Genomic DNA, 72,089 nt, shown 5'->3' on the forward strand with positions numbered 1-72,089 from the left:
AGATTAGGGGAAATGATTCTTCCCCACTATCTGGCACTGGTAAGGCCACATCTGGAGTACTGTGTCCAGTTTTGCACCTCCTGCCCCCCACTACAGAAAGGAAGTGAACAAATTGGAGAGAGTCCAGTGGCTGGCAACAAGAATGGTTCAGGGGCTGGGGCACATGACTTATGAGGGGAGACTGAGGGAACTGGGCTTATTTAGTCTAGAGAACAGAAAATTGAGAGGGGATTTAATAGCAGCTTAAACTACCTGAAAGGGGGGGAGGGGTTCAAAACAGGATGGAGCCGGACTGCTCTCAGTGGTGGCGGATGACAGAACAAGGAGCAGCGGTCTCAAGTTGCAGCAAGGGAAGTTTAGGTTAGATATTAGGAAAAACTTTCTCACAAGAAGGGTAGTGAAGCACTGGAACAGGTTACCCAGAGAAGTTGTGGAACCTCCATGCTTGGAGTTTTTTAAGACCTGGTTACATAAACCCTTGGCTGAGATGATTTAGTTGGGGATGGTCCTGCTTTGAGCAGGGGGTTGGATTAGATGACCGCCTAAGGTCCCTTCCAACTCTAATTTTCTGTGCTTCTATCCTCCTGTCATTTTGACATGAAATCAAGATGTCCCCATTTCCAGCTGCTGTGGAGCAGTGATACCCTGTTTAATTTCCTTTGTCAGCAATATCGGAATAATTCAGTTTCCATAAAAATATTGAGCTATAAGTTTTAATGTAGGCCATTGTCAAGTATGTATGCTGGGCTGGAAAGATGTGGCAAGCAGGTATTCTTTTTTTCCAGGCCCTGAAACAAAAATGATTCATGACTAAATACAACAGTGAGCTTCCTTCTCTTCAGGAATCCAGTCTTTGCCTTCCCTGAAAAGGGCATGATGGATAGTGTCTCAGTAACAGTGACTCTTGGGCACTAACTCCAGGGACAGTTACAGCTTTTAGTGTTATAGTTTCCTGATGAGTCATAGAGGTCATGAGGCCATATGCTGAGTGGTATTTCCTGTGAATTCCCAGAAAACCATAGTTTCCCATTCCCCTATCTGTCCCATAGTTTCTGCCTCTCTTCTTGGCTTTAACTCATATCCCTCTCATCCTCAAAGCAACCACCATGCTTCCAACTGACAAAGACTAAACAGAATTCCCTTCCAGACTATTTCTTGGTCAACTGGAGGTATCACCACAGAGTGACATGAATTGTTCCTTTCTTGTAGCACTTCTGAAGTCTGTAGGCCTGGACAGTGAGACCGAAAGGTAAATCTCAAGCACAGAAGTACAGAACCATCCTTGATCTCTCTCACAACTCACAGCTTTGCAAACACCATGCGGTGGATTATGTTGTCTTCCTTGTTCTTTAGTAGTATTAAAAAGGGCAAAGCTTAGAGCTAGAGATGCAGCCCTTTGTACACTTGAATTGTTTTCCCTGCTTTTCCATTCTTTGTTGGTTTCTTTCTTGTTTCTACGCTGTTTATATGCTTCTTTTTCACTGCCACACCCTTCACTTTTTGATTCAGTTCATGAGCAACAAAGTGAAATGTACCGTGTGCAATTGCTGATCCCTGATCTTGTGAGTTTTGCTTTGATGTTGCTATACAGACAAGCACAGAGTAGGAGGAGAGCAAATCCAAGCAAAAGAAAAATACTTCTTGTGGTGCTCTGTATGATTATACAGTACTTCTAATAGTTTCATGGATTACAGCTCAGTGTTGTGAGCCTTTTATGCTCATGTCAAATTCCCTTGTGCCTGTTCAGTGTGTGACTGTATGATGCTAGGATATATATTTCTTAAATGATGGTTATTGTCAGCAATTCAGGCCAAATTGTGTTGTGAGTTACTCCAGTTTGTAAATCCAGAGTAATTCCACTGGCTTTACCAGGTTGTTGTAAGCGAGAGTAGAACTGCTCAGTAAGGAGGCTACCTGGCAATAGTGTACTTTTTTCACGGTTGAGCATGTACATTTTGGTAGGTGTCTGAAAGAGGGGACACTGAGTATGTCTTAGAGCAGTGGTCTCCAAAGTGGGGTGTATGCACCCCAGGGGGTGCGCAAGACGATCCATTGGGGTGCAGGAAGAAAATATTAGAACTCACATACATATATTGGGGGTGCATGCTCAAAAATTTTTTACTGATAGGGGTGTGCAATCAAAAAAGTTTGGAGAACACTGCGTTAGAGCAGCGGTTTTCAACTTGTTGTCTGCAGACCCCTGCACACTATGTCTAAGGGGTCTGTGAAAAATCACTATGATCAATCAAAAGTATGAGAATACACCTACAGTTCAAAAGAGTCTGTATCTCTGCTTGAAATTTCCAAAGGGGTCTGCACCTCCATTCAAATTTTTTTAGGGTACCACAAATGAAAAAAGGTTGAAAACCACCACCTTAAAATAAATCCACATTCTGCAATATCAACAGATCATTTTCATTTTCTAATCCCCTTGTGTCTCGTATTGCTCTCAGTCATTTTGCTGTAGTATTTCTCTAGGCTTTTATTGCGGCTCAGATCCTTTATGTTTGCTCCTGCTTCATCCAACATTAGCTATCACTAGCCATCCAGACCACTCCTCACCCCATATACTTTTTTTTTATAATGAAGGAATGATTCTTTGTCTGAAGCCTTTATAAGCTCTTGATGATTTAATCCCTTTTCTTTTTCTTTGAAATCTCATTGAAATCTAACATTTCCCTAGCTGCCTCTTTAAAGTCTAAAGGTGTCTAAATTTGGATAATCTTGGGTCTGTCAGGGACATAAAACTTTCTATACCAAGCCAATGATCCCTGCACACCAACATCCCTGCTCAGAAAATGGCCAGTATGAGAATCCCCATAATAGGCAATTATGCAAAAACATGCCTCTCAAGCCCAGGTGGTCAGTGGATTATGTACCAAACTAGGAGAGATGATTTCTCTTACAAAGTTTTATGTAATCACGGGCAATATTCTTACCATTCTTTTAAATGGTAAATCTTTATTTGAACTCTATTAAGGTCTTGGCCTCAATAGTATCTTGTGGTGATGAGCTCCACAAGTTAATCATTTACTGTATCAAGCAGATTTAAGGATATGGCCTTTCCAGTTGCTCAGGGTGTCTCCATGTTATCTTCTAACACTGAATAAACATAAGCAGGAACACCCAATTGATTTTTCTCTCTTCCCTTCATTATCTTGTTTACCCCTCTCATAACCCTTATGAAACTAAACAGTCCTAACCTTATAAGCATCACAGGATGTTCAGCTGTCTGGACTATTTACATGTCTGCAGGCTTTTATTAATTTATGACAATGCAAATAGTTTTAGCCTATTTCCCTTCCAGCTCCTCAAGGCTTTTTAATATCCTCTATCCCCAGAGCTTTTTCCATGCAAGGACATTCCTGTAATCAACAGCTTACCCTGATTTCTCAGGTGTGCCGTGTCTGTCTCGGTGCTTATTTTGAGTTCTCTGCTGTCAACCAGAATTGCCTGATGGGCTGCTCCAGATCATCTCACCTTACTGTTCCCCTACCATTTCTCTCTTAAATTCCATATATGTTGTGCCCTTCCTCACCACCTCTGGCAATAGCTCTTTTCTCTTCCTTTTTCCTGACAGTTGCTTTTCTGGCAACTATTCATCTTTCAGGACTCTGTGCTCTAATAATACCTTGGTTGCTTTCATAACCTGCCTCACCTTCTGCCTCTTACCTGTTATAAAGATGGAGCAATAACATCATCTCTATTTTCCTTCCAGTTTCAGACTAAATTAGATCTTCTTGCATCGTGTTATAAATAAACTGGGCTCTTGGTGTGGGGTTTTTTTGTATTGGGATTTGAGAGGCAGTTTTGTGTGCTAGCCATGGTGCTGCAGGCTTCTAAAATATAAATATTGAGCATGTGTAGTGTTTTACCATCATTAGTTTTAAAGCATTTGTTGGCTGTGATTTTCAGTGTAGTGTAAGGGAGCAAAACTCGTACCTGTTACAAGAGTTAAGCTTCCTCCTACGTTCTGGCAGAGGGTTAGAGGAGTGTACGTCATAAAGATACTGTCTGTTGGTCTACTCAGTGTTATATTCTTTGCCAGCCATTGTGGTAACTGGGTACCTTCCAGCTTAGTTAGATAACCATAGTAGAGTCTCAGATAGTTGTTCATTTTTGGGGACAAGACTTCCTAGAAAAGAATTTGGTATTGTTTCAGGTTTTTTTATTAAAAGAGCTTTAAGGGGAAAAGATAGCTTCATGCTGCTGTTACTGATCTAGACATCAAGGAAATGTAAAAAGCTGAGAGGTTGATGAATAATATTTTAAAATCACTTCTTTGCCCACCCATTCCCCTGGATGCTTTCCAATGTACCTTTGAGAAGCCAGATGGCAAATAATATAGAGGTGTGGGGCTCTAAAGCATGAACTGACTACTGTTGCCCTGAGATGTTGCCCTACAAATGACATCCTTGCCGCCATGGCAGGAGGTCTGTTTCTCTGAGATGCTACTTGTGATCTCCATCCAAACTATGCTTCTGCCTCCCTATTGTCTCACCATCACACACAGTCTGAGTCTGCTCAGTGACAGCTGCACCAACATACTCTTATGAAAGACCTTTTAAACAAACATGGAACCGGGCCTTTTGACATCTTGCACCCCCTCTAGTTTCACAGATTTCGATGGGCAAGTGCTTTGGATATGTTAATGCAGAGTCTAGCTCTTATTTAATGCTCAGTTACAACCATACTACCCTCAACACAAGCTGTATCAGGGCTGCCCCTGTAAATATTTCCCATCCTATTTGATTGGAGCCTGCACACTTAGCCATATGGAATCATTTGTGTTGCATAATAGTTTCTGTGCAAATATACAGCAGAGGACATGACAGAAATAGCAAGGGAAAGGTGATTTTATATCAGGACTGACTGCAGCACAGAGGAAAGCAAGATGATAGAAGAGGAGGAAGCAAAGTATGTAGAGCAGTACCTATGTGTGCACATTGGAAGGAGGTATAGGCAGCATGCTCTAGAGAACTCAACACTGGGTTGAGGATTAGGAAGACCTGGCTTTGCCAATGACTTGCTATAAGGCATTTGGGCAAATAATTGCATCTCTCTGCCATATTCCTTATGGAAATAATAACTAGACCTGGTCAGATCATTTTTTTGGAAACAACTTGTAGTTGGAAAAATGCCATTCTGACAAAACTGCAAATGTTTGTGGAACTGTTGCTTTTCATTGAAATTTCTGAGGAAAAATAATTTTGCACTAAAATGGGGTTAGGTTTTTGGTCTTAGGAAATTATTTCAAAATAAAATGTTAATTGACCAGTGTATCTTTTTAAATTTTTCCTACTGCTTTTATTATTCCTAGGGATAGCTTGAAAACATTTATTTTCATTCTGATTTGGAATAAAAACACATTTTGAAATGTTAAAATTTCCTGCAGAAATAGAAATGTTGACCTTTAACCAGTTCTTATAAGATTTTCTTTCTTTTCTTTTATTCCTCTTCTATTTTTTTTCTGCAGGGCTCTTTTGAAGGTTGGTTAGTTTTTGTATAGAGCCGTGAGTTTAAATTATCACAATTATGTAAATAAGTAGCATGTCTAGGAGGTTCCTTAGGGCATTATTATTATCTGAATGGATCCCTACTATTTTTTAATTATATTTATAAGTCAGTTGGTGTTTATCCAAGCAGCAGAAGAGGTATCTTAAACATTTGTCTCACCCATTAAAATAGTTTGAAATGACTGTCAATTAATATCAATATGAGGAAAAGTTACAAGTGAAAGTGGACACTAGGGCACCAGCTCTCCTGATAATGTTATTGGGTTTGTTATTATCAAGCTAAGAAAGTGACCTCAGCAGGTCAGAATAGGATAAAATGCAATAGTATGTGGTCTCCAAACATTTGGGGTATAATCTCACCACAGTGAAGTCCAGTGACAACTTTGCCATTGATTTCAGTGTCATCAAGCTCTCACCCCAGTTTCTACTGGCCACTAACATAAAAAGTTGTGGCTCATCTGTTAATAAGGATGCCAACTCTCTTATTCTTATGCCTCATTTATCTTGTCTGCCCCATTAGTTGCAAGCCTGTAAGCAGTTCCCGCTATTCCCAATAGAAAAATGAGATGTGAAGGGTAAAACTCAGTCACATACTTAACTTGCAGTTCATTTTAAAAGTTGTAAGCTCTACCCCCCATTCATGTCAATTTGCCCCAGGAAAGATCAACATTTCACAATATATATTTTCTAATATATATCATTAGTACAGTACATTCACCCCACAATATGTTTACACAGAAATGGTATATTATGCAATCACCATGAAGAACCGATGAGAAGCAATTAGACCTTCTCCAACAGCTCTCCTTATGTCTGATGAGTTAGGCTACCGTTTTGACAGATATTCTTACCATAATTCAGTCCAATGCTTACTCAAATAATTCACTGAGCAGCGATAGCTACTGAACTTCAGCTGCAAAGTCCAGATAGTTGTATCCCTAGGTACAGACCAGATGGATGCCTACATAATAGCAGATATTTTTAAAAATGTGGCCAGAATGTGGGGCCGCTGTTTTTTAGCACAGGATATCCTTTGGAGGGCATAGTGATGGGAGTAGTAAAGTGCAGGGATGAGAAAAGTCATTAAACGGTTGTCTCATCTTTTCATACTGATTAGGGACATGACTGGGTGCAAAGTAGAGGAAGGATGTCTTGTCATCAAAACCCTGGAGATCTCAGTCCAGGTCTTGGCTGTGTGGTCTTAAGGCAAGTCACTTAATCCTGTTCTTCCCCTATCTCCAACCTATGGGAGTAATAATACTACCTTTTTGCTATCTTTAATCTATTTTGTCATCTTCGAATGCACCTTCTCCAGGGCAGAGACCGTCTCTCTTACTACGTATTTGTACAGCACCTGGCAGAAGAGAGTTCTGATCTCATCTGCTGCCTGAGCGCTGACTTCACTTTCTGCATGTTCTTTCACAGCATCTGATGAAGTGAACTTGCATGTACAAAAGCTTGTGCCCTCTCTCTATAAGTTTGTCTATAAAGGTGCATAGCCACCCTGCCTTCATCAGTCATCAGACAACTTGACTTTCATTCTGTTCTGTTTTGGAGGAAAGACAACATTTTATCTGCTTCATACTCGATGCCACACTTACCAATAGTGACAGCACTGTGGTGTGTGAGTCATTCACTTTGCTCTTCCTTTCTGAGAATTCTTGCCAACACAATGTTTCTCCATATTAATGTGCATGAAAAGCAAATAAGAAGTAACTTAGATCCCATTAAATGAGTGTTTGATAATATGTCTTTCAGTATTTGCCCAGATCTAAGCAGGAGGTAGTGGTATCTCATGCAGAATGATTGCAGGTGAAGATGTACTCGATGGGTAGATTTTATTTTATCTTGTTTTTTGTACATTTCAAATATTTTTGATATGCCTAGAGGCATTGAGAGGAAGAGATATCTTAAGCAAATCTAAATAAATTCATTGCATTATAGCTTTTGTTGGTCACTGTTGTATGTTGCATATTTTATGGTCATCTCCAGGGTGAGTGACTCTAAGACCTATTTTTCTTGGATTGTAGCAAAGGTAAGCAGTAAATGAGGGCCAACACCCAGCAGAGAGCAAGATGAATGCAATGTGAGAGAGACAGATGGTTTTTACTCCCATTTGATGCAAATAATGGCTTTTTGGTAATTTGGAAGCTGCATGTGGTAGCCTTATGAAATGCACAGGGAAGTCTTGTCTCTGCTATATTGAGCACAAGGAAATTTGGCAGTCTGTAGGCATGGGGCTGGTTATATTTGTTGCTGGTGTTATGGGGTTTTTTTTTAATGAACTTGTCTCTACCTAGCTAGTGTGGAGTGGGGAAACATGTTTAGTCTCAGCTCAGGAAATTAAGAAGTTTAATTCTTCTTTAATGAGAGGAATCTTTGAGAGACTGGCTTTTTTAACATGCCTCAGAAATCTGCAATAGCAAGAAGCACTAGCTGCAGGAAACTGGAGGAAGTAGAGCTGACACGAACCCAGGGAAAAGGGTTAGGATCAGCTCTGCTTTAACAGATGAGGACTCATTCCTAAATGGCATTTCTGTGGAAGACACCTATATGGATGGGGCAACTGAGACTGAACAGGCATGCAGAGGCACAGACCACTGCTGCAGCAGATTGAAATGTTGTGTTCTGTATAAGGCAAGAGATGCCACATTCACTGTTGGGATGAAGGCTCCTTTGCAGGCTGAGGGCAGTATAGTTTGCAATGAAATGTTGCTGGTGTTTTATATTGTTGTTGTCAAAGGTTGCAGTTGGTTAGTGCTCTCAATTTTTTGCTTTATTAATATTAATGACACTTAGCTTCTATCAGCAGATCTCAGAGGGCTTTTCAGAGGTGGGTCAAAATTGTCATCTTACCTTTACTGATGTGGAAAGAAAGGCTAAGAGCCAGAGCTATGAATAGAAACCAGGTCGGCTGATTCTGATCCTGTGCTGCATTCTCTAGGCCACACAGATTGGAGAAGGGACCATCAACCAAACATGTATCAGATTTGGTGAGGGGAGGAGGGGAAATGGAGGGCTCAGAGTCAGACCCAGATACAAAAGCAGAACTCAGGTCTATGCCTAAAATTTATTTTGGTCTCCTCCTTGGAGGGGAGCTGGTGATGTGTGTGAAATAAATACTGGCCACAGAGTGATAGGGTAGTCATCCTCAGCACTGCTCAGCCAGCAGCATGTAAACAGCTGGGCTAAGCTCAGGTCAAGTTCACATAAAGGCCAATGCAACACGAACCCAAATGCTTGCATCGTGTGCTAGAGATGAATTACTTGGGAGGAGACATGTAATCTTATTCCTCGCTTTTCACTTAAATCTCCAGGACTGGGTAGCTGAGGAAGGAGTTGAGGCAGCATGATGGATATACAAAAGCAGCAGATTTCTGAACGTGCTCTTTCTCCCAAATGGAAAGTCAGATTGCTGCAGGGATGCAGCTGTGTCTTTTGAGGAAGCTAGAATAGCGTGGCTGCTTAGAGAGTGAGAGCTAAAGGGAGATTAAATGATTCAATGTTTTGAGGCTGCAGACTGTAATTTAAAGAACCAGGCACCATTAATGTTTTTAACCACAAAAACTACTTTACAAAATGCAGCAGCATATTTGTTGCATTTCAGTTTTCTTCAGAAAATGGTTAAATGTTAATTTATTGGTCCATGGTGGCAGAAAAGGATGACCTGTCAATGCAACCATATGCATGGGATGGCCTCATGTTCACTTTTTAATCATGTGAAATTGTCAGCAAATTGCGGTGGACTAAATACTGGGTGGGTATGTAGCTTCAGCTCCTATTGATTTCAGGTAGAGTGGCAAATCTGTATTTGAGGGTTGAATTTGGCCTAATGTTATTTATTTGTTTTGAGAATTAACCAGGTAGGTATCTTAGTCCAGGAAGGATTTCTCTAAATGTCACAACTTTTGCACCTTGTAGGACCTCTCCAGCTTTAATCTAATTATATAGCTAGGCATAATGCTTTTAGAAGAATTACTGCGGCAAGTCTTCCCTAAACGATTGTGCTACAATCTGCTTCAGGTTTCATTGACTACACAATCTGGTTAACAAGACAATCATATTAAAAAGACAAAACATACAAATACATTTTGTTGCCAATAACACTTCAAATAAATAAATAAAGTAAAATAGAATTTAGCAGATTTATTTTTACTAGTTGAGAACTTCATTTAGAGAAAGCAGTCAAAAGAGACTAGTCATTTCCTCTGTTTTTCTTGCAGTACACAATTTGTGGTATTGGTTTACATACAGTGCAGTGGGGGATTGCTTGTACATAATGAGCCGTGTTGGTGCCTTGCCACCACGCATGCTCCGCTTGCTCCAGCTGTTGCTCTTAAAGCAGCAGCAGCCAGAGACTGTTTCAGAGTCCTTGGCACAGGAATGCTGCTGGGGTGTGGACTCTATGGAAGCGGGGAGCAATTTTGGCACCTGGGGAAAGTGCCCTTCTCACCCACCTACAGCCATGCTACTGTTTGTATAGCACCTTGCACAGTGAGCTCCTGGTTCATGACTCATGACCGGTGCTTCTAGGAGCTACCATGATACAGATGGGTGATGTTGATGATGTAAAATTATAATAGACTAAAAACATAACTTAAAGGAATTTATATCTGTTTGGGATTTTGTTTGTGTACAGCAATTGGATGTGCATAGTTGCATTTCAATGTCTTTGCTCTTATTTGTCAGGAGAAAAGTCACCCAGTTTTCAGGATTTGTTTGGTAAATGACACATGGGGTTATGTTTTTGGTTCTAAATTTTTCCTAAGCCATATTGTTTTCCTGGGAGTCATAGAAACAATGAATTTGACCCCCGGGGAAGCAAGAAGATCAGATTCTTAGCTTATTCAAAGAAGCTGAGGCTCATATCATATTTGTACTCATGTAAAACATATTCTGAAGTTGTTTAATGGCAGTACCGTATTCTGGTGACTTTATGTTTTGCTTGATCTAATGATGACGTGTTCATCTGCTGTTGCTTACGTATACTGGAGCTTTGATGATTTTCTCTTCAAAGAGGATTGCTTTGGGTATCTCTTTAGTATTATCTGTTTAGTTAGGAAAGGTGGGGGAGCATTAAGCTTCAAAATACACAGAGTACTGCATAATGTGCAATGGAAATTAGTCTCTCTCTTTTTTGTATTTGCTAGAATCCATATGATGTGAAAACCATTTGAGGGCTCTTCTGCAGTTAGTAGTTGTTTTATGTCTATTCTTCAGAGAGTCATGTTAGTTGATGTTTAAGCAGAAGCTTGTCAGATGCCAGGGATGACTTGAAAGAGAATCTTTTTGTCCCTTAGTATTAGTGCAGATGCTGTGTATTGCTTAGTTTAAAAATGTGCTAATGCTTTAGGGCTGTTTTGGACAAGGACACATCCCACAGTAAGTAACAACTCCAAGCTGTTGCAATTCGGGAGCATCCAGAGAAATTGTGGTGCAGTGAGTTACATTTTCCCTCCCAGCCTCTCCCTTGCTTCTCGTGGTAGCAGCATACAGCCTTTTACCACCTGCATTTCAATACTCCACTCCACACTGGCTCATCTGCACAGGTCAATGCGCCTTTGTAGGTGGAGCCAAGATTGTTCTCCTTACTGTGCTCACCCTACCTCATTGATCTGATGCCAGCATAAGTAGTCACATCACATGGCTAGACCTAAATTCAAGCTAAGAAGGGTGGGTCTACACATGCATTTGACCCAAGACCCATTTACTTGTGAGTAAACAACTCACAAGTAAATGCTCCTGGGCAAGCATCTACACATGCAGGGACTTGGGAGAGATTTGCTGCTCCTAGCAGCAAACTGCTTCCACTTCCTTTGGCCCTGCAATGGGCCCCTGCTGCCACCAGGGGGAGTGCAAGTGTCTGGCCACACCTTCCAGCCGCTGTCAGCAATCTTTAAAAGGCAGCCCTTCTCCCTGGCCCACCATTTTTATGGCCAGGAGCAGCATGTAGAGGCCAGGGCCAGCATGTGGCGGCTCTCTTGCTGCCACCTCTGCCTCCCTGCACCATGGCTGCTCCAGCCCCTGCTTCTGGCAGCAATGCCTAGTGCCCTGAGCTCCTGCTGGCCATGGTGCTAGCCCTGCTGGCCCTGTGGGCCTCTGCTGCTGTGGCTCTGGGCAAGCTGCACACCCAGTGGGAGGAAGGGGAGGAGTCAGGACACCAAGTGTGAGAGGAGCTAGCTGGCCACCTCTTCCTGCACTCCCTACTGTAGACTACCTGGACAGCCACACATGGACCCTGCATCCTACCACCCACCCCCAGCACCACGCACACTGCAAACAGTTCTCAGGAAATCAATCGAATTCACCATATGGCACAAGGTGGGTAGGATAACTAGTAGGTGGAAGTGCTTGACTTTAGGAAGGCTAACTTCAGTGAGCTCAGGAGTTTAGTCAAGGTGCACTACAGGATAGGAGTATTGGTGAGATGGGAGTCCAGGAAGGGTGGTCATTCCTAAAGGAAATGATCCTTCAGGCACAGAGGGAGACAATCCCAGTGCAAGGGAAGTGGGGAAAGGGGCCAAAAAACTTCCTTGGCTAAACAGAGAAACCCAGGGGAGCCTAAGGGCAAAAAAGGAGGCATATAGGAGGTGGAAACAGGGGGAGGCTATAAAGGAGGAATATACCTACTTGGCCCACACTTGCAGGGAGGCAGTTAAGAAAGGCCAAAACAACTACAGAGCTGAGGCTGACAACACAAATTAAAGACAACAAAAAGTCTTTTTTAGGTATGTAGGGAGTAAAAGGAAGATGCAGGGTGGCATAGGACCCCTACTGAACAAGCAGGAACAATTAGTGACAGACAGTGGGGACAAGGCTGAGTTCTTCAATGAGTTTTTTGCCTCAGTGTTCTTGAACAATGGTCAAGATAAATCTCCTAATGGGTTCTTAGATGGGCATCAGAGGGACACCAGCCCACCAACTGTTGAAGCTGACTTGGTGCAGCGTCACTTGGAAGGACTGGATGTGTTTAAATTGGCCGGTGTCATAGCAGAACCACTGGCATGGCTGTCTGAGCACTTATGGCATTCATGCCAGGTCCCAGAGGACTGGAAAAGGGCCAATATGGTCCCTAATTTCAAGAAGGGGTGGAAGAAGGATCCATGTAATTATAGGCCAGTCAGTCTCTCCTCCATCCTTGGAAAAGTCTTTGAAAGGATTATTAAGGATAGTATTTCTGGGAGTCCAGCGGGAAAAATAATGCAACAGGGCAACCAGCATGGATTCGTAGCAGGTAGATCATGTCTGACTAATCTGGTTATGTTTATAACCAAGTCACAAAATGCTTAGACACAGGAGTAGAGGTGGATGTCATTTTCCTTGATTTTAGGAAGGCCTTTGATATGGTATCTCATCCCATTCTCATAAATAAATTAAGAGGTTGTGACTTAGATGTTTACATGGCCCAGTGGGTGGCAAATTGGCTTGGGGGTTGCACCCAGAGAGTGGTAGTAGACAGGTCGGTATTGACCTGGAAGGAGGTGGGTAGTGGGGTCCCGCAGGATTCTGTCCTTGGACCCGTACCCTTCAATATTTTCATCAGCGACTTGGCTGTGGGTGTGAAGTGTACTCTGTCCAAGTTTGCAAATGATACTAAATTGTGTGGTGAAGTGAAGACTCTGGAGGGTAGGGAGCGATTGCAGGCAGACCTGAACAGGTTGTAATAGTGGGCAGAATGCAATAGGATGCAGTACAACAAGGACAAATGCAGAGTGCTGCACGTAGTGTGTAAAAATATCCAGCACACCCACTGGCCTGAAAATGACCCTCTCAGTAGCACAGAAGGGGAAAGGGATCTCAGAGTCATCGTGGACTCCAAAGTGAACATGAGTCATCAGTGTGACGAAATCATCAGCAAAGCTAACTGTACTTTATCATGTATCAGCAGATGTATGATGAACAGATCCACAGAGGTGATACTTCCCCTCTATATGGCATTGGCAGACTGCAGTTGGAGTAATGTGTCCTGTTTTGGGTGCCGTATTTTAAGAAGGATGTGGATAACCTCAAGAGGGCCCAGAGGAGGGCCACTTGTATGGTTAAAGGTTTACAGGCCAGGCCCTATGAGGAGAGACTAAGGGACCTGGATCTCTTCAGCCTCTGCAAGAGAAGGCTGAGAGGGGAGCTTGTGACCTCCTACAAGTTCATTAGGGGGATGCAACAAGGTATCAGAGATGCTCTGTTCACCAGGGCATCTCTTGGGGTAACAAGAAACAATGGTCACAAACTGACAGAGAACAGATTTAGGCTAGATATCAAGAAAAACTTCTTCATGGTGAGGGTGGCCAAAATTTGGAATAGGCTTCCAAGGGAGGTGGTGCTCTCCCCTACCTTGGGGGTCCTCAAGAGAAGGCTGGTTAGACACCTGGCTGGGGTCATCTGACCTCAGCACTCTTTCCTGCCCAGGCAGGTGGTTGGACTCGATGATCTGTTGAGGTCCCTTCCAATTCAAGCATCTATGCCTCCATATTCTTGAGCACGGACTGGGGCATCTCCCACACTTCATTGCAGATGGATCCAGGGGAGGCACCACCATGCTTAGGATCAGGGACAGCGTAATTAGGGAACTTTTGGAGGGGCTGGACATGTTTAAATCAGTGGGTCCAGATGCTCTTCACCCAAGGGTGTTGAGGGAATTGGTAGGGGTCATAGTGGGGCCCCTGGCACAGCTCTATGAGTGCTCGTGGGGCACTGGCCAGGTACCAGAGGATTGGGAAAAGGCCAATGTGGTCCCCATTTACAAGAAGGGGAGAAAAGAGGATCCCGGCAATTATAGGCCAGTCAGTCTTACCTCAGTCCTTGGGAAGACCTTTGAGAAAATTATCAAGGAGCACATCTGCAAAGGCACAGCAGGGGAGGTAATGCTCAGGTTTCCCACCACATTCTCTTAAATAAAACTTGGTGACTGAGGCATTGATGCCTACACAGTCAGATGGGTGGCAGATTGGCTAGATGGTCATAGCCAGAGAGTGGTGGTGGACAGGTCATTTTTGACCTGGAGGGATGTGGGCAGTGGAGTCCCCCAGGGCTTGGTCCTGGGGCCTGTACTGTTCAACATCTTTATCAGTGATCTGGATGTGGGTGTAGAAAGCACACTGTCCAAATTCTCTGATGACACCAAGTTGTGGGACGAGGTGGGCATGCTGGAGGGGAGGGACAGAATCCAGCTAGATCTAGACAAATTACAGAGGTGGGAAGATGAGAATAGGATGGAATTCAACTGAGACAAGTGCAAGGTGCTGCATCTAGGGAGAAGGAACCAGCAACACACCTGTAGGCTGGGGAACACCCTTCTTGTCAACATGGTGGCAGAAAGGGAATCTGGAGTCATTGTTGACTGCAGGATAAACATGAGCTGCCAATGCGAGGAAACAGTCAGTAAGGCTAACCCCACCTTGTTGTACTTCTACAGACGCATTACAAGCAGGTCCAGGGACGTGATCCTTCCTCTCTATGCAGCATTGGTCAGGCTACAGTTGGAGTACTGCATCCAGTTCTGGGCACTGCACTTCAAAAGGGATGCGGCTGGCATTGAGAGGGTCCAGAGGAGGGCCACTCGCATGGTCAAGGGGCAGTGGGGCAGGCCCTATGAAGAGAAGCTAAAGGGCCTGAACCTATTCAGCCTCCACAAGAAAAGGCTGAGAGGGGATCTGGTGGCCATTTACAAACTCACCAGGGGGGATCAGCGAGAACTGGGGGAGGCTCTGTTCCCCCAGGCACCACCCAGGGTTACTAGGAATAACGACCACAAATTGTTAGAGAGAAGGTTCAGGATGGACATCAGGAGACGTTACTTTAGTTAAGGCTGCCAGGCTCTGGCTCTGGAATGGGCTCCCAAGTGAGGTGGTGCTCTCTCCTACCTTGGGGGTCTTCAAGAGGAGGCTGGACACATATTTGGCTGGGGTAACATGACCCCAGCACCTGTTCCTGCCCAGGGCAGGGGGTTGGACCTAATGATCTGTTTAGGTCCCTTCCGACCCTAAGCACTATGATACTATGGTGAAAATACTTTATTGCCCTCAGAGCAAATAGACCGCCCTTCCTCCCTCTCTCCCCAACACCAGAGCCTCTCCACCACACACCCCACCCACAAACAATAAAACACCCTCTTCCTTGTGAACTATATATAAAGTGGCCTGTGTGTGTGCCCTTCTGGGGTGGGCAGCTATAAGGTAGGGGTGCCTAAGGGGTGGAGCCTGGGGATAGGTGGCCAGCACCGCAGCCTCTGGTTGTTCCCCTGTGAGTGCACATGCCATGGCAAGCCTGGCAGGTGGGGAGCTTGCCCAGGGATGATGGCAGCTCCTGGTCTGCCGACACAGGCAGCTTCCCCTCTGGAAGCTAGTGGCCAGGGCCAGCAAGGCTGGTGCATGGTTCTGGCCCTGCTGCAGGCAGCTCCAGATCTGCACCTGCATGGAGCTGGGGCAAGTGGAGGGCCTGGTTCCAGGCAGGGGGACTGGGTGGCAGGAGACCTGGGGTGAGAACTGGGGTGGGGGCTCCTGGCTGGTGGAGGCTATGCTGGACATCCATGCATCCTTGCAGGTGATGTTCTCTGCACACCACCTGTCCTGGCAGGTGATTTTCTCCACCTGCCACATCCCTGTGTCTCCAAGCTGGTCCTCTGTAGCTGTCACCAGCTGATCCAGGAGGAGGGTCCAGTCCGAGGTCCTCCTCCTACAAAGCTGGTGCACCCACAGAGCCCTGGCCATGTGTGGTGGTGACCCTGAGGTTGCATTCTGGCTGCCAGCTGTGGCCTCTCCCTCATGTGCAGCTGCAGGACCTGCAGAGCCATGAGAAAGAAGCTGTTTGTGAGAACTTGCAACCTTTCCAAGATAAGATGCTCTGTACCAGGGGCCTGTATGCTGCCTGGCCTCAGATCAGGAGTCATGCATACATGGTAAGTCGGCTGGGCTGGCCTGGTCCCCCATCTCTGCTCATTCTCCAGGGGCTGACAGGTTGCTGAGTGTTGGCCACAGGCAGCCTGCCTCCCTTATTCTCTTCCCAGGCTTGGCCAGACCGGGCCGGGCCAGGCTTCTGGCAGCACCTGCTGCCCCAGCTCCAGACACCGCTTCCCCTCTTCTTATCCTGCAGGCCATCCTGTCTCCTGTGCTGCTGCCAAGCCCATGGTGCCCAGGCTCAGCAGGTGCAGGGCTCATGGATGTATGGGATATAGAGCTGCCTGCACCCCCACCCTCCTCACAGGGAGCCTTCCTGGGGAGGCACCCCTGGTCTTGGGCACAGCACAAGGAGCTATTTGTGTGAACTGAGGGGTGCCTGACCTACTGCCCTACTGCTGCTGATGGCCATGGTATCCTGGGTGTACTTGCATACCTGGCACAGGACCCTGAGCTTTGAGGTTTGGCAGGAAAGCCCATGACGCCCTGAAACCTCCACCACTGCCTGGAGGGCTACATGTGACTATACCACACATCCCTGCTCCCAACAGCTGAGGAGAACATTGCTGCCAGCATCGATGCATTCCTTGGTGTGTGAGAGGCTCATGCCCACTTAGCTGCGGGGTCATGGGCTGCTCAAAAATGTTTTGCACTGCCTCCTTCCTCCCTGCATGTTGTTGTGCAGGGGAACCCAGGGGCCAGGGGAGCATGGCCAGGCCAAGCAGGGAAGTGGAGCTGGGGCTGGGGCCAGGGCCAGCGGCCAGGGTAGGGAAGGTCCTCCCCAGAGTATGGAGCTTACCACATGGGTGAGGCTGGCATGCGCAGCAGCTCCAGTTGGTCTCAGCTGGCAGTGGAGTGCAGCATGTGTTCCCAGGCAGGGCCCCCCCAGGGAGAAGCTGGTGCAGCCGGCAGCCAGCAGTGACGTGGCTGGGGCTGAAGTCATGCAGCTGTCAGGGCAGGCACTGGCCTAGGTTCCACAAGCTGCTGGTGGAGGCTGGGAGTGGGAGCTCAGTGGAATGGGCTGCTGTCAGTCCAAGGGGCCCTCCCCCAGTGACACTTCACCATGGGTGCCAGGCTGGAGTAGGGGCTCAGCTGCAGTACACAGCATGGCTACAGCCTGGGTCCCGGGGCACAAGGATGTCAGTCAGCTGCCACATAAAGGGCATAGGTTTGTGGGCACTCCCCGACTGACCCACTGTACCTGCGAGGCCTTGACCTTTATATGGCACTGCCATGCTGACTGGTCATGCCCACACTCTCGCCAGCCTGACAGCCCCTTGTACATGTACAAGGTACAGACAGGCTGCCACAGGTAGCCTGTGCAGGGGGAGCAGAGCCCAACAGTTGCTCCAGGCTCCCTGCTCTTGTGCCCCGGGACTGTAAATGCCTTCAGGCTTTTAAGGGCCTGAGGCTGGGGCTGGCATAGACCTGGCCCAGACCTGGGGCAAGAAAGGCTTCCAGCCCAGAGGCCCTGGGGCTGTAGTGATGCTGGCCTTTTAGTGGCAGGACTGATCGGGACCAAATTTGCTTCCGATTAGCATCTACACACATGTTACTGAGCAGTAACTACTTGTGCAGGTAGTAAATTTACTCGTGAGTAGGGAAGTTTACAACACAGTAAGTGTGTGCATGTGTAGACACACTGCATACTATACAATGCTACTGTGTGTTTTGTATGGATGTGGCCAGAGAAAAGGTGAATTCTCACTAGCCTATGGGGCTCTGTCATCCAACTCACAATCTAACTTTTGGGCTAATGATTTTTTCATGAGTATGTTTACTAATAATATAAACTTATGATTTATTGGTCACCTCTTAGCGAAAGGTTGAGGTCTCAGGGTACTTCTCATATGGGCTAAATCTGATTGCAATCTGCACAAAATATGTTTTTGAACATTCCTCTGAATGTTTTATGGCTATTTAGTTCACCCCTATTTATGTTTGCTAGCATCTTCATATACTGGGATTTTGTTGACATTTACATATGGGCAGCGACTTTTGAGTGAATAAATGCTTGACTTTGCTTGCAAAAAAGATAATTAACTGTTTGCAATTTCCTGTTCCCTGTTTTTCTATTGTAAAATGTTTTAGTTAACAAGTCACAGCACAGAAGTACTAGCACATGACTGCAGTGGCCAAAGACCCAAGTAAATGGTTTGTGAATATGCAGGAGGCTGAAATAAATTTATGTACATTCTTTGGCAAATACATGAGAATTTCAGATCCCTTCTCAGAAATTAACATCAGACTGAACAGAGGGAGAATGAAATTTCATTAGCAATGACTATTTTTTCCCAGCTCTAGTACAGTGTTTAAGCTACAGTTGGGGTAATTGTTGCCTGCTTTGTGAGGAGAAGCAATGCAAAATGCCAGCTTGAAGCTGGAAATTAAAATACTTTATCCAGATGACACTCTAGTGACGTTTTAGTTAGTCTGAAAGTAACTTTCCAGGTGAAATTGGCCAAAACACTCTGAGCAGGGCTCTCCAGTATTACTCTGGCAAAAAAGTGCCAAGGAATCTTTAACAACAATTAATGAAATCCTTGGGCTACTATCTCATCAGAAAGACAGTGGGCTACTTTACACACTACACTACTTACGTCATCCCAGATTTAATGTCATAAGAGGGCAGTGACTCAGCAGGGAAGAACTGTACCTATTGAATTACCCACAGCACATTGGTTGGTGAGGTCTCTTACCTGAGAAATGGCTGGGCCTGCTGCTGCCTAGTTTGAGAATGCCGTATAAGATGAAAGCCTGTGGATGTAGCTTTACATTTAATTTATTATTCATCATATCATAATCTGAGATGAGGGGACTGGATTATTTATGTGGCTGCTAATGGGATATGGAGCACTTGACTATATGACTGCCAGTTCAGCAGTATCCCCGCCAGGTTAGTAGTGATTGAAAGCTACCGTCCACTGGGCATTCAGTGCTGTACGTGAAATGGATTGCTTTACTGTTGAGTTGGATAGATTTTCACATCACACAACAACACTCACAGTTTTTGCTAATCGACACTCTGGTTTTTAGGTGCCAGGGCAGAGGAGCTAGGAAAAATGGGTTACCTTGTTATCATAGGAGCTGATTCTTCCAAAAAGGGGCTGTGGCACATTTGTGTAACAGTAGGGGAAGCTTACACTGCAGCTGTTCTGGGGCTACACAGAAAATAAGTCTTCAGTTTTTTCCAGTCCTGTGTCTGGCAGGAGCTCTGAAGCAGACAGGAGATAAAGCCAGAGCCTGGGTAAGGAGAGTGCTTCTGGTTCTTCAGCTCTGGAAGTCTCCTCCCCTTTAATCATCCAGCAGCCAGATCTATTAATTTTCCAGACAAGCTCTAAATTATAGTGCTGTAAGATGTGCACAGAGCACTCCTGTACACACCCACAAGTCCTTTATTGGATTTAGGTGTAGGTGATTTGTTCAAGGTTACTCAAGAATGCTGTGGCAGAGCATGTCTGATGAGAGAGAGTTTGGGGCATTAGCGCTAGGTCCTTCTTTCTCTCCTGTATATCTCAACCAACGTATTTTGAGGGAGAGGGCTGATTAAGGGCTATTGGGCTGCGTGGGCACTTTAAGAGCATTGTGGAAAAAGATTGGGTGAAATTAGGCAAACTATTCTATTGCATTATTAACAATGTCTGTTTTTAATAAGAATGAAAATACAGTAACTAAAAGAGTAAAGGGTCTTTACAATAATTCAGAAAAAGAAATATGAAGATACAACAGTACTTTATGTTATTTTGTAACTTTGTAATAAAGAAACACTCATTCATAATACTTGTTTTCTTTGTATACATCAAGGCAGATATGGCAAAATATTAACATGCTAAAACATAAAGGTACACTGTAGCTGTAAAAACAGATTTCAGGTAAGCTTCTGCATCTTTGGAGGGTTTACATTGGAAAGTCTTATCACAGTACATTTTTGCATTACTAATATGTTGTCTGATATTCTTCAGCAAGATGTTAAGAATTAACCAAGTGAAAAAATGAGGGACTGTTTATGACATGCGGGAATTCTTTTCCCATGATGTGTGGTTAGAAGTGAGAAATAAACCAGAATATAAATTAAGTTATTACTGATGCTCAATTCAAGGTGGTATTGAAAAAGCAGAATACGCTACATGGTTCATGAGATGGGTCAGCTTAAGCCCTGGTGTAACTAGTGAGATCACTGGAATTGCACCTATGGCTGAATTTGATTTGAACAGCATGTTCTCATCCTTACTTAGCCCCTCTCCCAGACTACCTCTTAAAATCACATTGCATGAGAAATCAACTGGGAGACTTTCAACAGATGAGTTAGTGTCTGTTTTGAAAAGCTAATCTTTATATCATATGATGTTTTCGGTCTTATAATACTAGTAAGATGGACTGAACTGGAAACAATGGTTAAGGAAGCAGCCGGTGCAATTTTCTCTAAAAGAACATGTAGAGCAGGGAGAGACTTTTTTTTGGTACAGTGAAAATGGGATTCAGTTAAAAACCATGAGGAATGAGTGAGTAATTTCTTAATGTATTCAGTCTGTAAATGAGAAATGAAAACATCAATTAGACAAGCCAGATTAATCCTTGGTGCATTCTCGCTGTCCATGGAAAACATACACAGCGGCTGCCTCTATTTTAAAAACACAAACAAAAACATAACCAGCAGCTCATCTGTAGTTACCTCTTTGACTTAACAGATGGGAGACCAGCTGACACACTGAAGCGTTGCATTCAATTACCTTTATCCTACCCTGCAGAATAATTTGCTATAAAATAATGACTCTTCCACCTCGGAGGTGGATGCAACTCATTTCCATCCCACTTTCTGCCTTCTCCAAGAGTTACCACTGCCCGGGCTCAACAGCACACCTGGCAGGTGCGGGAAGAAAAGAAAGATGAGTGTGATGTTTATTTATCCATTTCTGCCACCAAGTTTCTCCATGGCTGATGTCCCAGTAGTGAGCAGATCCTTTTTCGCTAGCAAGGCCGACTGTCTTCAGAACTGGACACCAAAGGCCTCTTTGTGCATCTTGTAATGGGCCCAAGATCTGGCCCATAGAAAATATGACACTTCATAAAGCAAACAGACAGCAAAGCAGAGTATCTTGGCTACACATAATGCTGCTGTGGAAAATGGAAAACACTAGTGTCTGTAGCCAGCAATTCTGTACTGTACTAAGGCCCTTCCTGCTCATCCATCTGATCATCTGCTCCTGTGAGATTGTTCCCATAAGGCTGCAAAATAAGGTGACGTATCTTGGAATTCCTATCATGTCTTGGAGAACTACAGCAGGGATTCTTAAAAAGCAGGAGTGCTTGAGAAAAAACAAATCAGTTTAATCAGTTGAGGAGCTGCATACTGTACCACAAAGTGGTGGAAAAAGAAATCTCTCTCTCTTTTTTGCTAGTGTTCTTCATTATTTCTTGAACGCATATTATCATAAGCAATTAACATATGCTAATACTTCATTATTTCCACTAGACTTTAAAAATATTCATATTTTTAATTTGATTGCTCCCATCTTCTTTGTGCTAGCTGAAAACTAGATGTTCAGTCAGCTTGTATAGTGTTAGCCTTTATTTGTATCTCTGGTAATCAGAGGTGTTTTACTGCAATGCGCAATAAAAGTTTAATACAGCATGTGCAGTCACTGGAGATTACAGCAAATAAGTCTGCAGTCAGTGTGGTTATACTGTGCTAGTTGACAGCACTCTAGCTAATATTGGAAAGAGTGGTGTGCAGCAGACTGACTGAAAATGCACTTTGTATGTTAAGCTGGGAGGGGAAAAAGTTGCATTTTACTAAAAGGAAATAGCTCTAAGTAAGTGCCAAAGAATAAAAATGGGATCACTGCTGGCCTTTTTATACAGGTGTGACTTCTTTTGTGAGCCACCATTCAAAGGCCTCTGCCTTTTCTTGACCTCTTTACATGTTCTAAAGCAACATGCCCAGGTATTTGACAATTCTGTTACACCACAGTTATGGTCACACTTTCAAATATTGGAGCTTAAACTACAAGGTCAGAATACGTGCCTTTACTTCTATAAATGAACAGTTGTGTAGAGGAACGAGAAACTCAGTGCCTCAGCTGGCTCATCTGTAAAATGGGGCTCATAATATATCAAATTCTGGGGTCTTTTGTGAGGTTTCATTCATTTTTGTAGCACATTTTGAGATCCTCAGGTGTAGCATTCTATATTAATGCAAAATATTGTTTTAAGTTAATGACTACCCTTTAAAGTGTGGATTCTCTTCTGAAATATGACTGTCAAAATAGTACCTTCTTTTATACAGAAGGAAAATATTTGTGGAACATTCAGAAACTTTTTACTTTTACTAATCCCATCAAGCTAGCATGACTATGGTAGTATGATCTAGATTTTATTTCTATGTGTAGATCAGTAATAGAATTGTTCATAACATTTAAGTTGGTTATGCAGCTGACAGTGAGGGCATAATTTGCCCTAGACTACTTTTCTTGCAAATGGTGGTGAATGGAAAAGAAAGAATCTAGCTTGTTTCCGAGACCATAGGTTGAGACTGTAGAGCTGGTAGTTTAAAAAGAAACAAAATAAATATTTTTTAAGTGGTAAAGTTACTAATATGCTCTGGAACCATCTCTGGGACAATAAACATAGAACTCAAAGTTGGTTTTCCAAAGCAGTGTTTCATAGTAGAATTATAATTAAGGGACACATTTATTTTATTATCTTATATTGGCACAGTAGAGATCTTATTTAACAAGACGGATACAAATATGTCAGTTTATTTAAGCTTTTTATGTATTACACAGTTTCCTAAAGTGTTTTCATAACACTAGAAGAAGTAACAGAAAGAAAAGCAGGATTTTCTTTTGATATATATATTTATAATGTCATAGCTTACAAAATCACTGTCTATCATAAACAGATGGCATTTATGAAATAAATAGCTAAAAATATAGACACAAATGGACAGATTTGCACCCAACTTGAGTTGTTCCAACTTTCTCTCCCTTGTTTGCCATGAATAGGTGCTGACCAGAACTCTGTTCACCACATCTAGTGACTGAACAGCACACAGAAGATGTCATTACAATATGTACCGCTAAATGGGTTTCATGTACAGGTATTTGAAGACAGAATGTTTTCATTTTGAACATGTATTGAAGCACAGCCCATTTTTGTGAAGCTTTTAGAATCAAACGAAGAGGGGAAGAGGGCAGGGTGGTAAGAAGAATTGCTAGGTAGGTCAGCAGTCAACTTTGTTATCTTTAGCATCGTGCACAGACTTATATATAGCAGAGAGAGCAATTTCTATTTTTTATTTAGGCCTGCCCAACTATCTGTCTAGCAGAGGAAAGGGTACAAATGGGATTTGTTTCATGATATTTCAAATAATTGAAAAAAAAGTCCTTTAGGTCTTTGAAGCAGTGAAATAGAACCTGCATTTTGATGGATGAGTCTTTCCTAGCCCACAGTTGTTGATAGTTGCTGTCTTCACGACTATGTGTGGGTGAATACAATCCTTCCAGCTCCAGGATGATCTCGTTAACAGGCACAGAACTGAGCAAGAACTATTTCCAGTGTTAGCTACAGGTGAACGGTTACCTTCTCTGAACTTATTGAACCCAACAGAAATACTGCATGTCCTTGGCAAAGAAGACCTTAATCCAATGGTTCTTAATCTTTGTAGACCTGAGGCATCCTTTATTTTATCTGAAGCTCCCCTCCATAACTGCTGTGAACTGGGGAGTACCCCATTAAAAAAAAACCCCTAATGTATTTATTACAGTGTTTATCTCCTCGCAGAGGAGCTAGGCATGGAGGATCCTGAGCCTATGCATGTCTTCTCACACCTCACCCTTCAAAAGTTATTACAGCATCCCTGGTATCCTGGTTAAGAATAACTATCCTACTATCTACAAATACTTTGTATTTTTTTTTATTGTTATATTGTATTGTTTACTGTACCAATAAAGCACATTCATTCCTACTTCACCAGCAGTTTCCCATGCTGATATACTTTCATTTTATGGAATATAGTCAGAGTTCAAACTGTACAAGATATCAAAGCATGAACTGGACATAGTAGTGTAGTAGTTGTAGTAGTGCATGAGAAACACCACACTAATAGCCACCCTTCCCAACAGCTCTGGAACAGAGCTCTAGGCTGAGATGGTGTGGAGAAGGGACAGACTTCTCACCTTTGCAGGTGTGTTGGTTGGGCAGTGTATGAAATATGGAATTTTTCTACTCTTCAATGCATGCCGCCTTATCCTCTTTATTTTTACTCCCATTTAAAATTAAAGAAGTTCTGCAGCCTGTTTTGACTTGACTTTGTGAGTCTACCATACTCACAAGAACAAGGGACTACAGAATTAGGCCATAAGACTATAAAAGGATGCCGTTGGCTACTTATCAGGTTTCTGGTACTGTATTTGTAAATTTACTTGGAAAAAGTCTGCCCATTTCAGATGGAAGCATGCTTCTAGCATTTGTAGATGTCAGCCATTGACCTCCAAATGTGTTACAAGAAAAGACAAGTATCGTTGCCCATATTTTATATGTGGGGAAACTGAAAGACAGGGGAGTGAAGTGATTTATCCAAATCATTGGCACAGCTAGGAGTAGAAGTTTGGTGCCTTGTCTCTGAGTCCCCAAGCGTGGAAATAGGGAAGTTTCAGAGCTATTACATTTCAGGCAGTGCTTTATTCATTCATTTATTTATTTGAAGTAACTGATGCAGCGCCCAATTTCAAAGCCATTATTCAGCTGTAGTGTTGGCTTACAAGTGAGTTCTACCTGAGTAAGACCTTTTGGATTTAGCCTTTTATGCCATATTCTTGCCTACCTTACCAAACAGCCTCTTTGCTTTGCCACTATAGGATAGAGCGGCTCCCAAAATAAAGCTAAATTACCATTAAAAAAACGAGTATTAATGTAAGGTATAAACAAACCTGATTTTTCTGTTGGATTGTTAGGCTTGCTTTGAAATGCTGGTGTTTAGCCTAATGGGTTTCTTAATGCACAGACCCTCCTGAATCTCCATTTATACAGTTTAACTAAATCAAGACCCCTTTTTTCATAGAGCCATATGTGTTGATAAATTATTACTTTGTGTCTGTGGTGGAATTGTCCGAGTGTTTGTAAGGGAAGTATTCGGAAGATTAAATGGAGTCTAATGCTGTATTTCAATACTTTAACTGTCTGTAAATAGAACAGTGTATTGCCTGCTGGTCGCCTTGTAGCAGCTTGTGCAAGTATTTATGAAAACAAACAAAGCATTTAGTTAAAGAAGAATTCTACATCTCAGGCTTCAAGGAAATGTTCTCCTTAGGCTAATAAATGGTTTTGAAAACGGGCCACATTAGGTAGATATTGTATGTTAATTATAATTAAGCCTGGTTGAGGGGGAAGCAAAATGAGTCAGTGATGGCCTCTCTGACAGGCTGTGCCTTGGTGGGGATTTCACTGCTGTTGAGAATTGATGCCATTCTGGTTTCTAATCCAAAGGGTAGCAGATGTCTGCAAGGAAGGGGGAGCAACTTTGAGAAACCATAGTGCTAAGAATGGATCAAGATGCTGTTGTTGAATTGAAGCCATGTCCATGCCAGTCCTAATGACATTTATAATTTTATGTTGTATGACAGAAATGCTAACAGGTCATTTGTATCTGTCAGTAAATACAAAGGGGCCAGATTCAGCTGTGGGGTAATAGAACAGCCTCTTCTGAAGACAGGGAACCTGCAAACATTTAAAGCACAGCTTTGGCCTGACTTATTCTGTTTTATTTGTAACCTTTTCTGACATTTTTCCCCAATACATGTTGTAATTTTCTGTCAAAATGTAAATGTAGAAATGTGCATTTTAATCCCTCTGTAATTACAGTCCTCAATAACCTTGTCATCCCATGCACCACATATTTATTTTTCTACATTTATCCCAATGGAAATCTATTAACATTATATTACAACTCAGTTGCAAGGGGTTTCTTGTTTTCAGAGGGTTTTCTTTTTCATTCTACTATTATTTCTGATATGGTGACTCTAGATTTATAACCATTATATTAACTTCTCCCTTTAGCTTTCACTCTGGAGGCAAAGGGATTTTAATATATAAGCCAACCTAATGACTGGGAATTGCCAAGCACCTTGTGACACTGAATGAATGGGGAAACAACACTTTGGATTTCAATGGTGGTTGATTATTCCAAATATCAATGAATCACAGGCAACTTGGAGCCAAAGACTTAGCTGATGTAAATCAGTGCGGCTTCACTGAAGCCTACTAAGCTATTTTGTTTTTCACTGAATGAGGATCTGACCACCAATTGCTACTGCATCTGCACACCAGCACATGGTGTTACACTAGAAGAGCAATATAAACATCACATCCAGCAACTGTGGTAGATACAAAATGCAGCAGAAGTATACTGTGATTTGAAGGTAGAAATAAAAATATATATATATGTCATTAAAATAATTAGGAAAAGAAATGGTTCATGAAAAATTCCATTGTTCAAATTCCATAAAAGCAGTTTTTTCATATCCCCGGTGTCTTCATTGGTGTCCAGTTTGGGTACTGCATCCTACTTTCTTACTACTATTAAATTCCCCCTGCTGTTTCAACCAGGTATGGTATTTTTCATCACCTCCTCTCAAACTATTTTCTAGTGTTTTACAGCTGCTGCATTCTAACTCAGAAATGGCTGCATTTCAGTGATCCCTCTGCCTATAGAGTTTGTAAAGCACATGGGGCTTACAAGTTGAAAGGCACTGAAGTACAAGCAGGAGGGGGCAACAGGGGAGGCCTTCTCATTCTTCCTGAGAAAGTAGGGCAATTGGCTAGTTACCTTAGGGTGGCTTTACACACATGCCCAGAGCCTGGGAAACAAGGAGGAAGAACTGGAAGTGCTCATACAGTCACAGAGCTATGATGTGATTGGAATAACAGAGACTTGGTGGGAGAGCTCGCATGGCTGGAGCACTACCAGGGATGGGTATAAGCTGTTTAGTAAGAATGGGTGTGGGAGAAGAGGAAGAGTTGTGCTTTATATAAAAGAGCTGTCTGCTTGCTTAGAGCTCCAGTATGAAACTGGAGATAGGCCTCTGGAAAGTCTCTGGATTAGAGTCAGAGGAGACAGCAACAAGGGTGATGTTGTGGTGGGTGTCTGCTATAGACCACCAGACCAGGAGGATGAGGTAGATGAGGCTTTCTTCAAACAGCTAGCAGAAGTTTCCAGATCACAGGCTCATGGGAACATCAGTCACCCTGATATCTGCTGGGAGGCCAATATAGTAATGTGCAAGTAATCCAGGAAGTTTTTGGAGAGTGCTGGGGACAACTTTCTAGTGCAAGTGTTGGAGCGGCCAACTAGGGGCAGCATGCTTCTTGACTTGCTGCTCACAAACAGGGAAGAATTGGTGGGGAATGTAGAAGTAGGTGGCGACTTGGGCAGCAGCAACCACAATATGATTCAGAGTAGGATCCTGAGGAAAGGAAGGAAGGAGAGCAGCAGAGAAAGGAACCTGCATTTCAGAAAAACTGACTTCAGCTCTGTCAGGGAACTGATTGGCAGGATCACCGGGGAGGCTAGTCGGGAAAGGAGTTCAGTAGAGCTGGTTGTATTTTAAAGAAACTTTACTCAGGGAACAGGAAGACTAACATGTATGGCTGAAGACCAGCTTGGTTAATCAGGGAATTCTTCAATGAGCTAAACAAACAAAAGGAAGCCTACAAGAAGTGGAAACATGGACAAACAACTAGGGAGAAGTATAAGAGTATTGCTTGGGCATGCAGGGATGAAATCAGGAAGGTCAAAGTGCAATTGAAGTTGCAGCTAGCAAGGAACATAAAGGACAACAAGAAGGGTTTCTACGAGGATGTCAGCAAAAGAGGAAAATCAGGGAAAGTGTGGGTCTCTTACTGAATGGGGGAGGCAACATAGTGAAAGATAATGCAGAGAAGGCTGAAGGACTCAATATCTTTTTTGCCTCAGCCTTCACAGGCAAGGTTGACGCCAAGATCAGGTTGCAAAGAGGATGGTGCTGGACTATTATCAGTGGTGGCAGATGACAGAGCAAGGAGCAAAAGTTTCAAGTTGCAGCAAGCGAAGTTTAGATTAGATAGTAGGAAAATCTTTCTCACTAGGAGGGTAGTAAAGCATTGGAACAGCTTATCCAGAGAGGTTGTGGACTTTCCATCCTTGGAAGTTTTTAAGGCCTAGCTAGACAAAACCCCAGCTGAGATGATATAGTTAGGGAGGGTCCTGCTTCAAGCACGTGTTTGGGGTCCTGATGTCCCTTCTAGCCCTAATTTTCTATGATTCTATGAATGTTACGTCTTGTTTTATTTGGTTGGGCTTGCAGAATCTTTCTGTAAATAACACAGGGCATGACTCATAAAGTGGCTGCCTGATGAGCTTTTCATAACAATTCTCAGAAATGAAAAAGTTCCCATTTTGTAGATTCAAACGTAAGTAGAACGATTTTTGTTCTCGGATTGCACTTGTTAGCAAATAGTAGCTGCTTGGCTGCATGTGTGAAATGAGGGAGTAGTCTTGGTCTTCTTCCCATCTAAACTCACTGAGTTTAGATGGGAAGAATGAGATTTCATAGATTTCATAGACATCAGGGCTGGAAGGGACCTCGGGAGATCATCGAGTCCAGCTGGGGTTATAGGATCCCAGCAACATAAGCATCCAGTTTACTCTTGAAGGTGTTCAATGTAGGTGCTTGAACCACCTCCGCTGGCAGACTGTTCCAGACCTTGGGGGCTCGGACAGTAAAGAAATTCTTCCTTATGTCCAGCCTGAAACAGTCTTGCAGGAGTTTGTGACCGTTCGACCTTGTCATCCCTTGGGGCACTCTGGTGAACAAATGTTCCCCCAGATCCTGGTGGTCACCCCTGATAAACTTATAGGTGGCCATCAGATCACCCCTGAGCCTGCGCTTTTCCAGGCTAAAGAGTCCCATGGCTCTCAGCCTGTCATCGTAAGATCTGTTTTCCTGACCTCTGATCATGCGCGTGGCTCTCCTCTGGACTCCCTCAAGCTTCTCCACATCCTTTTTGAATTGTGGAGCCCAAAACTGGACGCAGTACTCCAGCTGCGGCCTCACCAAGGCCGAGTACAAAGGGAGAATGATGTCCCGGGATTTGCTCGAGAAGCATCTATGGATGCACGCCAGCATTTTGGTCGCTTTACTAGCCGCAGCATCACACTGCAGGCTCATGTTCATCTTCTGGTCAATGATGACCCCCAAGTCTCTTTCTTCTGTAGTGCTATCCAACATAGCACTGCTGAGCCTATAAGGGTGCTGCAGGTTTTTCCTCCCAAGGTGGAGGACCTTGCATTTTTCGGTGTTAAACACCATCAGGTTCTCCTACAATGGATCAGAGGTATGGTGGATCAGAGCAGGGGGCTGGGACCTGCCCCTCCCCTGCAGCTATTTCCAATCAGGTTGCTGGGGCCTGGAGCTCCTTGCTGCGAGGGCAGGGGAACATTGCTCCCATCCAGGCTTCACCACTGGAGACCACCCCAGCAGCAGGCACCTCCCCAGGAGCAGGGAGCAATGTCCCAGCCCTGCCAGGAGACAGCTGCCAACCCCTGGGTTAACATCCAGAGGGAGCCTAGAGCTCCCCTGGCTGCTGCAGGGGCTGGTGCAGAGCTGGAGGGGGTGGGAGCAGGTTGGGAGCTACCTGCTGCTGGGGCAGAGGGACAAGTTAAGAGGCGGTGACTTGGATGATTACACAGTCCGGTGGGTGGCAAATTGGCTAGAGGGCCATACCCAGAGAGTGGTGGTGGACAGGACAGTATCGACCTGGAAGGGAGTGGGTAGTCGGGTCCCGCAGGGCTTGGTCCTTGGACAGATACTCTTCAATGTCTTCATCAGTGACTTGGATGAGGGAGTGAAGTGTACTCTATCCAAATTTGCGGATGATACAAAACTGTGGGGAGAAGTGCACACACCGGAGAGCAGGGAACAACTACAGGCAGACCTGGGCAGGTTGGACAAATGGGCTGAAAACAACAGATTGCGATTTAACAAGGAGAAATGCAAAGTGCTGCACCCAGGGAGGAAAAATGCAACTTTAAATAGGGCTTTTAAATGTGAAAGAGAAACAACGAGATAAACTGTTTGATTAGAAGTGAATTTAGTACCAGTGAAAGAGGCTTGATTTGACAGCTTTGGAAACTGAAGCTTTGGAAGACTTCCATCCCAACTTCAGTGGGAGTTGAGGGAGGCTGGAATTTCAGTGGGTTATTCCGGGACCAAGTCAGGTGATCTATTTCAGGTTATTAGACAAATCATAATCAGGGAATATAATTGTAAATGAAGCAGTGAAAGCCAGAGGAGTTATTCATGGAAAAATGGGTGAAGATGTGGAGTGAGCTTGCAGAAAATGAAGTGATACTCATATTTATATACATACTGGATAATTGTATAGAACTAATAGAAGAAATATTTCTAAAGGACTCAGTATTGGCCAGTTAAATCAATTGGAATGGCATAATTGAGGCTCATGGGAACAGACTTAGACCACCAACCTGAAAGAATAGTAGATAACTTTTTGATTCTGGGGTTAGCTAACAGTACTGGGTGCATTTAGGCAGGGCTTTTTCACTGATCATGCTTTTCTCCCTGCCTTACAGTAGGCATAGGCTCTCTTGTATCACAGTACTTTTTTCCTTTTTCTGGTATAAAGTTTTAAAAAATTAAAAACCAAACCAACACCCCTGACACACACACACACACACACACACACACACACACACGTGTGTGCTGAATGGTGGCAGAGTTCTCATCAAAATGTGGATGGGGCTGTGGTCTGTTTTGGTCTCACAGGATAATATACTATTTCTAATGACTTGCTGGGCACATTTACATGTGCATTAATATGCCCCTCCTAATGCACATTAAATTTTCCAATGTGAAGTACTAAATAAATGCACATTAAGCTGCCCTAATGCGCAGTACTGAAAGCACATGTTTTTAAAGTGATGCTTAATGCACAGCAGCCTATTTTACTGCACATTAACATAATTGGACTTTTTTACATGATGCTTTAATGCACAGTAAAATAGGCTACTGTGTTGTATTAAAGCACACATGTAGATGTGCCTGCTGATAGAGAACTAGAGTTGTTTTCAGATTTGGTTACATGACTCTGATTATGCTGTCAAACACCTGAAGAACTCTCAAGAAACTAAAGCAGGTAAAAAGAACAGAGAATTAACCATTTTGTCAAGTCTTGTAGAATCAGTATGGGGAAAACAGCCCAAATGTAGTGTTCGCAACACAGCCGGCTGTGTCTCACTGGCTGTGTCTGTATGAGATGTTGACTGAACAGTCATTACTGCCGAGTCATTATGTTTATATAAGTACTTAAGGACTGTGCAGTAACCCGGGTTATTGTGTAGTAATGCCAGTGAACACTTTTTTGTGACGCTACTGTGCTGTAGCCTAATATTCAGTAGTGTCATGTCATGGTTTTTGCCACGTGACGCTACTGCGTAGTAGTATTGAGCTACTGCACCGTCAGCATCTCATGTAGACACAGCCACTGTTGAGTTAATTCTTCAGTAGAACTGAATATAATTCTAGTGTTTTTAGGCTTTTCCTAGACCCTCAAGACTAAATATCTGTGGTCACGTCTACATGAGACGCTATGGCGGAGAAGCAACAAGCTACTGCATCATAGCTCATTGCTTGGTGCCGTAGCATCACCAAGCACACACCATGACAGCCATACTTCTGCACAGTAGTAACGAGCTACAGTGTAGTAGTTTGTTGCTACTGAGCAGTAGCGTCTAAAAAAAACCCATGCAGGGACAGTACTGCACAGGAAAGCCAGTTACTGAGTAGTCATTTAGTACTTAGTTAAGCAAGTACTAAATGACTGTGCAGCAACAACTGCCAGTCCACCACTTACGTAGATGCAGCCTGTGTGTATTTATCCTTACAGTACCAGTGAGGGAGTTGAATGGGGTTTTTATCCCCATTTTATAGATATGAAAGTGAGGCACTACAAGGCTGACTGACTTCCCAAGGTTGCAGAGGAAGATGTGGTGGAGCAGGGAATTGAACTGGGCTCCCATGAGTTGTAAGTTGGGACCTACTCACACAGTTAAACCTTTCTTTTGGAACTGAAGATCTGAGCCATACTGCACATTAGTTTAGGATGACATATACGTACATCGCCACAGCACCATTGCTCCCTATTCCCTATTAGTTCATTTAACTTACAACACTCCTCCTTTCCCAAATAGAGAATACACCAGGATAACCTTTTTCTCTTTTCCCTCCTCCCACTCAAATGTAGTAATTTATTAAAAATGAGGAGGTTAAAACGTTATACGTGTAAAAAATAAATCACATTTCTTTTACTGTATTACAAATAATACTTACAACAATTGCAGCAATGGAGTGATTTTGAGTCTTTGGGAGTCAAATAGGGATTAGGGTTTTGCCTAAGCTTTGGAACCCCTTTCCTGTCAGGGTAAGGCACAGTGCAGCTCCTTAGCAAGTTGTTGCACAGAAGGGAGACAACAGCTACTGACAAGCCCAAGAAGAGCCCTGTCATGTGGGCAGCACTTCTCATTTCTTTAGAATTGTTTCTTGCTTTCAGATGGAAATATAAATTTGCACTGCTGTGTCAACAGGCACCAGCAAAGAGATATTAAGGAAACAGAATGCTGGGATTAGTCATCCTTTTATATAACAATCATACCCATGTAAGGAGGACAATAGAACAAAGCAGTGATGCAAAGGCTTGTATACAGCCCATTAGTAGTCAAAGACAGGATCTCCTGACCTGTCAGTCAAACCTGGCTATGCTGTTGTCGCTCAGTGACTTGAAGGCAAAGCCAGGTGTTAGTATGTCTAAATCTGAAAGCAAAGCTGGAAGAGACCGTTGTGATATCTTGCCCCATTCAGTACGAGTGTTGCTGCTTACATGCTCTTGAAGGCTCTTGTATGCTATAGCCATGTCATACACATGCTGTGAGGTGCTCAAGGCAAGGAAGGGATGCTAAAGGGACATCACACAGCAGCTATGGGCAAGGAAAGCAGCGATGTGGTATATCTGAGTGATGCTGCAAAGGCTATTTCATTCAATATGAGCACTTCAGAACTATAATCTGGCCTCATTAATTAGTCCTCTGATGCCCCTTTGATGCCAGTAGTTGGGAGTTGAAGGTGCTTAACACCTTGTAGGATTAGGCTGTAAGCAAACCCAGAATGATCTAGAAGATCTGGGGCCATGTTATCCCCTGACTTGCAATGTTCCCTCTACAACCAACAAGTTATAAACAGGGCAAACTGTGGCCGTTTCTGGTTCTAACACTGATTTACTAGGTAGCATGTATCTGGGTGTGTCTACACGTGCATTAACACACTTTTCCTAATGCACATTAAATTTAGTACCGCCAATGTAAGGCACTAAATAAATGCACATAAGGCTGCCCTAATGCCCAGTAGCAAAAGCGTGTGCTTTCTTAGTGATGCTTAATGTATAATAGCCTATTTTACTGCATATTAGCATATTTACACAATTTTTTTGAAGCAACTCTTGAATAAGCAGTAAAGCATGTGCGTAGATGTGTCCACTGAGACCTTGTTCTGAGTCTGTTTCCATATCTGTGTAAATAGAATATACCAATTACCAGCTTTGAAGGTGCATGTGAGAACTAATTAATCAGGGCTATTTCATAGCTTTGAAGCCAGTACTCATTGAAAGAGACAGTGTAAAGAAAGGCTAGATCAGTGATTTTCAAGCATCATCCTGGGGCACCTTGAGATCTTTTCAAGGGTATCACAGGGTGCCACACAATATTAGCATAGTTAAGTGTGCAAACTTGGTTCACAGGATAAACCCAGAGATTTTAAATAGGAATCCACAGTGTTAAGAACATGTGACCTGTTGCAATCTGAGTTCTTTGTAACAGAAGAATTGCTCTATTATTTTTCTGTAGTCAAAAAACGAGTGAAAACTAAGAGCTGGCATTTTCTGAGGGGGGCCTGGAGGCTAATGAGGAATGCCATGAACCTGAAAAGGTTAAGAACTGCTGGGGGGGGGGGGGGCAGAAGAATTCTGCTGATTCAGCAAACCTCCTTCCAGAATCCCTGGGAGAGTACGTAGGGGAGCAGCAGCCCCATTGCACCTCTCCTAAGCAGTGCCGATGAAGGGCGGAGCTACGCCAGGAGCCCAGGCCTGCAGGTGCTGCTACCCCTGCATAGTACCTACATTTACTTCAGGCTTTGTATTGGGCATCGGTGCAGAATTTCAAGGAGGTGGTAAGACAGCTTGCGTGCTCTTACCTTGCAGACCTTCACTCACCTGCTTCAGTCCACACACAGTCAATCTGGTAAAGGCCTTTGTGGTTTGCAGATGAGAGGTATTAAAGAAAGGCACAACTTTACAATGCCCTGAATTAATAATCACGATCAGGGATTTTTAAAGAATTAGGACTTCATACACCCTGTTCTGTGATTAGATAACTATAGAAGGTCCTTTCGGGGAAAATAACCAAACCTTCAGTTAACATGTAAGGTGCCAGATTATCAGCTCTGAGAAGAAGCAGCAAGTTTTCCCCTTTCCATTCCACTCTGCCAGTAAGTCTCAGTTATGACCTAGAGGAAGGACAGGTTAGGGCAGTTTCCAGTGGAACAAGAGTTGCTTGGTCTCTACCCTGGTCAGCTCTTAGTTTCAATGCTGAGCCTCCAGGAAGGAAGCTAATTAGTTCCAGTTAACACCAGTGATCTTTTGTGTGAGATGTTTCTGCTAAAAACTGAACTGAGACAGTGGCTGAAATCCTGGCTGTCTTGAAGTCAATGACAAAACTTCCATTGGTTCTAATGTTGATTTCACTCGGTGTGACTATTATTTATTATGGGCTTATTTCACACTGAATTTGACTTATGTCTTTTTCTTGGTGCTGGAAGGAACAAGTTAGTGTGTAAATAAGTTTCGTCTCACCTCCTTTTATACCTCTGTCAGTACAAGTCAGGATAATATATATAAATGGAAAGGAATATAACTGTAATAAAAAGCGTTTAATCAAAGAAGTGAAACGAACTAATAGCAAGTTTATCTTCTGTCTGTGAGTCTGTTTGACTGAAGGTCCTCTCTATTAAGCCAGTAAAAATAATCACTTGGATGATTTTAGAACATTACTTAAGAGACCAGCTTTAATATATTCTGCTCTGTTATAATCACTAATACTAGTGTAAAAAAAAAGAAAAATCCTTGTTGTGCTTTTCTCTATGTCTATCCATCTCTCTCTCTCTCTCTCTCTCTCTCTCTCTCTCTCTCTCTTTGTTGTGGATCAGGGGCTAACATGAAGGTGCATGTATATGGTGTTGGGGTATTTTGTCCTGTACATTAGTTGGACATCGTAAGTCTGGAAACTTAGCAAGTTCCAGCGTCCAGAAATTCCCTGAGACTATTCTGCCCGAGGCAGTGGGGCTCTCTTGCATCAAATGGGCAAGCAGTGAGACCTGCTATGAATATTTGTGTATCTGCAGATTCATAGATTCATAGATGCTAGATCATTGAGTCCGACCCCCTGCCCAGGCAGGCGAGAGTGCTGGGGTCAGATGACCCCAGCCAGATGTCCATCCATCCTTCTCTTAAAGACCCCCAAGGTAGGGGAGAGCACCCCCTCCCTTGGAAGCCCATTCCAAATTTTGGCCACTCTTACCCTGAAGAAGTTTTTCCTGATATCTGGTTAATTTTCCTGATATCTAGCCAGATCTGCAAGGAGTAAACGTATGAATCTTATGACAGGTGTAGAAGGCAAATTCACTTGCACCAATGCCTTATACCTTCACAGCTAACCTTCAGGCCCTCAGTATGACTTTTTTCAAAGTCACTCTCCCTTTTGGCTACTCCCTTGAGTAGCAAACAGATGGCTGTTTGGGGACAGTGAAGCTCTGCCTGAGTAAGGAGGTCAGAATTTGTTCCAGAGCAACAGACCTTAGCTGAGTCTAAAGACAAAATAAAGGAGGGCAGAAGGCAAGGAGCTTTGTAGTAGATGGGGGTGGGAAAGGAGTATTTCTGAAAACAGAAAGTTTGTAATTGCTATCAGAGGAACTTCGTTGGCTAATATATGCCATGACAACGGTGGGTTGCACTGGGTTGAACTGCAGAGCAATTTGTACAGTGCTTGAACACGATTATTGTGTGTTGTACAGTTATAATTAATTAAAAATATTCATGTAGGTGAATCAGACAACAGAGTACAAGCCGCCATCCTTTGGAGTGAAATGTGGACTCCTCCACAGTAAATCATAAAATTAGCTATTGTACAACATCCTGCTGACCAGAGAACAGACACCCTTCTCAATTATTATTATTATGTATTTATATTACAGCCCCGTATAGAGACTTTGTTAAGGATCAGGGCCTTGTTGTACTAGATGCCAGACACATTTTTTTTAAAATGGTACTATGAAGAATATGGGGGGATGTTTTTAATTGCGTATATGACCTCAGTTGGTCTCTTTATTATTGCTTGCAGACAGAAGCTGGGTAGCTGAAGTATGCTGGACTCATCTAAGTCTTGAAGAAAATGTCATGCTTTAGGTAAGACAATATGCATAGAGGCCTTATATTGTTTTTAACCATTTCTCTGATAGTGAAATGAATCATACATAATTTTGAAGAAGCTGTCACTTCCATAGAATGATAGAATCATGGAATCAGTGAGTCGGAAGGGACCTAGACAGACCATTGAGTCCAACCCCCTGCCATGGGCAGGAAGGAGCACTGGGGGCGGCAGGGGTCATAAGACCCCAGCCAGGTGCCTATCCAGTCTCCTCTTGAAGCTCTCCAGGGGAAGTGAGAGCACCACCTCTCTGGGGAGCCTATTCCAGGCTCTGGCCACCCTTACCATGAAGTAGTTCTTCCTAATATCTAACCTAAACCTGTCCTCCCTCAGCTTGTGGCCATTGTTCCTGGTGACTCCAAGGGGGGCCCTGGTGAACAGGCTTTCCCTGAGTCCCTGCTGGTGGCCCCTGATAAGGTTGTAGGCAGCCACAAGATCCCCCCTCAGTCTCCTCTTGCGGAGGTCCCTCAGCCTCTCCTCATAGGGCTGGCCACAGAGGCCCCCCCATACGAGTGGCCTCCTCTGGACCCTCTCCAGGTTCTCCACGTCCCTCTTGAAGTGCGGCGCCCAGAACTGGACACAGGACTCCAGCTGCGGCCTGACCAGCGCCGCATAGAGGGGGAGCAAGACCTCTCTGGACCTGTTAGTGATGCCCCTGTTGATGTATGACAGGGTGAGGTTGGCTCTGCCTACTGCTTCGTCGCATTGGCGACTCATATTCATCCTGGCTCATATTCATCCTGACTCCAAGATCCCTCTCTGCCGCTGTGCTGCTGAGAGGGTCAGCCCCTAACCTATAACCATGATGCTGGTTCCCTCTCCCCAGGTGCAGCACCCTGCACTTGTCCTTGTTGAACCGCATCCTGTTCAGATCTGCCCACTTCTCCAACCTATCCAGGTCTGCCTGGATGTGGTCCCTGCCTGCCGGTGTATTCACTTTACCCCACAGCTTGGTGTCATCAGCGCACTTGAATTGGGTGCTCTCCACACCCTCGTCCAGGTCGCTAATGAAGATGTTGAACAGCACCGGCCCAAGGACCGAGCCCTGGGGGACTCTGCTGCCCACACCCTCCCCACCCGTCCACCACCACCCTCTGGGTTCGCCCCTGGAGCCAGTTTGCCACCCATGTGACTGTGCATTCGTCCATGCTGCAGTCCCTCAGCTTGCCCACCAGAATTGGGTGGGACACTGTGTCGAAGGCCTTCTGGAAGTCCAAGAAGATGACATCAGCTTCCTCCATCACATCTAAGCTCTTTGCTACCTGGTCATAGAAAGGGACCAGGTTAGTCAGGCAGGATCAGCCTTGCACGAATCCATGCTGGTTACCTCTCAACATCACTTCCCCTGCAGGGCTCTCACAAATGTGGTCCTTGATAATTTTTTCAAAGACCTTCCCCAGGATAGAAGTGAGGCTTACTGGCCTGTAGTTGCCAGGCTCTTCCTTCCTCCCCTTCTTGAAAATAGGGACCACATTTGCCATTTTCCAGTCCTCAGGGACTTGGCCCGAGCACCAGGACTCCTCGAACAGCCGTGCCAATGGCTCCGCAATGACACCAGCCAATTCCCTCAGCACCCGCAGATGAAGGTCATCCAGGCCCGCTGACTTGGACACATCTAAGCCCTCCAGGTAATCCTTAACCTGTTAGGTCTGAACTAACAGTTGGGGGACTCGAATGCTTCATGGGCCTCTCTACGCTATCACCCAAGAGCACCCCATTGTCAGCGGACAGGAACACGGAGGCAAAGAACTTGTTGAGGAGTTCTGCCTTCTCTCACACGTCCGTCACCAGGTGCCCTGCCCTGCATCGTAGGGGTCCAATGTTACCCCGAGACTTCTTCTTGCTACCTATATACTTGAAGAAGGACTTTTTGTTATCCTTAATCCCAGAAGCTAATCTAAGCTCTAGTGCTGCTTTCGCCTTCCTCACCAAAACCCTATAAGCTCGGGTCAGGGAGGTGTACTCCTCCTTTGTCCCTGCCCCCTGCTTCCACCACCAGTACGCTTTTTTCTTTGCCCTCAGGCCAGCCTGGATATCTGCACTCAGCCATGAAGGTTTCTTGGACCCTTTTCCCGCCTTCCTGCGCAGAGGAATTGCGTCCTGCTGTGCCCCAAGAATAGCCTCCTTGAGGAAGGACCACCTTTCCTGGACCCCCATACTAGCTACCCCCTGGGCTCCGAGTGCCTCCCTGACTACTGCCCTGAGCACATGGAAGCTGGCTTTCCCAAAGTCAAGCATTTGCGCTGTGCTAGTTACCCTCCCCACCTTTCTCTGAATAGCAAACTGGATCATTTCATGATCACTGTCCCCTAGCCTCCTTTGTACTAGCACATCCCCCACCAGGTCGTCCCCAGAGGCTAACACCAGATCCAGTATGGCGTTTCCCCTAGTGGGGACGAGTACCTCCTGCACGAGGGGTAGGTCCTGGACACACGTCAGGAACCTTTGTTAGTGGCTAGACCTGGCCGACTGCTCCTCCCAGTTGATGTCTGGGTAATTCATATCACCCATGACCACAACATCCTTTGCATGCACGGCCTCCCCCAGCTGCCCAGGGAATTCCAGATCCAGCTTCCTCCTGATGTGCTGGCCTGTAGTAAACCCCTACCGCCAGATCCCTCTCCTCCCGTTCTCCTTGGAGCTTGACCCACAGGGTCTCAGTTAAGCCTTCCTCTGGTCCCATTTGGGAGGTAGAACTGGTATACTGTTCCCTAACATAGAGCGCAACCTCCCCCCCACCTTTTTTCCCCTTCCTATCTCTTTTGAACAACCTATAGCCCTCGATGTCTACTGCCCAGTCAAATGTTTCATCCCACCATGTCTCCACTAGACCAACCAGATCAACCTTACTACTTGAAAGCAGGAGAGCCAGCTACTCCTGCTTGTTCCCCATGCTTCTTGCATTAGTGAAGAGACACCTTAATCCCCCCCAAGAGAGCCCTGGGCACCACCCCCTCCCTGAAAGACAACTGTTCCCTTGATATATATCTGAGCTCTTACCTGGGCAGGTCCTACACCTGGTTGAGTTGTCTCTTGCTCCTGTGGATCCCCATCCCCCGACGAACTTAGTTTAAAGCCCACTGGAGGAGGTCAACTAGCCTGTAAGAAAACAAACTCTTAATTTTGGGGGAGAGATGGAGACCATCATGCCCCAGGATGCCCTCTGCTCTGAAGTGTGGGTCGTGGTCCAGGAAACCAAATCTGGCATGACGACACCAACTCCGGAGGTGCCAGTTCCACTGAATTTTTAACTGATTGCAGCTCCCTGCAAGAGAAGTTGCAGGCAGATCTCAAAACTAGCTGGGCCTATTGGTAAACAGGAGTGCTGTAGCTCAGAGAGAAACTAAAAGGGTTATGACTTCTGGAATTTCATTCAACACTGGACTGATCATGTGAGAGGATTCCCAGGGTTTCCAGCCCAGACAGACTGAGAGAGAAGTCAAAGGTAGACCTACACCTGAACAGTGATGGTTCTTGTTGCACAGAACTTGATATCCAAATAAGAAAAGGATGTGTCAGGTGGATGTAGAGTATGGCAAGGAGAGAAGTGGCAAAACCAGAGCGAAGTTGTAGAAACACAAGACAGCATCTATTAGATCCATGTTCAGGTTGGTGGCTTCATGACCCAGAGTTATTAGTGATTTACTATTGGATGACTTACCAGTCCATTGTCATTGTGCAGTTTGCTATGGGACTAAAACAAGGACAGGCTAAAGGATTCAGGAAAGATATCCCATGTATGAGTGACATTGTGGAGGAAGGATCTAGGAGAGAGGTGGAAAGGCAGCTGATAGAAACTGTCACTGTAGCCAGAGACGATGGGACAAGCTACAGGGTGATGAGATAACATGGAGGATATGTAGGGTGAAAATAAATTGTGAAGGTGAGTCCCGATAGTTTCCTTTGAGGGGAAGAGGGGCCGGTCGAATGACTCAAAGAGACTGTGACAGTCATTGCAGTGAGCCATGATGGTAACAACACAAGTATTTGAACAGAACTGAGTGGGATTAGGTGGGTGTCAGGAGAACTAGAGAGGATACTGCAGAAACTTTGAAGGGTTTTTAATTTGTTCAGTACCTTTAGCCTTGTTTATTTAGTTTGTTTTAGTTTAAAGAGACATTTTGGGATATATGCAGCTAATTACTTGTACACAGAATTTGTTTCATGCTAGGCACAATTGTATAGCATGTGTTGGTTAAATATTTAAACTCTAATTAATATTCTTCTCCAACCAATATACCAAATATTGGTCTATTGGCTACGTCTCAAGGAAAATAATCATCATGGTTCCAGTGGCATCATACAAGACCTGAAAGACTCATGGGTGAGAATGTCAGGGGCTTCTGATAATGCAGACAGAAGTTTAAATGTTTAGGAGGACTTGTTGAACTGCCAGGAGAAGATTATATGTAATCATACGTAACCACAATTAAATGACTACTTCTGCATATAATTTAAAGTGGCATTGAGAAATACTAGATTCTTTTTTTTCAGGTAGCATAAATGAATACAGTGCAGCCAGAGCTGAACAGTCTGCAAATACTTCATTTAGAGACATGGCCTTCATCCAAGCACTCAAGGTTATGATATGACATTTACATTGGGCTTCTCTTATTTTAACCTGGGCCAAAGCCCAGTATCTGTATCCCCTCAAATTATGAAGCTTTCAGGTATCCGTAGAGAGCTCCTTGGCAGAACTCTTTGCCTCAGCAACATTGGACACAGCTTTGGGTGGTTCCTTCTATTGTGGTAGCTTCTCAAAGCCCCAATCATGGATCATTATCCCATAATACTCTTCACACAGAACAGAAAGAGACTTGCCCCAAACGGCTCGCCAAAATCACAGGGCACTCAAGAACTGAATTACTAACTTTTGACCTTACTCTGGTCTTCTAAATACTTTAGATACTAAATCCTCTGAAAACTCCTATCACACATTCCAAAATAATTCCATACTCTATTCTATTTATCCATGTATCAGGCTTTTTTAAGTCCACAGTCGCTGGTAATTTAGGGCCTTATACTGCAATGTTTACCCTTATGAGTCTTTGTTTTGCAGTTAGGTCTCTAAAGGCAACAAAAGCAAAGTTGAAACTATGAAATCTGAAGAACTATAACAAGATCATTGATCAATACAAAACACAGCCTTTTTCTTGAGGCTCAGTTAAATAGCATATTGATCTAATTTCAGGTCAGTTAATCATGTGTATCGTGGTAGGGTCACATCACCACTGTGAGCATTCAGGAAATGTAGCAGAATTAAATAAGGAAATAAAAACTAGCCTTTTCAGCTATATCACATTTTCTTAGAAGGATGTGGGGGGGTTGACTGAGGTTCTAACATGGCTTTTACAGGTATCATCTTCTGGGGTGCAGACAGAAGTGCAGCTCCCCACTGTACCTCAGAAGGCTTTGCAGGAAGCTGTCTGAGTTACAGCGACCCCTTGGAACAAACAGAAGTTCACTGTTGATTACAGGGGAGTGGGGAATCCCACTGCTGGTTGCCAGCCTGCAGCCAGTTTCCCCTTGCAAAGGCCCTTCCCTTCTCCCAGCCTGTCTCTGTTTCAGAATGGGCGTGGGGAAAGAGAACAGAGGGAACTCCTTCTAGGGCAGGGGCGGGCAATTATTTGTGGAGGACGGCCACTTGCTGAATTTTGGCAAGCCATCGAGGGCCGCATGACAGGCAGCCAGGGGCAGATATATATTAATTTTCTAAATTTTGAGCTGGATAGAATGGCCTGTGGGCCGCATCCCGCAGGCCACATTTTGCCCACCCCGTTCTAGGGATTCCCCAGCCAGCTCTGGAGGATGGGTGAACTGGAGTCCCCCCACCTCGGTGGGAGTATACTATACCCTCCCATGGCAACTGAAAACCCCCGGACCGAACTCCCTCCACTCCCTTTCCCTCCTCCAACAACAGCTCAAGGCAGCCAGGCAGTGGAGCCACAAGTTACAAGACACTCTTCTGTCTTCATCTGATCCCTCATGCAATGAGGGGTCAGAGTTTCACCCCACCGGCCAATTTTTAAGTTGTCTGCAACCATGCACTTGTGTTTGGTCATGGCTAACTTCTTTCTGTGGCCAGATTGAGTGAAAACTGTCACTTCTTTCTGCGTCCCTGGTTTTGAGGTCTTTTAAAGGATGGATGGAACCTACCAGAAATAGAAGGACATTTAAGCAGCAGTGCTGTTTAATCATGCTGATGTTCATTTACCACTAAAATTCAGTCTGAAAAGAACGAGCTAAAGCAATAAAAAGTACAGTGCAAGAAAACACTGGTGTCACACTGCAAAATAACTTCTATTTACGATGCTATTTACGACGGGTGTACCTGTGACAGTCTTACATTCTCTCTCATCTTGAGCTTCCCAAGGGTTGTTATAAATTCAGCTGTGCTTCATCCTCTGTTGCTCCCTATTATTGCTGTCTTTACTGTGATTCCATGGCTACAGAAGTGGCGAGAAAAATCAGATGCTGGCTGTGGCATTTAGTTCTTCACTGGTATCTGTCTCCAAGAAATGTTTAACAAATAGGCCTGGGGGGAAAATATCACTTGAAATGGGAATCTATTTGCTTCAACTTAAGCTGTGGGAAGAACATGTTAGAATGGTTTTCCTACCTTTGTATTGTTCCTGCTTTGTCCACACATAAGTTAGGATGTAACAGCTGCTGCCCTTCTGAAGCCGCTCCACCCTGCCCTACCTTCTGTCTGACAACTTTACAAAAGCATTTGGCTAACATGTTTAGTCACCATTGTTCTTCCCAGTAGCAGGTATTAGGGCCTGGGAGAGGTTAGTGGGACAGAAGGGTGTTGTCAAGTGTCAGAGGAGCAGAGGGAGCAGAGGGAAAACCTCCCTACAAAGAAAGTCAGCTCAGGAGTGGGAAGGAAAGACGCCAAAAGTATGTCCTCCTACATGGCTGCCATGCGCCAAACCAGATTTTACTTGAGCTGCACTGAGCCTCAGTCACTGCAACCTCCAGCTTTCTCAGTAACGCAGTTATAGGTTTTCAGTACAAAATTCAGAACATCAGTATACTGGGGCTGTTTACCCTAAATCAGAAGATACTCCAAAACTATCTTGAATTTAATATGGGATCAAGGAACTCACAAAGCAAGGTAGTATATGCAATTCATTGTTATATTTAATCCAGTGAAACACCTCTCTTTTTGAATTTACTTGTAACTGTGCAGAAGTTTTTGTGATGCAGAGTTTAGTAAGCTTGTGGAGCAGGATACGGCTTTCTAAACATCCCTGCCCTTGCTACTACCACTACAAAGTGGAAAACATTGTGTAGGAAGGATGGCTTCTTCTGGCCATCTAATCAAAGATCTTTACTCAGACAGATTTCTAGTTGCAATAAACTGGCACAAGGCTAAGTTCAGGCAACCTAGGCACATTCTGCAGGTGGCTCCTCTATCCCATCCTCATACAAAGGCTTCACTCATGCCCTGTCCCTTCTGTCAACAGGTTTTAGGATAAAGATGAATGGGAAGTTCATACTTTGTGAAGTAATTGTTTCAGGCTGCAGAGTCAGAGAAACAAGTGCTGCACTAGAGCCACAAGCTTCACCGCGTCTCATGAGGGATGCCTAGGAACATTTAATGAAGGTGGAAACTCAGGTTTTAGCATGTGACTGAGAGGGGGCTGTAAATATGAGCTGATAGCGCCTGCCGATGCTTTGAGCAGGCATCCTGTGTGCAGAATTTGTGTCTTTTTTTTTCATTCCATTTCACTCATTAAGCACAACAGTTGATCTTGGGAACAGTATTATTTTCTAGTTCTGTTTTTATCTCAGTTGGAGCTTGTTTCTGTTTAGTGCCCCCCTTGTTAGGAGGTGGGAGCTAACAACTGACACTTGGAATTTCAATCAACAAGTCTCCTGTTGCTAAATGAAGCTAAAGGAATGTTACTACAGTTCCCATCTGGGATTCAAAGGACTGTGACTGTATACTAACCACCCTTGAGAATCAGATACACAGGAGAGAAGGGTCAGTCTTTCTTTTGGGGTCCAGCCTAGATACATACCAACCTGAATCTTCAATTGCTGCCAAAGTTATTACCACCATTGTAGATGCTAGTAGCGTGGAATCATAGAAAAGAAAGACTTGAAGATGACTTCAGAAGGTCATCTGGTCCAAGCCCCTGGGTGCTTGTACACGTGATACTCGTCACAATATACATGTGATGAAAATATCATTCGTGTAGCTTAATGGCATCATACATTATACATGTGCCAGTCTGGGGCATTTTAGGTGAGTTTGCATCATTGCAAACTAAGCTACATCTGGATGTTGTTTAGTTTGCAACAATACCAATTGCAATGATGCAGCTGTCAGCTTGCCCCCTGGCGGTGGGAGAGTGGGGCAGGCTCCACCAAAAAAAGGATCAGGCTTCTCGCTGCTTCTGCCTTCAGCAGGTGTCTGCTGAAGGCAGAAGTGGCAAGGAGCCTGATTCTTCTTTTTTGGCAGAGCGTGGCCGCCTCCCCCGCAACCGGAGGGCGAATTGCTAGCGGGTCGAGCAGCCTCTGAGCAGCTGGTGGTGCTCCCCAGGGCTGCTAGCAGGCCAGGTGCTGTCCCAGCTTGGAGGCAGCACCCAGCCAGGCTGCATCCCAGGCAGGCTCAAGGAACAGTTGGATCAGGCCAGGTGCTGCCTCCAAGCTGCCTGCTAGCAGCCTACCCAAGCAACCCCGGGGGGTGCCGCTGCCACAGAGGGATGGACTGGGGTCTCCCACAGCTCAGGAGCCACTCAGACCACAGCCAGCTCACCCCCCAGCCATGGGCAGGCTCTGGCTCCAAAAAACAAAAGGATCAGGCCCCCTGCTGTAACATGACGGAAAAACTGAAATGGTTGGTTTCAGTTAAAAACCCACCATTTCAATTTAGGGGCATAAAATAAAACCTTGAGGCCTACACCCCCAGCACGTGTAGAAGCACCTCCTGTGTCCAGCCCCTGCCCCTGGCAGAAAGTGGCATCAGCAGTTCTTAGAGGTCACCCATGTCACCCGGCACAAGGAAGATTCTTAGCAGCAAAAAATGACATGGCAATGTGTGCGTGTCCCTCTTCCCTGAGCCTCCTTGCAGCAAAGCAACAAGACAGCATAAGCTGGAAGAGAGTAGAAATACGAGAGTGCTCTTGGAAGAGCTAATGTCAAGTCGTAGTTTATCTTCCCTCGGATGTGCTGCCTGAATTGAAGCCTAGGGAAGGAGGCTTGTGAGCAGCTGTGTGCAGGAGCCACATAGCTGGTCAGCCCACCATGGGTCTGCCACGCTGTTGAATAAGCCAGTGAAAAAGGGGTGTGAAAAAGGGGTGTTGAATATTCAGTTGAATAAGCCAGTGGAAAAGGGGTGTGAAATTCCCTCGAGGCAGAATGACAGTAGAAAAAGGGGCAAACTGGCTTTCCTCTGGTGTCCATAGAAAAACACCCTGACCAGCACACAACCAAGAAAGCTGTTTTTACTTGCAAGAGCAGCTCTGAACAATGATCAGAAAAGAAAACCAATCTCTCTGCATGAGGGGAAAAGTTAAATGGGACACTGTCAATTAATTACCTTTTGGGCTTACATTTTCAAAGTAGACATGGCTTTATAAAAACCAAAATGTCAACAAATGTTCCTCCTGTACTATTATGAACTCAAACAAAGTCCAGTATCACGTAAGTGTGGGAAACAAAACAAATACAGGAAGTGAAACTCTAAACCTTGAACTGGATTGGTCTTTTTTCATTGTCTAAAATGAGTGAAATGAGAAGAATTAGGCAATCAGGAATCAGCATAAACAATGAAAAGCACATTCAGGAAAGGATTTTCACACTTGCCAGCTCTGCTTCTGTTGAATTTGAGAGGAAAATTCCACTGAGTCACACGGAAGCAGTGACAATACAGAGTACTTAGAAAACCCCACCCTTCATTTTGAAAATACGCATGTTTTTGATCGTATTTTTACAGCATGCATTTTTACATCACCATGTTCTAATACAGACTCACAATATTCACAATAAAACGTGTGTGATGCCCAGTCGCAGACCTAAACTCACTTCAAATTATGGAAATCGTGGCAACATTGTGCCATTAAATAGGGACAACAATATGCACATGAAAAACTAAAGACTGTAGCTTGACACTTTGCTTGTCTCCACAGGTTAATGAGAAATGTTTCCCTCTAGGGACTGACCTGCACAAAGGTTAGGGGGTCTGTTTCCACTGTCAGCTACAAGTTTTTTCCTGTGGCTACGCTCTGTATTTTCTATTTCCTTCTTCTTGTTTCCTATGGAAACTGTCTCTGTTGCCTGCAGCTCGTGGGTCCCATTGAACCTACAGGATCAGCTCAATGCTTTTAAGTCAGTTAGTTGAACCAGCGCTAGAAACTTCCCAGATGGAAGCCAGTGCTGTGATGCCTGAAGCCCAGCTTTGCAGACACAAGAGGGCATTTGAACGGAGGCTGTTTCTCTTTCAAACCACCTGGAGGATTCTGGGCGGGTGCCCCACTTCTTGAACCTGCAGGACCCCTCTCGCTTTGGTTGTTGGGTCACTCAGCTTTCAAGCTTTTTTAAGTTCTGCCTTCATTCACCCCTCTGGCAGTTTAGGGATGTTCATGGAGCTGTGAGAGCAATACGCATGCCTGAGCAACTAACTGTGCAAAGGTGAGTCCCTCCCAGTGGCAACAATAATTAAGAATGTGCCTAACTTAGAATCCAGGGTTAATCATCCCAGATTTTATCTGTGTAGAGTAGGGTTGAAATCTAAATCCACATCTGAATTTTAAAGCTGGTCCCTAATTTTAAATAGAGGTGCCCAATCTTTCTGGTCCTGTGGGCTGGATAAGTGGTGTGAAGTCGGTCTGTGGGCTTCATCCAGTGTGGGGTTGGCCCATGGACATGATCCAGCATGTGGCCTCAGCCCCACATGCCAGATTGGGCACACAGCCCTGGCCTGGACCAGCTACCCCTCACCTCTGCATGTATCAGATTGGGCCCTGGCCCCGCATGTGCCAGCTCAGGCTCCCCAGTCCTGGTCCCAGCCCTGCAAGCCAGCCTGATCTGACACTGGACAACAAAAGTCATGTAGCCCATGGCCTTGGAAATTCAGCAGTGGGGGAGCAGTAGCGGTAGCAGTGTTAATTGCCACCATTCTGCTGCCACCAAATTTCTAGACATGTGGAGAGCCCTGCAGGCCAGATGACATGGCTGTGCAGGCCAGATCTGACCCATGGGCCATAGGTTCAGCACCACTAAGCTAAAGCAAAATGCATGATGTAGCTGCCTCCAGACTTTGAGGCAAGAAGGAGATTTGCAGTCCAGATCTGTATGTTGTAGCTCAAGGCCATTTCTGGCTGAGTTATTTCATCCAGTGCTGTTATGAAAAGATATCACAACATCAACTGAATTGGAAGCTGCCGTCCTGAATCAGGAACTCTTACACAGCAGTGGCTTTAGGATGAGAAGTGATGAACACTATGTCCAGCTGAAACCGCCTGCACTATCAAGGTAAATCAGATGTGGTTGCCCAAGCTTGGCCAGTGCTAGCACACCAAGGTTAAGACCCTCTAACTCTTGCACAGTTACTTTCTAACCCTGGAAGCTGCTGCCCTAGAAAACACTCCAGTTTATTCTTCCCAAGCCTCTGGCACCATATACAAATGCAAATTTCAGGCTGCTAGATTGCCATTCCCTACGTTGCATGTTTTGAACGGGGTGTCCTTTTGTATCTAGTGCCTTAATGCAGCTGACAAGCTTCTATTTTGTACTGGGCAAACACTGACAGCTTTATGTCTTGTTTGTTTGGTCTCAAAGATCCCAGCCTCCCAGCTTGAAGTGAGTATTGTGGTTGGTGCCTCACTAACAGAAATGTAAATAGCAATGAATTTTCATGGATTTTAATTACCCGAGGCTGCCATTTTTAATCTGGTGAATCCCCTTATGCGATAAAAGGAATGTTACTACGGAAACCATATCCAAGAGAGGAGGAGGTATCACTAGCTTGCACACAAACACATAGGAAGTCAGTGCAGTAAAAAGGCTGTATCAGTTGCTGGGCACAGAATATGGCATTAGAATGAAAGCTTGGTTCTGGTTTTGTTTCAGTTCAAAATGCGGGCTGAGCGTCAGGTTTTTCTGTAACAGGAAAACTTCTGCTTCTTTGTCTTTGATACTTACATGGCTCTAATTACAGCAGGATATGAACACTTCACAGACCTTCCTGTCTTTATCCTTGCTAAATTGTTGTAAGGTAGGGAAATACAGTCTTTCAGATGAGCAGCTGAGGCACAGAGACATTAAATGATTTTGCCAAGGTTACATACACATTTTGTGGCAGAGCAGTGGCATGAACCCAGGTTTCTTGTGTGCCAAGTTAGCATCTCAGCCACTGTTGTTCTGCAGACAGAAGAAAGCAAGAATACCTGTGTCTGGGATGGAGGCTGAAGTTTAAACCTACAGGAACATACAGGGTATACGCATTTTGCTGAAGTACTGGTTTTGAATTAAGCTTCAAACTGAAATATGGAAGCTGTCATTTCCTAGTATTGGTTTAGGAATAGAGGAAATAAAATTGGATGGAAAATGGATCTGAAGGTCTAAATCTAAATAGGGATTTATGAGGAGTTTGTGAGAAAGACCAAGCACTGTATATCAGGTTTTGGGAGAGAGACCTTGATTTATCTTTACGTGTCTTCTTCAGACATGCTTCAAATGGACTTAAAGATATCCTCTAAAATACATTCTGTCACCATCAGTTGTGCTAGTGTTCATGTCTTTCCAATACTTTTATCTGAGATATTTATTGGGGTCATTTTTTGGATTAAGTAAATGTCTGTTCAAGAGTAAGAAATTCTTTGGGACACGATGCTAGCCAGCAGTTTGCGTTGTGTATCCCCATTGAAGACAAAATAGTTGCACGGTGCAACTGAGAACAGAACTGAAGCCATAGTCTTCAAACAGTCCAATTGCACATTAGCTGATATCAGACATATTAAAATATGCGTTTGGCTAGAATGGACCGGTGAGAGGTTTGGTCCTGGTACTGAGAACAGTTAACTCTTTGGTAACCAAGTTGCATTTATCAATCTCTCATCTACCTGGGTTCATGTCTGATCGTCCTCTCTATAGCGTATCTGAGCACCATGGAAAATAACTCACAAAATCTACTGGTATGTATCTGAAATGTATAATTTAATTCAGAATTGAAACCCCTTGGCTATATTTTGTCTGAAACTAAACATAGTGATGCTAAATAATATTAGTGTAAGTAATGCAGTAACACCAAAGGCCAGTTACAATCACTGGAACTTCATACATTTCTTGAGGAACATCTCTGTTATATGTTAATGGTCTCCCATTGCATTAACTCTAAGGCCCAGACTCCTATTCTTACTCACAGTGAGTGGTACCTTACCCCTGAGCCATCCTCTTGGAGTAAATCAGAGTGTGTATGCAATGAAGTGCTACTTGGAATGATCTGGTACTAAATAACACTTGTTCACCCTGGTCCAGATTCTTTCACATTTACTTTTACTTTATAAATTATAATGCTTTACTACTCAGTGTGAGGAGGGTGGCAAAACACAGTCCATAGGAATCTCAGTGTTTTCACAATTGTATACTGAGCAATTTACCTGACTGTACCAGGAAGAAGTTTATTAACTTGCCAAGAGGAAGTCCTGATGTGGGATCTGTAATAATTAGATACAGAGCTTTAGCAAGATCCTGCAAATGAGTAAGAGTCCATGTCACAAATGAAGATTAAAAATTGTTTTTCCATTATATGGTTCTTTTTCTTTTCATATTATGCAGTTTAGAAGTGGTTTTAAGAATATGTTTTAATGTGTTGGACTTTTCTATCCAGTCTGCATGTGTGATTATATCAGATGGATCTGGGTTGTGAATTTTAGATTAGGATAAACTAACATCTATTTGTGGGTACTAAAGGCTTGTGTGCTGGTTTAGCTCACTAATGAGAGAAAGGGACCAATTGCAAAATATGGATCCACTTCTGAATCTCTCCAAAGCTTGGGAATAGATGTGAAAGTCATTGGGGATTTAGTATACTTTTTCAGGTCCCTCTCTAGATGTAATCTTAGTCTTACTCTGGAAATGTTTAATTTTAGAAAACTTCAGTGAAAGAAATTAACATAATTAGCTACTGATTCAAACCTTAGCCTGTTTGAAGTTGTCTTTGCTGATGGAAACAAATTGCTGTTGTCTTGACTTATATAGTGGCCATCATTCTAAAATGGATGTTTGCAACCTACAGGACTCGCATTTAATTCTGTGCTACAGTTCTGAACAGAGAGATTATTGCAAATAATGCGCTAAAGACTATTGCAAATCATGCACTCAGGATATATCACTTTTTGACAAATATCCATATTTTCATGGCGCCCCTTTAAAAAATAAGTAGGTCTTGTTTCATAATTACTCAATTATATACACTATTATTCAGAGTGATGGAAGGATCCTATCTATCTCATAAAACAAATACATAAGGTTGCCAGAGACAATATCTCCATAGCTACAGCATAGTAAATTCCAGCCAACAGTATATTTTTATTTGCAAATCACAAAGCAATGAAGACATAACCATAATAAACAGTCACCACAGAGATAAAAAATTGTTTTCCAAGTGCTTGTTTTAGCCAATCTTTATTTGCTTGTGTATTTTGTAAGCCATAATTTCATTTAATATATGGCACCGTTACAACTGACTCTTGATATGTTTTGTTCTTTTCCTACAAATTCGACAAGCAGAAAGAGGGCATCACAAGTAACACCCTCTAGGTGCATTATTGAGAGAATATGTAGTGCTTGCCAGTGGGATCATGATGTGAATCAGTTTTGTTACTTTGCTTAATGTTTCACTGAGCTCAAGTGGCAAACCAGTAACTCCTGGCAAGGATTAGCCAGGAGAAGGGGGTGAAATTTTGAGACAAATAATTTGTTAGCTGAAAAGTACAGGTCCAGGCTGAGCAGAACTTTGTGAATTCTTGCCCAAATCGGCACATAGTTTTCACTGAAAAAAAATGACCTCTGCTGAAAAAGGTAAAATGTTTAATTTTATACCGCTGTTTTGAGACAAAATTCACTTCATTTTTCTAAATTCAATAAAAATATAAAATATTTGTTATTAAACATTAATTGGCCCAAGGACTGGCACCCAGGTCTCACCCTTAAGGTGAGTACCGTGAGTGCTGTGCTGGAGAGCTGCATTCTCTTGTGCGCTTTGTCCCAATTAATGTTTAATTGTGCTATGCAAAGGCAACAGCTTCAACAGGAATGAACGTGAGAATACTCAATAGCCTGTTGGTTAAGGCATCTCTGGCAGGAGATGTGCATTTTAGTCCCCTCTGAGAGAGGAGGGCCACAACAACGTGGCCAGTCGTCCAGGGCAGCTTCCACACACAAGGGCAGCAGCGACTTCTGGAAGCTGTGTCAGCAGGTTTTTTTGCCACCCCCTCAGCCCTCCGATGGCTGCCCCCTGTCCCCACCCTAGATACACCACCGAGCCTGAATTTCCCCCCCGTCCTGGGTGAGTGCTGTAGCCACTGGGCTCTTGGGCAGCAGTGGAGTTTCTCTTCCACCTCCAGCCGTGATTTGTGAGAAATGGCACTTTAACTTCTGGATAGCCTTCAAGGTTGTGAATCCTAATGGATGTGCTCTTTCCTGAAACCTAAAGTTGGGCACCAACAGTGTCAAGTGCAAGGCTTAGGCTGCTTTGGACCCAGAAGCAGGATGGCCATATTAGACTGATGCAGCAGCAGGCTAATGCAGCTGTCTTCCAGATTCAGAGCTAGTACGTGCAAATCTAGCTCAAGTATTTCTGTATAGCTCTGCCAGCCACTGGGAAGACATCAGCTAATTTGTCTTTGAGGGTGTGGTTTAAGAAACACCTCTCCTCAGCATCTCCATTGACTAAGCCAGGCAGCTCCTTCAATGCAGTGACATTTGGGGTTCCCATTTAGAGGGCTCTAACTCTCCCCATGCAGTGTATAAGGTGCTGAGGTGCTAAACTCAAAGCTATGGGTTTCACTAGGCAGCAAGGTCACCAGGTGCTGTTACGGGTCAAGCACTGAGACCTATTTCTCCACTAGAAGAGAAAGCTGCAGTTTTCCAGTTTTGGTCAAATTGTTTTTAATGTCTGAAGGTGACACCTGATCCTACGAAGTGCTGGTCTCCCTCGGCTTTCATTAACTTAACTGAGAGTTAGGCTGAGAGTAAGGAGGCTTACAGAGAGTGCTCTTCAAGCAGCGTTAAACCCTTCTCTAGTGTTTCTAATAAGAACAGCTGTTAAAATATCCTCCCAGTTTTCAGCCTGCTTGCTGACAACCCTGGGTTTCAGTTCTGGGTTTCCTGCCATAACTGAAATAATGAAGTTACAGATGTTAGAACAGCTTTCATTTTTGCCAGTTTTGAGCATCAGTGTTCACACATTTTTTTAAAAGTGGCTTTTCATTTGCTTATATTTTATTAGACAGAGGAGGGAAGTATGTTTTTTAGAGGTGGCAAAATTGAAGTACAGAGAGAGGAAGTGATTTGCCCAAGGTCACCAGCAGGCCTGTGGCAGAGCTGGCAATAGAGTCGAGATCTCCTGGGCTCCAGTTCCACAACATATCTGCTGGACCACGCTGCCTCTCTGTTTAGATGGGTGGATGTGCAAGTTGAGTTAAAAAGGATTGCAATGAGGTTTGCAGCCAGTCACTCTACTGTTCCAATTATTTCAATTCGAATGGACATCAACACAAACAGCATTATAAAAATTAACCATACTTTGTGTTATTTAGGTAATTTCCAATTGCCTCTATCTGAAGCAATGGTTCTGGAGAAATCAGTGCACTAGGAATAGCTGCTTTGTGGGCATAAAAAATCTTAAGCAGAGCTTCAGTGTTGCAGTGTTAAGTTAAATTAAAATTATGTTTCTGACAGTTACTGTCTGGCTAGAGAGAAATCACTAGTCAAAAGACAATTTCCCAATTATACTTCCATTGTGAGATAATGCAGCAAGTTTTGTAAAGCTATAATTTTATCCTAGTTTATTTCTATGACTCCTCTGGTCTTCTGAGATATGTTCTGTTCGCCTTTGAGGTTGTCCCTAGTGCTATCTTTGGCAGCTGGTAAAGGCTGTGTTTTCTGTGTATGGAATTAATAGGTAGCTAAACCCAAAATGGAGTGTAACTGGGGTATACAAAATATATGGTCATTATTCTGGCACTGTAGTAATCCTTAACCAAACAATTAATATATCTTAACTGTAGCAATTATCATCATTAAAAATAATAATAATAATTTTGAAGCCTACCTCTGTGTCACACTGTGGATGCTGTAGACATTTTATACAAATTGTGCTGCACTAAACAGATCAAAATTAAAGCTCAGATACTTAAGATTGTGCCTGCAAAGTTTGTGTATCCGCATAAATGGACTCCTGTTTGTTCAGGGACCTGTACATTATGGATGCATAAGCTGGTGGCACAGGAAGATTTTGAAAGTGCTGTTTAAGAGGCATCTTGGGAAAAGCTGATGTATAATGAAACATTCAAGTATAAAATTGTAGCATATGTTATTTTCCAAATGTTGTGTGTCCACACAGGGGTTTGCACTGGTTTTAACTAAACCAGCTTAGATCAATTCAGCTGATATTGGTGCATTTTCTGCGTGTAGAAAAGGGTGAGTGTTCAGCACTTACCCCCTTCCTGGGAATTGCCATTCATGTGATTACCAGGAAAACAATAACACTCCAGAAATGTCTGCTTCATCTCCTTCTCTGAGCTTAGAGTTTCCTTTCGGGACCACCTTTGTCTTAGGGTCTTAGTTGCCTTTCCTGAGACAGCCTCTCCCTCCTTTCTTAATTACCAGGCAGAGTTTCATTATGATTAATCATGGTGATTATGGTCATGCCAGGGGACCATCCAAGAAGGTGCTGGGCACTGTACAAGCAGAGAGCTAATGAGCCCTGTCTGCCCTAATGAGTCAGCGCAACTTCAGCCACCTTCTGTAGAGCTGTAGCACCTGCTTAGAGGGCAGATGAACAGAAAGGATCTGTGTGATTTTGTTACTGGGAGGGGAAAAAATTAACTGCTGAAGCCATTACAGGAGATGAAGCATGGGAGAGAGCTCAGCTCCACTCAGTGGGCAAAGATTAAACAACACTTCTTGGATTACAAAACAGCAATTCAGAGATAGATTAGAAGAATTCAGTTTATCAACACATAACAGCATCGTTCTCATTCTGAAAGTGTTGAAATTAGGGCAGATCAGGATGGGGACCATTAAGTGGTGGAAAGAGCGGCCTTTGGCTTTCAGTGGACCAGGATATGAAATGGTTCCATGAGGAGGTTGCATTTCTGCTAAGAGAAACTTTAATTAAAACAGTACAGAACACAATGGCCTTCTCCACAGGAAGTCTTTCTCCAAAGAAAGCTTCTGTGAAACCTGTACCTGGTAAGCCAAATACGTGATAAAAGCTGGGCAACTTCACAGTTGATGGCAGATTTCTGCTAGGGTAGCCCCAGTGCAACTCAGATCAGAAGGGAGCTTGGCATCTGTGAAGCGCGGTGGGTGCTTGTGGCAGTCTAGAAAGCCACATGTGGCTGTAGAGCAGATTCTGGACGTGGACCTGGTGATGGCTGCCCTCGGCTCCATGGACAGCAGGCAGCATGGAGGACTCACGTAACGTCCAGGAGGTCCTCATAGCCCTTAAAAAGCACCAGAACTTTTCTGCTTAAAGATATGTCAACAGTTATTATGACAGATTAAGGACATGTTGCTTCATTAAATCGTATCCAGTGGGTACATTGTGTAACGTTCACCTGAATAGCTGGCTTTCTTGTCTAGCGGTCTGACCTCTGGCATTTCATCAAAGAGAATGCACTATTGATGTGGCTTAATTAAAAGTGTCCCCTAGTGTGGTTTCAGTTCTGCTCTGCAACATACGCCTCAAATGAAAGCATTTTCTGTCCAATTAGCTATTCTCAGGGGGAGGTTTTTTTTAATCCAGTTGTGAAAGATAAAGTAGAAGATCAACATACAGCTCTCAGATCCCCCCGCCATTTCAAGGAACATCATTATTATGGCCCCAGAGTACCCTCTGTTCCACACAGGTTTGGTATCCTCTTCCTCATTATTGAAAATTGTTTGTCAGAAATAAAGAATTCTGAAACTGAAGATAGAAAGTGCATTATTTATTCAAACAAGCTGAATCCCACAGTATTTGAAGCTTCCTATATGAATAACATTATTGTATCCCTCTTTTGATTGTGTCACTCATGCATAAATCCTGTGTTTATGCTGCAGCAGGATGAGAATTCAACTTGATAGGTAAAAAGAAACAGAAATGGCAGCTACCATCCTCTGCTCTCCTCTCTTCTCTATGATTTGACTCTGTGACAGTGGCTGCATTCCTTCTTGCAGCAGAGGTTGGATGGGTGCATGGAGTGTGCCTTCCTTTCTCCCTTTCCATGAGGAAATCTGCCCCAGTCCACAGCATGTTCAATGCAATGCCAACACTCACTATGTCCCTTAAAAGTGTGCTTTGGCATGAGAAAGACCAGCTGTAATAACCCAGTGCTTCCTCTTAGTAATTCTGTTTAGCAAACTTCTGCCAGAGTTATGTTGGGGGGGAAAAAGGACCTGGACTTTTCTGTTAGTGCAGCTCTCCAGTGGTAGCAGCAGTGACCACTGTGGTGTAATCACAGCCAAGCAATTTTTACCATCATTTCATCTACGATGCTGAAGATAACATCCTGAGTCTTGGAAAAAGTGCAGTGGCTTTTAATGACATTTCTTGCTTGCAAGGATTTCTGTTTTGTATCCTAGTGACAGAACAGCCTATCCAGCACAGCGTCTGCTAGTACTGTACTGTGATACTGGTTCAGATCAGGGAGCCCTGCATGCCAGGTCACCAGCACTGGTTGCTGTAGCTGGTAGGTAGGTGCAGTATTCCCTGGAAGTCTCCATCCATATACAGTAAATCACTAATTAACCAGAATAACTGGAGTCATCATTCTGGGTGATCAATGCTTCTGAATAATCAAATGCCACAGCATGAAGTGCTGAAAGCAATATTTTAAGTACAGTACCATATAGAAAAAAATGTAAAAAGCAAAAAGTAAATGTATTGTACCGTGTAAAGTTTTGAATAGCACAGCACAAATGAATAACAGTGTACAGTTATCTCACCACCAAGCAAAACCTCATTGCTGATAGATTTATTAATACAAACCCTTCCCGATAACAGACTTACAGATAATTGCCTCTACTGTACTGACTCATGACGTTGCCCAAGCATTGGTGAAATATGATGTCTGAAATCTGATGAAATCATACTATACGTCTCAGTAGCGTTCACATGCCAGTGTCTGCTCTGAGTTTTGCCGAGGGAGGATTGCCACTAACAGTGGTATGTCGATGGCCAGATCATGTCTTGATCAATGCAATCTCCTCTTAGGTCCACACTATTATTTCTCTTCTTCCTGTAAACAGATTATGCAAATCTGCACCACATACTCTCCTTGCTAACTTTATTCTGGCTGGCATAATTCAGCATTTCTACACTTACTAATGCAGGTGCGCTCAGTTCTTTTCCTTGTGCTAGTGCACCAACACACTGCTCCTGTGTTGTGCAGGACTAAGTTCTGCTAGTAAATAACCCCAAATCTAACAAGTCATTTTATGGAAAGTTGCTGCTGCTAGTGCTACACCATCAGCCTTCCCCGACACCAGCATCCCCAGCTGCTTCTCCTGGATGAATCCCAAGCTGCCCAATAATAGGTTGTTTCTGGATGAATTACAGAAACATTTCAACATCTCATATTTCCTTTGCTCCCAGATGTCTGCTTAGCAGTACCATGATGTTGGGAATCCTAAAGATCGGTAGCCGTCATTCACTCAGATGTATTTCCATATATTATATATGTATATTATACATGGCGTATATATACACACTAGAGTATATATACTCTGGTGTATTTCCACCTGTACATAATTATGTGTATGTGAGAATATAATCCACACACACACGGTATAATGTCAGTGAGATGCGTATTGAATTTTGCTAGCGTGTTTTCAAATGCCTTATAAATTATTCTGAACTTTTCAGGCTCATCTCTCTTAGACAGCAAACCTTGCTCTGCTCAAACCCTCCTATTAATCTCTCATAGATTCAATGCATTTCCATTATTTATTTTCTGCCATAAAGCAAATGATCCCCATACTAAATAATGCAGGTAGATTGTTTTGTTCTTTGTGCCAAATGGTTAACAATGATGTGGAGGAGAGGGGGAAACCCCACACCATGGTATTCAGTTGTGGTTATGTATAAACAAGCTGTCAGATATTACAAATATTTAAACTGAGACTGCTGGTGCAGATTCAGGTTTTAGAACTGGGCTCTGCTTTGGTTCCTTTCCCAGACTTCTTAGATATTACACTCTCTCTCTCATATGATATCAGATATCAATTTCCAAATCTATGAGCCACTCTCTGGTATTATTGCCTAACGTGTGGATTCCACCTGCCCCGTCTGGGCATTTGTAAAGATTGCTGTTTGTTGGACACTGCATTCACATAGGAGTCTGTCCAAGATGTTCATTTTGTGAAGTGCTGTTTTGAAGTGTCCGTATCCAGAACTCAGGTCTGTTCAGCTTGATCCATGCTTTTCTGTCAAGGTTGTGCCTATGGGGGACTTGTTTGATGTTGGTATAAAATGCTGTAGGAATAGGTCTGACCTTTTCCAGCAGTCGGCCCACTCGGTTGCTGCCCATAGGTTCAGTTCAGCATCCCATCTTTTCCAGGAGCTTGTGGGCTTCATGTATAAACATTTTACAGCTTTTAAATCTCTTAAGCCTCCATCTATTCAGTTAACATTTGATGGATCAGGTGATTTTCATCGTCTCTCGCCTCGATTGCCAGTGTTAAACTGCGCGTAAGTAAACCCTACAGATAGTGGCAGTGAATTGGCATTCATCTCACCATTCTGGAGGCCATGTCATCCCGTCGAATACTTTTGGAGGCTTTGCATCTGTGCAAGTGCGTGTGCACCTGTGAGAGAGAGCAGTTATTCCATTAAGCTGCAGATCAGATAGACTGCAGAAATTTGTCTTTATGCTATCAGCTGCGATATTATTGCTCTAAGGTACCCCTGAGGGCAGGTGACAGTCCCTGATGGCCACCATCCCTAGTTATCTCCACCCTGACTTACTTCTGGGTAGTTCCTTGCAGCTGTTTGTTGTACACAAAGCCTGCTTTGCTTGTAAGCAAATACTGCAGAGAAAAGTTTTATCACTCATGTCCAGCGTGCAGAGTGAATGCTGTCATTGCCTGCCTCTCAGCCGTTTTAAAAGCAGCTGTTAAAATAATTGCATGTTTATTAGTGGTTCTGAAATAGCTACACCTCAGGATGTACATCTGTTGGACACTACTCTTTTCAGAGGTGAATTAAGATTTGCCTTGTCCCCACCTTTTTGAGAATCCTGAGAATAAGCCTGTAAGAAAAAATCTATTTAATGACAACAAATGTGACAGATGTATTCCAGGTCTCTTCTTCTCTTCTACTCAGATTCTTACATCTGTCTAGTCAATGGAAGTTGTGCCATTGCAACTCTCCTCCCACCAGAATCTTTGCCACGACTCTTTGAAGAAGCTATGAAACAGCTCTAGCAGGAGAAACTAAGCCTACATACAAGCATTACATTTCTACCAAGAGAATCACTGCTCTCCTGGTAGAACTGTGAGCATACAAGCATTCACTCAATTTCTCCTGGAGGAAACATGCCTCCTCCCAGATAAAAACATCAGGAAGTCTCCCCTGAGAAAGAAAATCTCTTGTAAGAATGTTTATTCCCCAAGATACCCCAAGATACCAAGCAGGTTGCCTAAAGTCACAGAGCTAATCAGTGGCAGAGCCTAAAGTAGAATTTGGGAGTTCCCAAGCCCAGGTTTTGTCCCCTGCAGGTTGCCTATGGCAGTAACCTCTGAAATGAGGCCCTGATCTAGCAAGTTGTTAAGCCCTTGCTTAAATGCTTGGTACAATCAGGGGTGTAGGTAGTAGCTGTGTTGGTCTAAGGACACAGGCAGACAAGGTTCTTTGGGTGAATCTGATATCTCTTATTAGATCAACTTAAATAGTTGGGGGAAAAAATTAAAGAAAGCTTTTGGGTTTAAAAACCCTTTGTCAGGCTGAGGAAGTAGAATCAGGGCTTTGTGACAGCAGATGCCTAAATGCTGGCATCACATGGCTGTTCTGGGCCCCTGCTGAGGCTTTTAAACAGCAGGGCTGTGATCACAAATCATACACCTCTTTTTGCAATTTAGCTATGATTTTCACACTCCTTTGAAACCAGATCCCTTGTGGGAAGTAAATCTACAACTTTAATCATAAAAGTAACATGTTTCTGGAGAATTTACTGATCCTTGGACATTATTTTATCATTATTTTACATTATATTATTTTCTCCATTCAGTGCTCCATTCAGATGTACTTGCTTTCCTCTTGCCTACTTTTTCACCTGTTCTGATGGCCTAAGTGTGCATTCGAAAGTTATTCCCCAAAGTTATCAAGACTAAAGACTTGGTGAACTATGCCTTTGCTGTCAGTCACAGCAGGCAGTGCAGGAACAGGATGACACAAAACATCCCCATTCTGAGTTGTTCTTAGTTGGTGCAAGTGGCTGCCTGAGATACCTGGCAGCAACAAGTTAGGTCCTGAATGTCTTTTCTTTACCGTGCTCAGGGAATGGCTGAATACATGCTTGGCATGCCCTGTGGAGACTGCATGTTCTGGGCCAGATTCACATCTGAGAGCCTAAATTCCCTGTTGGCAAATAGGTAAAACAGAGTTTGCTTGTGTAACTTACTCATGGGGGAAGAAATCTTAACCCTGTTGAAGCCCGTGGCAGACCTGCTATTGATTGTAGTGGGACCAAGATTTTACCCTAAGAGCCATTTTCTGAGTTCCCTCCTCTTGGCTCCTTCAGTCCAGAATCTCCAGAGAGAATATATAAACACGATTTGGCCTTAATTCACAAGACGGAGGTGGAAGTTAAGTGCTGTATGGGTGGGCACTTCATAACTTCAGCTGAACCTACTCCTTCCTGCTGTTACCCATTTTGCTTTTACCTTCTCTGCTACTACCCACTTCTAGCCCTTTAGGCTAAGTACAGTCCGTCAAAAAGCCTGAGGCAGAATCGATTCAACCTAGACAGCTTCCTCTAAGCTGCATAGGTTGAACCAATAACCAACTGAACTGACATTCAGTTTTCAATTAGGAAAGGCAGGGGGAGGTCTGCACTGGCTCAGACAAGTAGGCAGGTAGCACTAGAGCATGCCTCCCAGCCTGCTGGCCATTGCCAGCCCAGCCAAGTGTCCTAGATTGCCCCCAAACCCCTGCTGTCCCCCCACAGGGGGTTAAGGAGCCCCCTGTCTAGGTGATGGCCCACCTGGCAGCCACTTCCGCTTCCCAGCTGCTGATGCTGGGCTACAAGGGCAGGCACCCAGCAGGGAGGACTTCTTCTCTCTTCCTCCTGTGGCAGCGGCTGAAGCAATCAGCAGCTGGGAGGGGAATCCTCTCAGCTCCTTGGGAAGGGGGAGGAGGGCTGTGGAGGGCTGTGGAGGGTCAAAAGCCCCCACCACAGGGGCTTTCCTTCCCCCCGTGTGTTGTGTAGACACTGGCTAGAGAGGTGTGGGAGTCTGTTCCCCTGTCCCCTCCATCCCTATGGGCTGACAGTCAGGCAGGAAGCAAGCTAGGGAGCAAAGGGGCAAGGCAGTCCCTGCTCCACTGGAGCTGACAGAATAGCCCAGGGCTGCAAAGCATCCTAGGATTCTGGGAGACAGTGAGGTAACTTGATCCAGGAAGGGATCTGGCACAGAAATACCATAAACCAGTTTGACCTAGATCAGTTAAGCCTAATACTACATCCAACCAGATTTATCTTAAACTGGTTTTGGCCATTTTGAAAGCACTGAACTTCTGTTCTGTTACAGGTTTAAACCAGTTTCTGATCACTTACACTGGTTTATGTATAACTTCTGTCCCTAGCCTTAGTATCAGATTAAACCAGTTTATCTATATATTTTGCAGTATTTTACATCTACTCTGAATGTCACCCTGTGTCTCTAACAGGATGGAACTTGGGGACTAATATAAAAAAGTACCAAGAATAGAGATTGCTGAACAAGACCACGTCACTCAGCCCCTGGGATTCTGAATGTAGGTTTCCTAATAACATCCCATATCCTACAGTTGAAGTAGAACCATACAGGACTTCCGAAATTAATGTTCTTTCCTTCAACATATTATTAAAGCCACATTTAAAAATGTGATCTAAAAGTGTTTAACTGAACTCTAGTTTTAATCTCTGCATGATTACTTTAATATCAAAAATGAAGAGACTGTTTAAAAGCAGGGGAGTCAGATCTAAGGCAAATATTTTTGCCTCTGTCACATATCTTGCACATTAGGTTTCTGTGCACATGTTCTTTATTCCTCACAACTTTCATCTTTCAGCATGAAATCCTTGGAGAATATACTCTTCAGTTTTCATAAGACAAGTAGAAGTGCAGGAGTTTACAGCATTTGAGTGTTTGATTGTGCATGCTGTTCTTGGGAGAAAATCCCTCTTGCATTCAGGCAGAGACATGAGGTAGCAATCTTCCAGTCCAAAAAAGTCAAGCTTTATCTACCTGGTCTCTGTGAGTTTCGCTGCAACTGTATTACAAGAGGGTTATTTAAAAGATAAATCAATTTTATACAGGTTTCTATCCCACTAGAGCAAAGGCAGTATTAGAGATGTAGGCTCACATCCAAGCCCTCTGGGTTTTCAGGAAATCTAGATCTGAATCCACAATTTTGAGATAAAATTTATTTCTGTAATGGGCTCAGATCCACATTTTGGGGAAGCTTATTTATTTGGAAATATATCACTTTATTTGTATTCAGTATGTGCAATGCTGTCTGTCAGGGGTAGGTAACCTTTCCTAGCTGCAGGCCAAAATGACTCACCCCAGCTCAGAGGCAGCAGGAAAGCAAGTGCTAGGATCCTGTTGCCACTGTTGCTTGTCTTCTGGGCCTCAAGAGGAAAGTACCTGCAGTGGGCACTTGTCCCTCCAGCAACATGGGAAGAGCACTTGCAGAAGGTGCCCCCTGCCTACATTTCATGCTGATGAAGCCCCATGTCCATGGGCCAGATCCAAAGGTTCTGTGGGCTGTAGGTTGCTGAGCTGTAGGTTCGCGGATGACACAAAATTATGGAGTGCAGCTAATGCCCTGGAGAGGAGGAACCAGATCCAGACCGACCTAGACAGGCTGGGGAAGTGGGCAGAGAGCAACAGGATGCAATTCAATAAGAATAAGTGCAAGGTGCTGCATCTAGGGAGGAAGAACTGCCATCGTACCTACAGGCTGGGGGGTGACCTTCTCAGCTCCACTGAGGCAGAAAAAGATTTTGGAGTCACTGTTGACTTCAGGATGAACATGAGTTGCCAATGTGATGAAGCAGTTGGCAGAGCCAATCACACCTTGTCAGGCATGTGTAGGTACTTCACAAACAGGTCCAGGGAAGTGATTCTCCCCCTCTAAGCGGCACTGGTCAGACCGCAGCTGGAGAACTGCGTCCAGTCCTGGACACCGCCATTCAAGCAGGATGCGGACAACCTGGAGAGGGTCCAGAAAAGAGCCACTCGCCTGATTAGAGGCCTGCAGGAAAGGCCCTACGAGGACAGGCTAAGGGACCTTAACCTCTTCAGCATCTCCAAGAGAAGGCTGAGAGGGGACCTTGTGGCGGCATACAAATTCATAAGGGGGACCAACTTGAAGTAGGTGATGATCTGTTCACCAGGGCACCCCCTGCAGCGGCCTGGTGAACAGTAGGAAGAAGGTTTAGGCTGGACATTAGGAGAAAGTTCTTCACCGTCAGGGTTGCCAGAATCTGAAATGGGCTCCTAAGGGAGGTGGTGCTCACCCCATCTTCAAGAGGAGACTGGACAGGCAGCTGGCTGGGATCACATGACCCCAGATCTAGTGACTCTTTTCTTGCCTGCCGGGGCAGAAGGTCGAACTAGATGGCCCACTGAGGTCCCTTCTGAATCTATGAACCTATGAGCCCTGCTGTAGGTGAATACATGCCCATCGAAAATATACAGGATCCTATATATTGCTTAACACAGTAGTGAATCTGACTTGTTTTCATCTATGCTGATGAGAAAACATGACCAGTGTCATGTCAGTTAACTCACTTAGTAAAAGAGTGCTTAAATACAGTAAAACATCTTCATGTAGACAGGGCCTAATTGTACTTGAGCTGAGCAAACTCAAAGTGTGGCCTTTCAATTTAAGTGTGGAGTGCGGTTTTTGTATCTATAGCAAGACAGTGAAATGATGCCACTAACAAGTCACTACATTTTCAGTTATAGAGATGTAAGACATGAATGGCAAATCTACGTGCCATGGGAGCATATAGCTAATTCCTTGGGTGAAACATGCAGCTAGATGCATAAAACAGCAATGTGTATATGCATGTGCGTCCAATCGTTTCTCTTCTCACATGGGTGTAACTCGGAGGTAACTGTGGAAATCAGTGAAGTGCAGAGGTAAACTGATGTAAATGAAGAGAATGGGGATGTGTGCATCCAGGAACCAGCTGTCTGCACCCCTCTGGGAATAGTTATTGCAATTCCTTTAGTATGTAGGGGTCTGACGTGCCTCATCATTGGGGGTTGCCTGGATCTGGTGTTTTGGCTCAGGCTTGTCTCCACTGTAGAGCTGAATGGCAGTGCTGAAATATGTCTGTGCACAGGAAAATAACAAGCTAGTCACCCCTGCTAGTGCCTTGTTCACAAATTAGTACTAATATTACAAAGTAGCTCTGTCTATCCTGTTTATGAATGATAGCAGGGTTCAGATGTCTATTAGAGCAGGCAGATACTTGCTCCTGCTCTAACATCTTTAGCTTGGTCTTGAGCTTTTATAAAATGCAGCAGTTTTTCAATGGGCGCATCTACACAAAATGTTTACTACGGAGCTGACTAATTAGTAAAGTCTCAACATCAACACATGCAGCTCTATTAAGCTACGGTACACTAACAAACACTGCCGTAGGTCAGTACTGCTCAACACAAATACTATCTTATGGCAGCATTTAGTGCACCACAACCTATGTGTAGATGCTGGCAGGGCTGCCCTGGGCACCAGGGTGCTTCAGGGGCTGCTTGCTGGCTAGCCCTGTGCTGGAGCACCCTCATGCCCCAGCCAGCCTTTCCACAGCAAACTGAGCCAGGTCAGAGCAGCCCTGGGCTGGCAGATTGACCCCCCAGGCTCCTTGCCAGCTGAGACTGTTCTGACTCTACTCAAAGTGCTGCTGTCCCAGAACCATGAGTAAAAGTGGACTTTATTCTTTGCATTAATAGCATGTGTAGACACACCCATTGACGCACATGCAAAAATAGAAATGCCAAGTGAAACATTTCATGCTGCTAAGAGGTCACAAATAATAAGCATGATGTGTTGGGAATATACATCTAGTCTGAGTCAGTATTTTTGTAGGGACCTTTTTGGCTTTGCTTTTATTTACAACCCAGATATTTTTTTCAGGCTGTACTATTATGCTATAGGTCTCCTATTGAGTGATGCCCACATGTGTCAATAACTCAGTAGGATTATGCAGTTATGAGTCATTCTGCAAGCTGCTCAGTCCACTGACATTCAACCTTTTCCTTCAATTTTTGGGATGCAAACCAAGACACAGTTCATGAATTGATGTTGAATGCAAAGAGTCATCACCTTAAAGAGCATCTAGGAATTGTAACCCCTTCACTGATTCACCAGGTAGCACCAGATGCATCAACAGTCACATGCATCCATCCCCACCACATGCTGTATAGATTGTATAGATATATTGTCCATGTTTGGTGTTGTATTTGTTTAGTTTCTTGCTTTATTGAAGTCTATCATATCCTGTTCCTAAAAGAGGGGACTTCTATCTTCCCTGTCCCACTTCTGGTTTTAAGTGGGATGTCACTCAGAACCATGACTGCCAGCCCCAAATTGGCTCATTAGAAATGCAGAGGTGAATGGGTATAACCAAGCATACATAACTTGGCCCTAGTGAATGGTTTTACATTCCCCTCTCCCACTATATAAATATTTATTGGCATCACCATGTTCCAAATGGCTAAACCAACTCAGAGATGTCCACAGAGAGAGTGGGATTTCTGGTATGAAATCCTTTTTTGTGGTTTGGTGAGAGTTGGATTAACAGCCTAGGAATCCTGACCCAGAGCCCCTGCTAGTGGTCAATTTATAGCGCCTAGGAATAATATCATGTAATCCTGTGGGACGGCAATTCTGTCCTCAGGCTGGGAGAGGTTTTGTCTGTAAAATGCTGTATAGCAGCTTGCAAGGAGTATGAAAGTTTTGTCTAGTTTACAGTCTGTGATGACATTCAGTGCTGGCTCAGAAAGCACTTATGCCTGGGGACTCTGGCAAGAACTCTGCAACCCCGTGAAGAAATCGTTGTCAGCAACAGCAGTGAAGAGCGTGAACCAGAGATTTTTGCAGGAGCTCAGATAGAGCTCTGGCATGAGAGGATGCATGAGGCTTGAACCCTTTAAACATTAGACAGCCATTTGCAGTTGCCTACTGCAACCTCCTTCTCTGAAACACACGGTGACAGATCAGATGCATGTAATTTTAGTCCCTTCCCATCTTTTCTGTTGTACATGACAGTCTCTTCTCACATGGTTGCCTAAAGTAACCACCATGTGCATATCAATTAACACCTATTGTAGTCTGGGAAAAGTTTAGGAAAACAGTCATTGGTATAGCCCAAATTTTGCAGTCTTTCTTGGTTTTTAAGAACTGCGTCAGAAAACCAGGGACTGCAAGACTGGCCTCAGGCAATGAGGTCTGGGTATGGTATAAGGTATAAAGCCCCAATGTTGCAATCTACAGTGCTGTCAGGAGCTGTAGCAAGCCATTTTTGGCACTTTCCCTAAGAACAATTTTTAAAAATCATAAACATGTTTGGATAGTTCACAGTACACGTGAAAGACCCAGCTGAGCCTTGCAGGACAATGGGGACTCTATAGCTTTACACTCCTTTGTGTGCTTTGTGCTCAGTGAAGCTTTTTCAGTCCTGCACAACCCCAGGAATATTCCCTGCAGCCCCCAGGGGTTCTGAACCAACAGCTGGGAGAACATCCTGAATGCGGTTAATAGACTGACTTGCAGAGATGGTGGCCTCTGACCAGAGCTGTTGAATCACCGCCACTTGCAGTTCCTCACTGGAGGAGGTGGCAGGAGCTGTGTGAGATTGTCTCAAGGAAAACAGAGCACAGCTTGGTAATTAGCATTAAGTGCTAAGGAGTTATGGATGAGCACAAGTAAGGATTTAAGCAATACTTTGGAAAAACATGACTTGGTGGAAAAGAAACAGTATATTCTTCCTAAGGAGTATGCATGAGCTAACACCATATCCAGAAGGGCATATTTTTGTGCAAACAGAAAACAGAGATGAATGTATTAAGATTCATCTACCAGTATTTTTGTGAAAGAAGCCAGTCATTCTGGTATACTTCAGACGGAAAATGCGACAGCTGCTGTAATGCAGCTGGATCCAGGGAATGGTTTTCCAGTCCAACTAGTGGTTTCACCTTTGGGGACTGCATCATCAAATGCAACTCCATTGGTGTCATGGGAAGCTAAATATTTTCCTGCTCACTAGTGTTGTATGGGCTACTTGATTCTTTATGGGAATTATTATCTATGTAAAGGTATCTTACACTTTCACTGTGTGAAATTAAAATAGTTCGTAGGTGTGTATGAGTGATCCACACTGAATGAAGTGGATAAGGGTATGTCTCCATGGCACAATATACTCCTGTGTAGAGGTACTCAAGCTGGCTGCGTCCAGGCAAGTGCAAACATTTGTTTCCCCAGGGACAAGTAAGAGTGGCACGCTTTGTGCTGCTGCTACTTGTCCCTGGGGAGTGCCCATGCCACACATACTCTGGCATGTGGCAGGTTACTCCAGGTGGGGTAGGGGAGGCTGGGGCCAGCAACTGTGCTGGCTCCAGCAGCCTTACCTGGGGACCTTGGGGAGCTGCAGCTGCGGCGCTCCTGCAGTTGGGAGCCTGGCTGGCAGGAAGAGTATGGCTCTGGCTGGCTAGGTCCAGTTTTGGGCAGCATGCACTGCCACTACGTGTATCACCCCACTTCTTTTGGCGTGGGTTCTTTTGATCCCAGGATCTCCTGGGGTCAAACACCCCCCCCCTCCCAGCCCCACACTGCAAGATAGCAGTGTGGAGAACGCCTGCATGTACGGTGTGTGACACCACAATACTACATGTCTGCCCGCATTCATCTGAATGCAGCCACTGATTCTGGTTATCAGAAGCTGTACCACCTTTTTAGTGTGGTCCTTTATCCAGGCTAATAAACCCTGCTTCTTAGGAGAACAAATTAGCTCACTCACAGCTAGCATGGATGTCTCTACACAACACTGCATTGTACCATGTCTGTCATGCTCATTAAGTCCTCCCAGCTCTTGACAATCTGCAGTTGCAGCAGTTTCTCTTAATACCTACAATACATCTGAGCAATGACCTGCACCTTGAACTAGTGAGATATAATAGCAATGATCTGTGAAGTTCTGAACATATTTCTTCTCCTGAAGAGCAAGGTTTTGCAAACCCTGTCTCTCACGCTGAATCGTTACTAATGAGAATAGTCCCTATGAATAAATAGTCATGTGAGCCATGTGATGAAGCCTCTTAAATAGCCTCTGGAAAGACTTCTATTAAATTCGATCAGCTCTGTATGAGATTTTTAAGGATGTGGCCATATGGCCATATATGCTGTGAAATCCTAGCTTCTCTGAAGTCAAAGAGAGTCTTCTCATTGATTTCAGTGTGGCTAGTACTCCCTCCATAATTGGTGCCATTCCCCCTTGTATCTGCAATTATATTTCTTTATTCGGATTTTATAATCCTCATAATCTGTTAAACCTATTTGGCTAACCCAGCTCAGATTTATTCATATGAAAATGTATTTATAGTATTGATAGAGGTGGCATTTTGTACTAAAGTTCCAAGTTTGTTCAAGTGTTTCAGGAGGTGCTTTTGACTGTGGGGTTCATGATGAACTTGTTCTTGTGGACCTTCTAGACAAATCTTTATGGCATTGCCTGCCTGTGATCCCAGGGGCCTGAATCTGAATACATGGGTGGTCCTTTCTAATTCCTATGTTTTTAGGCCAACATCACATATATACCTTTTCTTCATTGTGGGCTCAAACATGCTATGTACTAAGTGACATTCATAATACTAAACTTCCTAAGTGGCCTTGTATTTCAATTATGTGGTTAGGCATGCTGTATTAGAGGAAGAGCGGTGCACTTTTTAAACCATTTAATGCTTAGAGATTCCTACTAATATCAGGGTCTATGTCAAGTTTTCTCACAATGAACATAAATTGTTCAATTGCTATATAAGGAGTATATAGATCAGGTGAGGTTCTGGCCCTGTTAAAAACAAGTGGTGTTGAAAATTCATTCTTGTTTTGCTTTCATTTGGAAGGAGGCTCTGGGCATCCACCTTCTTGCCTTTTATTTGATATGAAAGAAAACAAGGGGAAAGAACTGAAGTGATATGCGTGTAGGTATCTTGTCTGCTTCAGGGTAAATGCAGCTCTACAAGCAAAATGGCTGGTGTGAAATCTCCACCCAGGCAGAGATGCAGGAACTAGTCATTCAAATTTGCACAAGACAGAAAACAGCCAACCACCCTGTAGTTTAATGGCTACGTACGTGACAAGTTTTAAGAACTGTGTTGGATCTGGAGCCATTTAATAACTTTGTGGCCTAAAGCCAAATATCATTAAAGCTATTAACAGTAACTTTGCAAATGAAATTAAATCTCTTTGCTTTCACAGAGTTTATTTGTGACACTCACTGACCAGCTCCCCATCTCTTTGGAATGAGGGAAGCAATCACCCTTGCAGCTAATGACTCAGAAACGTTTCCTGGTATTAGTGACTGTGCAGGGGTTTTTTTCTATTCGTCTTTCATAGAGCTCTGTGCAACCTGTCCTTGGTCCCTGTTCCTTAGATAAACCATACACAGGGTGTGATGAAATATTGTGCCATCCTTTTTAGTCTACGCACAGTGTGACTTTTGAGAAAGCTGGTCCGGCCCACGTCCAAGGATACTGAATAAGAAGAAGCATGAGATTATATTGCCGCAAATGCAGCCACTCCTACACAAAAGCATCTCTCTCCCATCAGTGGACCCTCTAATGACACTGAGACTGTTGTGTCAATGTTATCTTTTGTCTGAGAAATCCTCCCATTTTTACTTTGACTTTCGATCATGGTTTATGCAGAAGGAAAAAAAAATTAACAGAGAGCTCCCTTGTTGATAAAGAATAAACTTAACTTGAGAAGGGCCGAATTCCACCTTCGCATACGATCTTAAAATTCAACAGCCAGACTCTCGGCTGAAGTAAATCAACATTGCTCCAGTGAACTTAAAGGACATGTGCCTGTGAATTCGGTGGGCTCGGACAGTATTACGTTGGCTGAAGATTTGGCCCTTAGTTTGTGATGTTACAGCCTGAAAGATGTCCAAAAAACGGAAATTCTATTCAGTGACCTGCTCCTGCATATCATGCTACCTGATCCACTAGAAGCCTTTCAGAAACTGGGATCAGGCAGGGATGGGTGGTTTTGCTACAATGTGTTGCTTACAGTTCTGGTTTTGGCAGGTCCTGAAGGACAAAGAATAGTGTCTGAATAGAAATGTGGGAGGAGGCTTGTAACTGCAAATCCTTCCGTGAGGACTCTGCCAAGCAGCTTGTTGGCTGCTTTAGTGGAAACCATATCTTGTTAAAGCTTTGTTCATCCGAAATTCTCACTGTGGGTAAAATTTAGCCCTATTCACAAGACCCATGAACAACTGCTTCACTCCTTCCACTGAAGCTTTCCTTCTCTAGTCCTCTAACAGTTGTGAAGTTGAACCTTCAGGCACTATTCCTCTCTCAACAGGGGACATAGTGAATATCAACAAGAGAACCTTATTTGTTCTTTATGCAAGTTGGGAAGACAGATAGCACCTCCCTTTCATTCCCTATGACCAAGAAGTCAACGTGGCCTCCTTGTTGCTTACCAGGGTAGGTTTGGCAAAGACTCCCCCATCCTCTTCTGCAGGAAATGGTAACGCCCTCTCCACTTCAGCCAGACAAGCCATGACACTTATTTCTGGACGAGGAGGCCAGAACTTTTCTTCTCCTAGTTCTTTGAGAAAAATATAGGAGAGTCTAACAATCCTGAAACACAGCACCTAACATTTTCCACCTGCGTGCTGTGTGCAGGATGTACCATGACAGCAAAGGCAGATAAAAAGACATTTTCAGTACAGACCGAATGAAGCTTCACTACGTGTGGATTGAAATTCTCTCCTGTTGCATGGAACCAATTAAGGGACCGAACTTCTGCTGCACTGTAGGAGGAGAGGCACTCTAAGCTGGTTCTCCTATCCATGTCAGTCTGATTGTGTGACCAGGTGCTCTGTAATGCAGGTGAAGGCAGCAAAAATGAGGTAGCATCAATGATCTACTGCAACGTGAAAAGAAATACAGTAATTGCAGGGAAGGCACTGTCGGGGTCAGAGACTCCTATTAATGTTATAAAGCATCCAGTACAATGGCAATGTGATCCTAATTGGGGGCCTCTGAAGACTGCAAGTAATACGTAGGACTGCGCCAGGCAGAAGCCAACCAGCTCTCCATGACAAGCACACCTGCCTAAACCCTCTAGAGTCAAATCAGTCCTACCTTACAGGGTCATTCTTCGCAAAGGGTTCAAAGCAGTGTGATAGATGGATGTGAAATGAATGTGGTGGTATGAAACAGTATCTAGGAGGCACTAATACACTGACCCGTGTATGATCCAAGTTGTTTGTCATGGACCTAAGGAGACACGGGACCATTCAGAGCTTTTCCCACCCCCTTCAGGTAGTGCATGAAGGAGAATGATGTGATCTGAGCTGCCTTGTTCTGTCAGGCATGTACACTGCAAATATCAGTTGTGTATTTTGGGAATGTCTACTGATGTGAAGTGGCAGTTCC

Source organism: Crocodylus siamensis, chromosome 6, assembly GCF_052110815.1.
Source record: "Crocodylus siamensis isolate JL-2025a chromosome 6, ASM5211081v1, whole genome shotgun sequence".
Lineage (NCBI taxonomy): Eukaryota > Metazoa > Chordata > Crocodylia > Crocodylidae > Crocodylus > Crocodylus siamensis.